The sequence below is a fragment of the Malaclemys terrapin genome, chromosome 6 (genome assembly GCF_027887155.1).
Source record: "Malaclemys terrapin pileata isolate rMalTer1 chromosome 6, rMalTer1.hap1, whole genome shotgun sequence".
NCBI lineage: Eukaryota > Metazoa > Chordata > Testudines > Emydidae > Malaclemys > Malaclemys terrapin.
In genome coordinates this window covers 91,023,979-91,096,067 of record NC_071510.1, presented here as the reverse complement: position 1 = coordinate 91,096,067, position 72,089 = coordinate 91,023,979, and the positions used below count along the sequence as shown (strand labels likewise).

The 72,089-nt window shown below is 42.0% G+C and overlaps 1 protein-coding gene across 1 annotated transcript; it reads left to right on the top strand.

Moving 5' to 3' along the window:
• The first annotated feature begins 35,683 nt into the window (after positions 1-35,683).
• SLC30A5 (solute carrier family 30 member 5) lies at positions 35,684-65,911 on the top strand. The gene is made up of 16 exons (XM_054032344.1): positions 35,684-35,905; positions 36,136-36,258; positions 38,142-38,208; positions 39,725-39,810; positions 41,100-41,187; positions 42,043-42,130; positions 43,442-43,518; positions 49,117-49,287; positions 50,016-50,304; positions 50,688-50,896; positions 53,577-53,734; positions 54,533-54,662; positions 58,298-58,523; positions 61,331-61,557; positions 63,203-63,331; positions 65,485-65,911. Exons 1-16 carry the CDS (start codon positions 35,832-35,834, stop codon positions 65,653-65,655), a joined length of 2,313 nt encoding a protein of 770 aa, XP_053888319.1. The 5' UTR covers positions 35,684-35,831; the 3' UTR covers positions 65,656-65,911.
• Positions 65,912-72,089: the final 6,178 nt, after the last annotated feature.

Sequence of the window (72,089 nt, the reverse complement as noted above, 5' to 3'; positions counted from 1 at the left end):
TAGCCAAAGTATATTAAGGTAAACTGAATATAGGACTTGTCTACACTGGTAATTTACGGCGCTGCAACTTTCTCGCTCAGGGGTGTGAAACCCCCCCCCCCCCCGAGCGCAGCAAGTTTCAGCGCTGTAAAGTGCCAGTGTAAACAATGCCACCACTCCCAGTGCTGGTAGCTATGCCTCTTGTGGCGGTGATTGTGACTACAGAAGCCACGTTAAAGTTCTCCCGCGGCAGCGCTTTAGTGTTGCCAGCATAGGCGCCGACTTCCCCTTTGCCTGGTGGGTGTTCGACCCACCACCACCACCCCTGCCCCTGCCCCTTCCCCACACTCACCCTGCCCCCATTCCACCCCTTCCCCAAAGTCCCCGCCCCCATTCCACCACCTTCTCCTGCCTCTTCTCCGCCTCCTCCCCTGAGCATGCCGCATCCCCCTCCTCCCTCTCCCTCCCGGAAAGTCCAAAGTGCCACCAAACAGCTGTTAGGCGGTGGGAAGTGCTGGGAGGGATGGGGAGGAGCGGGGACGCAGCGCGCTCAGACAAGGAGGGGTCAGGGGGAGCTTGGCTGCCAGTGGGTGCTAAGCACCCACTAATTTTTCCCTGTGGATGCTCGGAAGTCGCAACTGAAGATGCACAGAGTCGGCGCCTACGGTTGCCAGTGTAAACTAGCCCTAAGACCCTTGTTGCTGCCGACGCTGTTGGCAGAAGGATTACATATATAATAGTAGCACATAGAAACAGGGCCGGCTCCAGGCACCAGCTTGTCAAGCAGGTGCTTGGGGCGGCCGCTCCGGAGAGGGGCGGCACGTCCAGGTATTCAGCGGCAATTCGGCGGACAGTCCCTCACTCCGCCTTGGAGCGAAGGACCTCCCGCTGAATTGCCACCACAGATCGCGATTGCGGCTTTTTTTTTTGGCTGCTTGGGGCAGCCAAAACCCTGGAGCCAGCCCTGCATAGAAACCTAAACCTAAACCAAGATGTAAAAGGTTAACCAATTAATCGGTAAGCATTAGGCTTAATGGTTAACTAACCTTAACCGTTAACCCCAGTGGCCCCATGCCAGCCGGAAGGACCCCAGCCTGGCGGGAGAGACCCCAGCCCTGGCCAAGCCGGGCTGACCAGATGGACCCCAGAGGTATAGAGAGGTTAAGTAACTTGCCCAAGGTCATGAAACACATCAGTCACAGAGCCTGTAAAAGATCCCAGATTCCCTGGCCACCAGTCCCATATGCTATCCCCTAGACCATTCTACTCCTCTAAATATTCACCGTACCATAAATAGTGCAATCATTAGTGTAGACAGCACCTCCACTGGTGCTGTATCTTTAGCGTAGTGGTAAGCTGTTGTCTGGTATGTTATTATGTTGTTGATCTGACCTAAGGGGTTAGCAGGAAGTTCAATCCTGATCCTGCCTGTGTGTGCTGGGTTGGTACTTGCAGTGTCATAACAAATTTCTGTGATTCTATAAGCGAATATTATATCTGGTGGCAGCAGCTTTAAGATGGCAAAAGCACTTTTGCCTAAGACGAAATGTACTGGTCATGCTGATGAATCTAGAACCTGTGAATACTTGACAAACTTTGAGCTGTTGCTGTCTTCGAATGAGTGGATTTGAATGCTGTCTTTGAATGAGTTGGGCACCTGCAAGTCCCAGCCCCGGCTCCACAGGCGAGTCCCTCCTGACCCGGGCAGAGGGGAGTGGGGTGGGGAAGAGGGGAAAGCAGCAAGCGATGGGGGGGGTGAGAGGGAAGAGGAGTGAATGGAGGCAGGGCCTTGGGGGAAGAGGTGGGGCTGCCCAGGTGGGGCATCGGGGCGAAGGGTCAGGGCAGGGGTGGAGCCTGGAGTGGGGGGAAGAGGTGGGGCAAGGGAGGTTCCAGCACTCCTGCTGGAGTGTCCGGTTTTTAAATATCACAAAGTTGGCAACTGAAGAGCACTGAAGAGCTGCCCAGACACCTGTTACTATGTGTCTGGAGATATTGATGGCTGGAAAACCACTATGCTGTGGACTCACAATCTGAAATAAGTCTGACCCATGGGGATGAAGAGGAAGAAAATTTGTATTGCAGGAGTTCAGTTGGTGACTATTAATCATCAGTCATTGCAGAAAACAAGAGAAATCCAGCTTCCTCTGAACTTGGGGATCTTTGTGTACTAAATGGAACTTTTGTTGTGGCGACCAGTATTTCTAATGCAGTTGTATTGGGAGTGGATTTCAGCCAAGGGCTTCACAAGAACTTCTGGGGTGTTAATAGAACACACTTATCCCTGCACAATACTCATATACCCTTGCTGAATGTGGGTAGGAAGAAGTGTGGATAGTGGGGAGCAACTCTTGGACCTTAGAGGTGCATCTACCATGCCTACAGGGTAACAGAGAGAAACTGCTCCCTGTGCGGGCTCAAAAGAAAGTGGTGGTGAAGCAGGTCATTAAGCAATAATACCACTAAGGATAAAGCACTGCTGCAGTGAACCTGTAGGGGTGTTTGGAGCTATCTATATCAGTGGTTCTCAAACTGGGGGTCGGGACCCCTCAGGGGGTCGCAAGGTTATTACATGAGGGGTCGCGAGCTGTCAGCCTCCACCCCAAACCCTGCTTTGCCTCCAGCATTTATAATGGTGTTAAATATATTAAAAAGTATTTTTAATTTATAAAGGGGGGTTGCACTCAGAGGCTTGCTATGTGAAAGGGGTCACCAGTACAGACGTTCGAGAACCACTGATCTATATGCAGTTTAGCAGAACTTTATTTCCACCTGGACCAAAGGGGGTGTTCTGGGTAACAGCAATTAATATATCTGACCAGGAAGTGCAGCTAGTGAAAAATCAGATTAGGGGACAGTGTCCAGTGTAGCTGGTGTCTCAAAGCCTCTCATGGGGCAGAGAACAGGAGCTGTGAAGCAGACCAATCAATAAAAGAGTTAGGGGTTGACTTGATAGAAGCCACTGTAGAAGGAAATGAAAGGAAGCAATCAGAACAGCTGCTTGTATGATATCCTAAAATGTTCTCCAGGAATAATGAACAGCTTGGGAGATATGATCAGGTGCAACATGAGATTGTGGTTAAGCCAAGGAGAGTTCCTATGAGACAGCCCCCAAGTTGGATTCCCCTGGTTATCAGCTTGCAGTGAAAGAGAAGATAAATCGTATGTTGGAGGATGGCTCGATTGATGAGTTTGCATCACCTTGAGGCAACACCAACTATAGTTGTGAAAAAGCCCAGTTTAGACTAGATGATATGCATCAATTATAGGAGAGTTAATTCACAGACAGTTCAAGCTGGCTACCCACTCCTTCATAAAGCAGACACCCTGGATAAAACGTCAGGAGCAAAATATGTTTGTAATTTTTATTTGGTATCTGGACACCATCAGATTAAAGTGGCCCTGAAGATCAAGAAAAAACTGCCGTTGTGACGTCTTATGGACTGTTTCAGTTCTGCAGAATGCCTTTCAGACTCATAAATGTACCAGGGACATTTCAGAGGGCAGTAAATGATCTAACCCAAGTTTTGAGAATTGAAGACATTCTCATTTGTTTCCACACAACATGGGACAAATGTCAGGAAGGAGTGAAAAGGATTCTAAAGCTTTTTAAGGAGTCAGGATTTAAACTTGCAGGAAACAAATTTCAGTTTGCTAGAAGTCACATCATCTCCATAGGACATATAATCAGTAAGAATGGGTTGGAGCTCCAACCCCAGAAACTGAATGTTATAAAGGCAAAGAAGGTTCCTACATATCTGGAAGAGGTACAGTGATTTGTAAGCCTCTGCAGATTTTACAGGAGATTTGTAATAACTTTTGCAGAGCAACATTATACCAACTCACTAAGAGTTTGGATGGAGGAACACCAAAAAGCATTTGAGTGACCTAAGGACGGACTTATAAACCATGCTGTGCTTAAATTCCCAGATCCATCCCATCCATTCACAGTAATTACTGATGCCTCAAAGGTAGGGTGACCAGATGTGCCGTTTTTAAAGGGACAGTCCCGTTTTTGGGGACTTTTTCTTATATAAGTGCCTATTACCCCCCCCACACACACACACACACACACACACACTCCCTGTTCCATTTTTTCACAGTTGCTATCGGGTAACTCTACTCAAAGGTTACTGTCAGATTTGCACTTGAACAAATTTGTGAGTTTGGTTGCTGCAGACCAGTGTCTTTTGGAGGTCACAAGTTAAATGAAAGGGAAACCAAGTATTCAGCTACAGAACGGGAGTGTCGGGCTATTGTGGAGGCCCTCATGGCCTATGTGAACAGGCGTTCACCCCACACCAGCATGGAGGGGGTGAAAGTGGCAAGAGAGGCCAATTAGCCTTAGTCTGCACCTGCTCGGGATGTAAGGGGAAATGAGACTGATTAAGAACAAAGCTCAGCTGGGCAGGAATAGGCAGATCTTCTGTAAAGCCTAGGATTTAAGGATGGAAGGGGGCTTCAGTGAGGTGAGCCTGGAGTCATGTTCCCTGATACAAGAGGGAGATGAGGAGCCTGAAAAGGGCAGGGTAGAAAGCAGTGCAGGGAGGAAGCAGTAAGGTTGGAGAGTAATAGACCTGAACTGCTGGTTCGAGGGTCCCTAGATTGGAACCTGGTGTAGAGGGCAGGCCTGGGTTCCCCTACCAGCCACTGCAGGAGTGGTACAGTCAGCGCAGTGGAGATGGAGACTGCCTGAGACTTTGAGGAGGGAGACTGATAATACACCTGAAGGAGAGGACAGTGGTGACTTGGCCTGAGGGCTAAGCCACAAAGATGAGGCACTGCAGTACCTGACTAGTGAGAAAGGGGCCACAGAGTGAGTGACTGAGGCAACAGACTGAGCGACTGCAGGATGGGACACAAACAGTGAGGAGCTGATTCCCCAGATGAGCCACAAGGAGGTGCTACCAAGCAGTGTGTAGCAGGTGCCCATTACAGCCTATAATCCCTATATAGTGGGTGTGGAATTCACAGTGTACACAGACCACAGTGCCCTGCAGTGACTGCTTACAGAGCACAACCTAGAAGGACACTTGTGGAGAGGAATTCACAAACTAACAGAATATACAATCACAGTGCACCATAACCTGGAAATCAAAATGTGGTGGCAAATGCTCTTAATCAGGAGAGGGCAATGAGAATAGACCAGCCTGGTCTTGTGAGGACATCTGTCAAAAACAGCCTAAGGACCTGGAGAAGTGTTCAGTGAGCCAACAGATCTACCGAAGGAGAGCCAGACTGAGGAGGTTCAATGCATTTCGGGAATGATTATCCATTGATCCAGCTGCCAGCTTCCTGGTGTATGAAGGTAACAGGATTGTCTCACCAGCAAGTTTACAGAGAATGGTATTGTAGTGTCTTCATGATAACGAAGCACCTGGCCACCTGAGGTATGAAAAGATACTAAGCCAGGTAGCTAACTGATTTTTTTGGCTGGGTATAACCACAGGTAGGAAAGTACCCAGCCCATAATGTCTTACCCATCAAGAAAGAACAGCACCATCAAGGAGAGGCATAATTCCTTTAGGAGAAATTCCCCAACCTAGTAAGCCCTAGGAGTTCACACAGATTGACTTAAAAGGCCCACTGCCAGAAACACCAGCTGGAAATCGGTGTTTGCTGCTAGTATATGACATCTCCAAATATGTGGTGTCACAACCACTGAAGGTTAAAAGGACTGAGACAGTTACAGATTTATTGATGAAACTTGTAGCGTTGCTGTTCAGCCCACCAAGCTGCATCTGCTGTGATCAGGGGAAAGAATTGGAATCACAGTTTTTACTCAAAGTTTGACAGCCTCTCCAGATAACCAAGGCGAGGACCAGTGTTGCCCACCCTGTGTGTGGGAATGGCGAGAGTAAACTGCACTATTGGTTCTATGCTTAGAATCTTAGTCAGTGAATACTAATGAGACTCAGATACAAATTTGCCTCTTTTCATGTTTGCCTATAATACCAGCCAGCACTCAACTATCCTTTACTTTCCTTATGAGATTATTTTGGGACCCCGCAAACCCATGCTTCCCTGTGCCTTGATGTTCAGGCAGAAAGAACTGGCAAGGCTCCCCGCACCTACACAGGTGGGTGATGTGGTGGAGTCTTATATTAGTGACCTGAGGACAGCATTCCAAAAGACAGAGGAACGGATGAGCCAGCAATGAGCATGCCAGGCACAAGACACAAGGAAAAAAGGAAAATTACATGCCCATCCAGGAAAGAGAGAAGGTGTGGCAACGCAAATGGAAAAAGCATCTTGGAAAAAATCACAGACTTACACCTTTTTGGAGGAGACCTTACACAGTGATTAAGAAACCAAACAACTTTGGTTCTGGGGAGGAGTATGTTACTTCATCCCTTCTCAGGGAACCACTTACTCCCTCACCTTTCTCCTTGCTAGCCCCATTGGCTGGCACATGGAAGGGGTGGAGCAGAGTCCTGGCTCCACCCATTCCCCACCACTTGCTGTAGGGGTGGGGAAGTACTAGAGAAGTACCACAGCCCTTGAGCTCACCCCTGCACCCGGAGCTGCAATGTAGGTAGCCCTAACCCGGCCACACAGCGTGGGCAGCCCTTACTCCAAGGCAAGGATGCATTAGGGCTAGGTACAGTCTAGCACTTAAGAAGAAAAATGAAGTGATGGCCCTGCCAACCTTTCCTGTAGGAGGAGATGTGCAATGCTGTACTTGGTGAAAATAGAAATGAGCTGTTTTTAAGAAACTCTGGCACACATGGGGACACAATCTTTCAGTCAATGAGGACAGGCTGCTTTTCTTTTCTCATTGGAGTCAAAAAAGGCTATTATCTACCCATTCATGAGATTTAAACTGGGGCAAATAGGAGTTTGATTTCTTTTCAGATAAAAGAAATGATGCAAATGAGAATTTTGTCTTGCATGGAGGCGTCACAAAGTGTGAGACAGAATCTGTCTTGATTACAATCTTCCATCATTTTGATTTTATAATTACTGAATGGAATCAATCAGCTTTAAATTGTTACCTTGGTGAAAGATTAAAATATCATTACTTGTCGTACATACTTCACACTTTAGCAGATTTTAATAAACTGAATGCATGAGAAATGGTTGCATTATCTTTCATGGTACTGGGATGCTAATGACATTCCTATTGATTTTAATTCACATTTGTTGGTCGAAATTATTCAGATTCAGGCAAGGCATGAAGTCCCATAATCAACACTAACAAATGAAGACTGCTGAACACTGTAATGGCTAAAATGAAATCATTAATCAGAAATATCATAAAATAATTGCCAACAAGCTAGGGAGGTCTTATCTTCCTAATGGTCATCTTTTATGGTATATTGATCTGTTTATAATTTGTACATATTGGTGATTACTCTATCAGAATATTAAACAGGAGTGAAAATAGCATTACAAAATAGGCAAGACTGGGAGGTGCCAGGTGATCTAATTGTTACAGCAGTTCCAGATTGTGCATATAAATGTATGAGTGACTGTCAGGGCTCAGAGCTACTTAGCCACATTACCTGCTTCCATCATGTTGGTAATCAGATAACCAGGTAGGAAAAACTATCAGGGAGAGTAGCCTTTTTAAAAAACCTTTTGTTTCTTTGATGATGCTAAAGCCTTTCTATCGCAGCTTTCATCACGCTGGCCACATCAGGTGGAATTTCATAGACTTCGGCAGCCAGCAAACTGCTGAGGGTAAACATCAAATGTTTGTGTTCTGCAACAAACTTTAGTGGAGGTCCAGACTAACATTTACACTCATGTTAGTTAACTTGAGTTAATTGGCACTCAATTAAATTGGGTTAAAACAGAGCCACAACGCAAAGGAACCATAATCTGGCCCATATACCTTTTTTAACAATACAGTAACTCCTCACTTAAAGTCGTCCCAGTTAACATAGTTTCATTGCTGATCAATTAGAGAACATGCTCGTTTAAAGTTGTGCAATCCTCCCTTATAACATTGTTTGGCAGCTGCCTGCTTTGTCCACTGCTTGCAGAAAGAGCAGCCCGTTGGAGATAGCTGGTGGGGACTTGGAACCAGGGTGGACCGGCAGCCCCCCATCAGCTCCCTGCTCCCCTAAGTTCTCTATGCGGCAGCTGCCCAGCAGGTTATCAATTGCCAGCAGTTCAGCTGTCCCTCCCCCCACTGCCATGTGCTGCTCCTGCCCTGTGCCTTGGAGCTGCTCCCGGGAGCCTCCTGCTTGCTGTGCAGGGGCAGGGAAGAGAGGGGCTAATGTCACGGTGTCCCCTTCCCCCCTGCTCCTGCCCCCCACTTACCCCAACTCCATAGAGCAGGGGCGGGACATGACAGGGTTCAGGACAGAGGGAGTTTGCTGGCAGCAGCTGCTGTCTCAACTTGCTGATCTACTTAAAAAGGCAGTGTACTTAGAGTGGGGTCAGCGTACTTAAAGGGGCAATGCTCATCTCTCTCTCTCTCTCTCACACACACAGGGTGTGTGTCTCTGTCTCTGTCTGCCATGATGTCTCCCCTCCCTCCATGTGTGGTGCCTTGTAGAGTGTGAGGCTACATTAAAAACAATGTGTTAACCCTTGAGGGTTCAGCAGAGTACTAGTTCATCATTTAGCAGTAAGGCATTCCCTAGGAAATACCCCACCCTCTGACTTCACCACCTCAACCAAGCTTCACAATCATCATTGCTGTGTACAGTATTAAATTGTTTGTTTAAAACTTATACTGTGTGTATATATATATATATATATGTATATATATATATAGTGTTTTGTCTGGTGAAAAAAATTTCCCTGAAACCTAACCGCCCCTATTTACATTAATTCTTATGGGGAAATTGGATTCGCTTAACATCATTTCACTTAAAGTCGCATTTTTCAGGAACATAACTACAACATTAAGCGAGGAGTTACTATATATAATATTATATTTAAAACAAGTGTTAAGAGAATATTAAGATAGCGACGTCAAGCCCTGAAAAGATAGGAAATGCCAGAATTAAGATTGCCCTTGCAACCTTCATTTGCCGCCCTTGTAAAATGCATTTTGCTACAATCTTACCCATTAAATAAGAAGTGTGTGTGTGCTATGAATATAACCCAACTCTCCTGAGTTCCAGTATAGTCCCTTAGCCATGAGAGAACATCCTCTCTCTTCCCATTACCCTCAGTCACTGTAAATCTTGGCATTTCTTAGCTTTTGAGTGCTTGACTTTGCAACTTTAACATTCTTTTAACATAGCTTTTTCTTGTTTTATGTAATTTCCTCATTTTTTGAAAAAGAGGACAGAAATTCCATCATATGGAACGTATTGTACCCCCTTGCAAGGGTCAACACCAGGGTATGAACTAAGGCCCTTTACCTCTTGAGCTAAATTAACTGTCCTCTACCTCTTGAGCTAAATTAACTGTTAGAAGTAGTAGGCTGTCATCCTCTTTGGACCAACCGCTAAAGGGGGATGCAAAAGACACTTTTCTAGAGGCTTGAACAACCAGAAGTGATCTTGTTCAACCTCTCAGTTAGGCAAATATCCCTCAGTTGGGTTTCTCTTAAGGCAGGGGTAGGAGGCCATGCTCAGTAAGAAGTGCTGTGAAGAACACAGCATTATTAACAACAGCCAGCAGAAGAGATGAGACTAAAACTCTTAGTGGCATCCCACTCCAAAAATCTTCTCCAATGGAGGAACATGATCAGTGCAGATGGAAGGTCAGGGAGGGTTCTGGAACATGCAAACATGTGGGTACAGCCCAGGCATTAGACATTAGGAGGCCTGGGTTCTACTCTGAAGTCCTCCATAGATTTCCTGGGTGATGTGCACAAGTAATTTAGGTCTAAAATTTCAAAGTTTTCCACTAACTTTCAATGCCTCAATTTTTTGGTACACAGTCTGAGACACATAGCGCCTGATTTTAAGGGGCCTTGAAAACCCACAGCTCCTTCTGACTTCAACAGGAATTGTGGGTGCTGAGCCCCTCTGAAATTCAGGATCAAATTTAGGCACCCAAAGTTAGTGGATACTAAAAAAGTAGAGTTTAACCTCTCCATGCCTCAATTTCTCTATCTGTAAAATGGAGATAGCAATATTTACTACTCAAGGATTATATGAGACTTAATTCTAGAGCTGTGCAGGAACTAGATTTTTAGTTCTGGAGTTTCACAATTTCAAAATTTCTTCCATTCTGGAACAGAATGAAACAAAAAAAAATTCGAAATTTCCCACAAACTGAAATTCCAGGGGGAAAATTGCATTTCACCCCTTTGTAGCCTACTGGTTGCAAACTTCTGTGTGTCATTCTCTCTCATCATGCACAAACTTTCTGCAGTTTCAGGTAGGACTGCAGTAGATGTTGCAATGTCTATTGCCTGGGCTTGTTCCAGGTTCGATGCTAAAAGGGTTTGTTATTCTTTCAGTCACAACTCTGCAGCTATTCACTTGGCAGTAGCTTCTTTGTGGAGAGTGTTGCTGAAAGCAGCATTCCACACATTTGTTTTGTCATACATAGCTGTTACAGCTGCCGTAATATGTGCAGTCAGGTAATACTTGGTCAGAGCCTTATCTTTTGTGCAAAAGTGCTCATGCTTCCCACAGTCCTTGATGAGAGATTGCTTGATGACCATATCATGCCGTACATCACTGAAGGGCCTGGAATTCTGATCCACTGCTCCCTGACTATCATCTAGGGTCTGATATATATCTAGCTTCTCCTCTTCCAGAAGTCTGGCTTCTGCTACATTTACATAACCCCATCTAGCACAATTCACATGACCACCCTGGAAGTCTAGTGAAATCACCTTTGCAAATGTCTCAAGCTCCAGGGACTTGTTATTGTCTCTCTTTCCACTCTGTAATCCATCAGTAGTTGGGAGAAATCTGTTACATTTCTGTTCTGGGAAGACTATATATCTGAACAGCTTTTTCTTTGGGTAACATAAATGACCATGAGCTGGTGGAGTTATTGGGTCAGAAAGTCTGCCATTTTATAATTTTATAATTAGGAGGTAGGGGTCTTTTTATCTGCATAATTCTGTAAAAAAAAGTAGATAGAAAACCTTTTTTCAAATCAGTCCATTCTACAAATAACGACAAATATTTTCACTTGTTACATGGTACAAACAAGTTCATACTGTCATGTGACTATAGACTGTTGCTTTAACTAAAGGCAAAAAAGTACAGGAAAATGCATAAATTATATCACCTGAAGCTAAATATTTCCCAAACTTTCCAAAACAGTACTATTTTGAGTACATAGTTGTATTATCAATTATATCTAGAACCGATCTGCCAATTTTGGTCACAATTAGACTATGTTTCTTCAAGTTATGGCCCTTTTTGTGACTTTTTTTTTTTTCAGATTAGGTGCTCAGTAATGTTTACATGATACAGAAAAACTGCACCACTTCTGGCATCTACATCACCCTGGTGATAACCCCCCAGATATTTACCTAATGTGGTAGCAATGAAATTTTTCTAGCTGATGGGGAACCCTAACTCATTAATAAGACCCCTTTTAAAATCTTGCTGGTAGACGGCAATCAACTCTGACCTTCAACTTCACTGCCACTGCTGTACCCACAGATAGCTGTATGCTTCCATCCACTGGGCAGCATAGAGAGAAGAAATATGTAGCAATTTATTATAGAATGACATAGCAAGCCCCCATCCTGATTTCAAAATGTCTGTTTTCTTGGTGCATATTAAAGATGGGCCTACAGGCCAAAGTTCATATCCAGATCTGGTTCTGAATCTGAATTTTCCTAAAGATATGGGCAATTTGTATCCAGAGTGTTAATGCCGCCTGTTATAGAGAGTGGGGCCAGCTACAAAGGGCCTGAGTCTGCTCTCATTTGCACTGGTGTGAATTAGAGTAATTCCACTGAATTTAACTGAAGCCAAAAGGAAGGATGGTTTTGTGGTTAAGGCACTGAACTGAGCTCGGCTCAGTTAGAACATAGGAACTGCTGTACTGCATCCTTATGGTCCATTTAGTCCTGTAACTGGCAATGGCTTTGTCACTTCATCTCTCTGTGCCTTGGTTCCTATTTGCCCTGTGGGCTGGAGAGCCTGAGCCTAAGCCAATCCTGATTACAGGGGGAGCCCCACCTGTGAGGGTTCAGGTGATTTCTGTATAAAAGGAGACTGCAGCGGTGTCTATAGAGACTGAAGGGAGCAAGAAGGCTCCTGCAGAGCCCTGAGCCCACAGGGGAAAAGGCTCAGAGCAAGAAAGGAAACTGCATAGAAGAGAGTGAGGGGAAGAAAGTTCTCTAGGCTGAGAGGTCTGAGGGAGACCCTGGTGAACCAGAGAAGTGACTGGGAGACCCAGAGGAGAATTTGAGAAGAGAGGTAGGAAGTGGCCCAGGGAAAATCACAGCCACGGGTAAAGAAGCAGACCTAGCTCTTTGATATAAGGCCCTGGGCTGGGGAATGAGACTGGTTTCCCTACCACCACCATGGAAGGGGGCATACATACCCATTGTCAGGGCTGTCAAGTCCTGCAAGGGTGCAGCAGGCCGAGCTGAAGACTGGCTAGGAAAGAGCCGCAGAGAGGGCAGAAAAATTCTTTTGTTTCTGTTAAAGCATGTTTGGACTTTTAATTTGGGACAATTATGACCCCAGAAAAGGTGGACTAAAGTTGGTGACCTGGCCAGAGGGTGGAGTTAGCAGGCAGAGAAACTGCCACCAGGCAGGAGGGATCATTGTCAGGGGGTGCCAGCCCAGCAAGAGAGCTATAACATCAGACCTGGTCATGAGAGGGCCTAGCAGTAAGTAGCCACTGTGCTACAGTTCCCCAGCTGTAAAACATGATTTTACTACTACCTGCCTAGTGAGACTATAGGCTTTTGGGGCAGGGATATTTTACTATGCCTTTGTGCAGCACCTAACATCTGTACTAATAACCTCTGAAATGTTATAAATAATTAAAACTAAAATATATTTGTCAAAAGAATAAAATACAGCTTGTGATGCATTTTCCTTCTTCATTTAAGGTCCAATACTGTGAGGTTCTTAGGCTCTAGTCTTTCAAACATTTATGCATTTGCTTACCTTTAAGCCCTTGCATAATCATTAATATCAATGGACTAGTCTGTCACCTTTAAAGTTAGAGCACGTTCATGAGTGGCAGTAGGGTAAAGAGCGTTAGTGCCTTTAAGTTTTGTGCCTAAGGGCCTTTGTGCCTCTACAGTATTGCACTGTATGCTGTTATGAGCAAGCGGACACAGAATATGAGTGGCTCTGGTAGCAGTGTAGAGTAATACAGACAAAAGGATTTGGGAGGTGCTGACCAGGTAATTGCTTGAAGTTCACCAGGGATGAGCAGATTTTAGAGTAAAATGTTCTAGTAGTGTAAATTTGAAGTACGTGGAACTGAACCAATATATTGCAGCTAAGGCTTTGTCCCTGAGTCAGTGTTTAAATTTACCGGGCTAAGCACATTTCACTGCATCACTCTACAATATTGAGTAACATGCTTCAAATGTGATCGTTAGCTTCATTTTTCTCTCCTGTCCCCTACTCCTTTTTGGTCTATTGCTTCTATTAGCTCAAACAAAGCTGTCTCACAAAGTGGGAGAAAATATATAGAAAGAGAACATTTATTTAAGTCTCTAACTCTAGCAAAAGGCTAAATACCCCTATAGGAAAGGAAGATTGAACCAAGCTTGAAAATGTAACTAAGAAAACCACTAAAACAGCCAACACTTCAGTGCATACTGCATTAGAATGCCAAATTACAAGTATGTTGGATTATAAATGATAACCATATCCCTATGTAAAATGATACAATAGGTTTCTTTTACCCTAGTTTCTGTCATGAGAATGGAAGATTTGTTAACCCTTGATAGCCTCAACAGTCAAATGTGCCGCATAGCTGCTACTTCTGTCCTAGGAGAGAAGACTGAGTCTTTAAGTCTGCTCTCCAAGCAAGTTTAGGATTCTATTTGCAATCCAAACCCAGGATCCACCCAGACCTCCCCAAACAATTTTTCTTTTTCTTTCCATAAAATCTTGAATGTGCATCTTGTGAATTGCTTTGGCAATTGGTATGCAGCCAGCAAAATGTTCTCTGTTATGTGCCTATTAAACTTCATGGGCAAATTAAAGAAAATGTGGCCCTATCACAAATAAAATATATACACTCCCCAGGAAGTCAGCAATGCTTGTTTATTCCCCCTATAACAGTTCTGTAACATTCATCCTTTTTCCTTCATATCCAAAGGCACAAGAAGAGACATTAGTATTTACCTTGTCAATGATTTGTTGCTTAATGGCACCCTAACAAGTTTGGCAATGTACTCTATATCCACCTCCATATGAGCAATTATGATACATTATCAATAATTATAATTCATCAGTAATCTAAGGGATCCTTTATACCAAAAATGAACCAATACAGGAATATCCAGATTATCCCATTTTCAGTCACCCATAGGGTGCTGAACATTCATTAAGTTGCATCAAGCTTCATAGTCTAACCGACACATCTCCTGGGTGTGGTGTTCTGTCCCATCTAGTGGCACTGAAACCACATAGAGCAGGAGAGAAAATGAGTTTGCACTACAGCCTTAGCTAATAGTCAGTTGGCTTTTAGTTCATGCTGTAGAGGCTCATGCACTAAGCTCCAGAGATCGTAGGTTCGATCCCGCCCGCCGATGACTGGGGTTTGTCAGTGTTACAATAGCACCCCTTGAAGCATCACAGCAGGACTGAAACACAGATGTCTGACTCACAAAGTAAAAGGAATAATAAAAGTTTACTTTCTAGATTTTTGGCCTTTGGAGGCCTTTAATTATACTACCATTTTAAAAAATCTATAACATTATGACAGTGACACAAAACCAATACAAGCAAATAAATTCAGATTTGAAAAATCACTGCCACACTACATCAAACCTGAACAGAATAAAATGTGTTGCTAAACTAAAGCCTCAATAAGCTATCATGTACTTTTCCTGTTTTCTTTCCTATGGATATTGGTCATTAGGTTTTCTCCTTTTTGTACTTGGGGAGTTCCTGGCCGTGTTGAAGTCAATAGGAGTTTTGCCATTGACTTCCGTTGGGCTAGGATTTCCCCCTAAGAGTTGTGTTTTGCACTGTAGACACAACTCTCCATGAAGTGTGTTGCACTGCTGCAGAGTTATTTTGTTATAATCACAACGTGCTGTTAACATCTTTATACATATATACAATATGATGCAAAAATGGCAGCCCTATCACTGCTATATATTGTTACAGAAGCGATAAATGCCTTATGACTCAAGGATCTCCAGCCAGAAGAGAAGAGCTAAAAAAAATAATGCAACAAAATTGCCATCTATAATTTAAATGGGCAGCATTCCCATTGAAAAATGCATTTCAATTTAAATTCTATTAACAGGAAATTAGGAAATCTCCCATCACAGTGTTATTGTTTATTTTATAATGAAAACTCAGAACATAAAAATACTATCAACACAAATGTTTGGTAGACCCAGAAATAAATTAAACCATCCCTATTATGTTTTCCCTCCCCCCGTGCCTATCTTATGATTTAAACAATATGCAAGAAACAAAACTATTAAAGACACAGTGCATATTGAGATTGAGAGCCAAAGCCTTGTTGCACTGAAGTAAATGAGAAAACTACCATTGACTTCCATGTAATCAGAATTTGGCCCTCAGGTACCAGCTGAACCTGAATTTACAATATAGATATCACAAAAGAAGGGCCTGATCCTGCATTCTTTGCACACCCAAAACTTGCATTGACTTCACTAGGAAATTAAAAATGTTATATTGATTATCATTTGTAAAACAGAAATATTGCATTTACCACACTGATCTGTATGTAGTAATGTTTAGCCCTTATATAAATGTAATCTACTCCCACTTTAAGAACCTGTTTACACTGCCAGAGTGATATAAAGGGGCCTTCATGTAAATGAGACCATAGGATTTTAATCACTGCTGTTTAGATACCCATGTAATGTAGATACATTCAATAAATCTATTAACTCAATAGTCTAGTACAGAAGATTCAGTGTTTGTATTCATGGAGCTGCCATTAACTTGGGGGGGGAAATTATAACATTGTTGAACTTATCCAAGCCTCTTTGGCCTGGAAATGAGACTGAGACCCTCACAGGATCAGATTTTCTCAGGAGTTTTCCAACACTTCCATGTTTCAGCTATGCTGGAAATACCACTATAACAGTCTTTCTCATAGAACTTTTGATCCACTTTGGTCATGTTTGAAATCAGGAAGTGCACGGGGATACAAAAATGGGGGGGGGGGGGAAGCTAACCAAAATCTTTTTCACAGCTCAAGAAAATAGGAAGATATAATTGCCTTCATGGTTGCAATGTACCTGATCCCTGCGGTACAGCCAAGAAAGCTTTGGGTTTTGTCTGGTTTGAAGATTCAGCATAGCTTTTCTTTTATCTGCAGTGGATCAACCATCCCTGAGTTCTGGTTTTATCAAAGTTTGCTTTTACCATATTGTGTTGTTAGCAAAGTATTTTCGTGTTTACAGTAAAGAAACGTGACTTGCACTGTGGTGCTGCTTGTTTTTCTAACTCATACCCCTTCCCTATGCCCTGAAACCTTAGTCTCTGTAACACAATAAAACTCTGAATAGTGTAAATAAAAAAGGATACTCTATAACAGTGTCAACACACGTAAATGTGATGGTGCCCTCAGTGAACTGTGTTTTATAGGAGAGTCCCTGAAGGATGAAGCCTGTCAGTAGGATGATACCAAGTCTGGGGTGATGTTTTTTAGAAAGCAAAACCTACTTCACCTTTAGAACATCTCTGACCTCTGCTCAGCACATGGAGGAGAGAATGACTTTCATTGAGCTGGTTATATAGTTCCCTGATTCTACATTGGCCTAGTACCAGCATGATGTAAAGCAGTTGTGGGACTGCTCTGAGTTATATCAGTGGGGGATTAGCACAGCTGAGCTCAACTATGATTCCCTCTCTCCATTCCCAAAACCCACCCACCCATATCCCTATGCCTAGAAGGAGATGGGACAGCAGGCATTAGGAGGTGGTTCTGCTGGCTTTGTGCCAATAAGGAATTCCCCTTCCCAGAGAAATTTTCTGCTAGTTTTTTACAGCCAGAATCCATCCCATTTGTGCTGTCTATGTTAAAGGGGCCAGATCAGAACAGAGACTCTGACCCTACGTTTTAGAACAGTGGTTGCCAAACACCAGTATCCAAGACCCCATGTGTTCAGTGATTCCTTGGCTGCAGAATCTACCACTTGCCACAGAATTATGCTCCAGAATCTAAGCTTTCATTTAAAAAAATATGGTTTCTGTTCAATGTTGTGGCAGAGCTAACCTTCCCAACAGGGATTCTCTGCAAACCTATGCATTGCTGTCTTCCCGATTCTGCAAACAGCTTCTAATAATAGTTGTAAGAGAGGTCTGAACTGCTTCAAACATAGCTCTGGGGTTTTAACTCTGAAGCCCAGCTATGACCATTTAAATGTCAGTATTTCACTTCTGATCCTTTTAACAGAAACATCCAGCTAAAGGACTTATCCGTGACTGTAGGATGCAGTTGCAAGTACTAGGGCAACATGCAATGGGGTAGCAATATGCCATTAAAGCTTTTGGAGAGGGAATGAGAAGAACAAGATCCTCTCAATTTCAACGGGACTATTCACCCAGTAAGGTGCAATTGAGTGTAAGAATGGCAGAACGAGGCCCAGAGTACTCCCCTTTATTATAAGCACACATGCCTCTCCATGCTCCTCCATGCACCATAACACACCCTTCATCATGGAGCTTTCCTAGGGCACTTTAATTGTCTTCCTAGTTGAAATGTTTCCCATCTCTGCAGTACAACCAATTACGCTGACTTTGAATGTTTCACTGTCTAACTTTGCCCATCTCATCTATTACTCTACAGGCCTACTTTGTGCCCAGCTGTCATAGCTCCCAGGGACTCTTCCTACATCCAGGGATCAGTGGAGCTCAGGAATGCCTTGGCTATGCCCCCCACTCCCATGTAGACGGGGGAGATGTAGGACTAGACCACCCGAAGATTCCCCTACACCAGAAGAATGCTCAGGGAGTTGGGTATGCCAAGCTTATGACTGCTTTGCGGGGGGCTGGGGGAGGGGCACAAAGCAGACTTAGTGGACATGAGAATCAAACTTTTTATGTCATGTTAAGATGTGGCTTTGTGGATGTCAAATGGTTTCTGGTTTGTATCCAAAAGCTAGAGATGTGAGAAAATAAGCTTCATGACAGGCTCAACCAGAACTATTGAGACAAAATGGATAAAAGCTGGCTAACGGATAAGTCTCAAAATGTGTGATGCTGTGGCCAAAAGAGCTAATGCAATCCTGGGATGCATAAACAGGGGAATCTCAAGTAGGAGTAGAGAGGTTAGTTTACCTCTATATTTGGTACTGGTACAACCGCTGCTGGAAGAGAGTGTCCAGTTCTGGTACCCACAATTCAAGAAGGATTTTGATAAACTGGAGAGGGTTCAGAGAAAGGTCAAAAGAATGATTAAAGGATTAGGAAATATGCCTTAGAGTGATAGACACAAAAAGCTCAATCTATTTAGCTTAACGCAGAGAAGATTAAGGGTTGACTTGATTACAGCCTGTAAGTATCTACATGGGGAACAAATGGGCTCTTCAATATAGCAGACAAAAGTATAACATGATCCAATGGCTGGAAATGGAAGCTAGACAAATTCAGACTGGAAATAAGGTGTAATTTTTAATGGTGAGAGTAATTAAGCATTGGAACAATTTACCAAGGGTTGTAGTGGATTCTCCATCACTGACAATTTCTAAATCAAGATTGGATGTTTTTTCTAAAAGATCTACTCTAAGTATTATATGGAGAAGTCCTATTGCCTGTGTTATACAGCAGGTCAAACTAAATGCTCAACAATGGTCCCTTCTGGCCTGGGAATCTATGAATCTATGAGACACAACACATCTCTCCATAAAAAAATACTCTGATACCAGAGTGATTGCTGATAACTGCCTCAGGAGTCAGGGAACAAATTGATTATCTGAGGTTTGGAAACACTAGCTTTATTCCCAATGCATTTAAGAACATAAAAGCATGGGGTTGTCATGGACTATCTTGGCTAATAGCCATTGATGGACCTGTCCTCCATGAGCTTATCTAATTATTTTTTAAATCCTTTTATGCATTTGGTCTTCACAAAATCCCCTGGCAAAGAGTTTCACAAGTTGGCTGTGTGTTGGATGAATAAGTACTTCCTTAGGTTTCTTTTAAACTTCCTACCTATTAATTTCATTGGGTGATCCCTGGTTCTTGTATTATGCATTTTCTCCACATTATTCATGATTTTATAGACCTCTATCATATTGCCTTTTAGTTATCTCTTTTTCTAAGCTGAACAGTCAGTCTTTTAAATCTCCCCTCATACAGAAGCTGTTCCATACCCCAGATAAGTTTTGTTTCCCTTCCCTGTACTTTTTCCTATTCTAGCATATCTTTTTTGAGATGGGACGACCAGAACTGCATTCAGAATCCAGGTGTAGATATGCTTTTTTCTGTTTTATTTATCCCTTTCCTAATGGTTCCTACCATTCTATCTTTTTTGACCTCTGCTGCACATTGAGAAGATGTTTTCCGAGAATATCCACAATGACTCCAAGATATTTCTTGAATGGTAATAGCTAATTTAGACCCCATCATTTTGTACATATATAGTTGGGACTATGTTTTCTAATGTGCATTACTTTGCACTTATCAACATTGAATTTCATCTGTCATTTTGTTGCCCAGTCAGCTAGTTTAGTGAGATCCCTTTGTAACTCTTCGCAGTCAGCTTTGAACTTAACTATTTTGAGTAATTTTGTAGCATCTGCAGACCTTGCCAGGGCTGGCTCCAGCTTTTTTGCCGCCCCAAGCGGCGAAGGGGAAAAAAAAAGATAAAGCTGCGATCAGCGGCACTTCAGCAGCAGCTCTACCACGCTCCTTCGTTCTTCGGTGGCAATTCGGCGGCGGGTCCCTCAGTCCCTCTCGGAGGGAAGGACCCGCCGCCGAATTGCTGCCAAAGACCCGGACGTGCTGCCCCTTTCCATTGGTCGCCCCAAGCACTTGCTTTCTGCGCTGGTGCCTGGAGCCAGCCCTGGACCTTGCCATCTCACTGTTTACCCCTTTTTCCAGATCATTTATGAATATATTGAACAGCACTGGTTCCAGTACAGACCCCTGGGGGACCCAGCTATTTACCTCTCTCCACTGGGAAAACTGATCATTTATTCCTATCCTTTGTTTCCTATCTTTTAACGAGTTACTGACCCTGAGAGGACCTTCCCTCTTATCCCATGACTGCTTACTTTCCTTAAAAGCCTTTAGTATGGGATCTTGTCCAAGGCTTTTTGAAAGTCCAACTACACTATATCAACTGGATCACCCTGGTCCACATGTTTGTCGAAACCCTCAAAGAATTCTAATAGATTGGTGAGGCATGTTTTCCCTTTGCAAGAGCCTTCCTGACTCTGCCCCTACAAATCACATTCATCTATGTGTCTGATAATTCTCTTCTTTACTATAGTTTCAACCAATTTGCCTGGTACTGAAGTTAGGCTTACTGGCTTGTAATTACTGGGATCACTCTGGAGCCTTTTTTTAAAAATGGCATTACACTATCCTCCAGACATCTGGTACAGAGACCAATTTAAGTGATAGGTTACATAGCACAGTTAATAGTTCTGCAATTTCATATCTGAGTTTCTACAGAACTCTTTGGGGCATAGAATTTGATCCTGGTAACTTATTATTGTTAAATGTATAAATTTGTTTCAAAATATATTGTATTGACACCTCAATCTAGAATAGTTCCTCAGATTTGTCACCTAAAAAAATGGCTCTGATGTGAGAATCTTCCTCGCACCCTCTGCAGTGAAGACTGATGCAAAGAATTCATTTCGCTTCTCCGCAATGGCCTTGTCTTTCTTGAGTGCTTCTTTAGCACCTTGATCATCCAGTGGGCTCACTGATTATTTGGCTGGCTTCCTGCTTAAGATGTACTTTAAAAAATGGGCTGTTCGTTTTTGTGTCTTTTGCTACTTGCTCTTCAATTTTTTTTTTTTTTTTTGGCCTGCATAATTATACTTGTTTATGTGACTTGCCAGAGTTTATGTACACCTCTACCCCAATATAACGCGACCCGATATAACACGAATTCGGATATAACGCGGTAAAGCAGCGCTCTTGGGGGCGGGGCTGCGCACTCCGGCGGATCAAAGCAAGTTTAATATAACGCGGTTTCACGTAGAATGCGGTAAGATTTTTTGGCTCCCGAGGACAGCGTTATATTGGGGTAGAGGTGTACCTTTCTGTTTTCCTTAGTAAGATTTGAGTTCCAATTTTTAAATTATGCCTTTTTGTCTCTGCCTCTTTTACTCCATTGTTTAGCCATTGTGGCATTATTGGTCCTCTTACTGTGTTTTTTCTTTTTTTTGGGGGGGGGGGGGTATAAATTTAGTTTAAACCTCAGTTATGGTGTTTTTAAATAGTTTATTTGCAGCTTGCAGGCATTTCTAAATTCTATCAATCCCCTTCTCTCCCATTCCCATCTTTCTTAACACTTTGGGGCAAATTCAGCTCTGGCATAAACAGGTAAATCCTATCAACCTTCAAAGGAGTTGCACAAGCTTATGCCAGTGGTGAAATTTGCCTTTTACTGTTAGCACTCTTAAAAACAAACACCGATGGCACCTAGACTGTAATTGTCTCATTGCACATGAGTTCTGTAAAAAGTAACTATTTACCTAGTAGTGTATGTGGTGCTTCTGATCTCAGTGATTTTTGGACTGCTCTAATATCCTTTGACTAAATCCTTTTTTAAAAAATTTACCTACTGCAAGAAAAGCCGCTTCAAGGCGAGATGCTCACCAAGTTTAGTATCATGGCACGCTGAGACAATTTAGGGTAGTTACGATAAATGTCCTGACCACTAGCAAGAAACAAACTGTTTCACAGGGACATATGATTTAACACATTTGTACAGTTATCTGGGGCATCATCTTGCTGGCTATGTCCTGTCTTGTTTTTACAGTATGTAACAAATACAAAACCTTAGATAGTTATGCAAAATGGACACTGGCACTTTACACACACAAACACACACACAAACTCACCTACACATATAAATTCAAGGAAGTTTCACTAGGGCTCTTTTTGTCATATAAAAAAGGAATTGCTTCTGGCCATTCCCAGACTCGTTCTATTAGCAAATTTGAGTGAGAAGCTATGCTTTATAAAGATCTGGCTCATTGGCTGTAGGATACTGCTGCAGCATTGGTCTAATAAAGAGAGGCTGTCACCTGCCTGGATGGATACTCGATGGCAAAAGGAAAAATTATTTGAATTGAGGGGGAAATAGAGCCTGTCAAGCCAAAATATAATGAAAGCTCAATCCCAGCCACTGTCTGTGGCATAGATTCTGAAGGCCCAAGCATGAAAATGCTACCTCTCTAATACAGTACCATTGAGAAAATGGAAGCATATAGAGCTACTTAGGAGTAGAAGAAAATGAGATCAGAGACACACATTGGGCTTTGAAGGGAAGAGAGATGGAGGAGATGGAGTTTAGCACAATATATCCATGTCTGCCTTAACATTTCTTCTCTTCTCTTGTTTCCTTCCATGTTTCAGCATCTCTTCCCTCAGATTTCATTTGCATTACTTTCTTCTTCAACCACAGCCTCAGTTCCCTATAATTGCTTCTCCTAACAACCCCTATATTTCCTTATTCCCATTTCTCCCTAAACAATTCACCCTGTTTTCTTAAACAAGCTTTCCATTCCATCCTATTAAATCTCTTTGATCCCATTAAATCTCACAAGCTAAGTATGGTTGGCCTCAGCAATTAGATGGGAGACCTCCAAGGAACACAGAGATGCTAGAGGAAGTGGTGATGGTGTGTTCTTACGTATCACTTTCCCTTCTGAGTCAGAACCAAACCAATGTCCCAGAATGGTTTTAGGGAGCACACGGCTGCTGGAGGTGTAATTTTTAAATGAAATGTAACCCATGTCCTGACCACTTTGATCCCATGGCACTTTTTAGAAGAGCTGGGATGTCCTTCTCAGGATCCAGTTCTGGTCATTATAATCTGCCTGGCAGTTTCAGTTGTATGCAGTTCACATCCTACCCTATTGTGAAGTGCTGCTATTTACTACTAAACAGCTGCCATATTCCACCACAGAGGGGGCTGCATTTCAGTGGCAGGTAAAGTGATCCCTATATCCCTTGCATTCCTCAGAGACTTGTGGGCTTAATTAATTGATTAATTGCTTGGAAAGACTTTGAGGATCTCAAAGTCATTCTCGACAGCCAAAGTATTATTAATAATTATTTATTTATTTGATACTAAAATGTTCCCTTATTCTCAATGCCTCAATATTTCTCGCCTTCCTTCTCCTTCTTCTCACTTTAAGTGCTTTCATGAAGATATTTCCGAAGGCCAATGAACATGTTCTGCCGGGGACAGAAGTGTGACCTCAGTATATGTCCTGCTTACACTGGAACCAAGGTCAAGATCCTCAAAGGCATTTAGGTGTCCTAACTCCCACTGAAAGCAGTGGAAGCTAGGCACTTACATACCTTTGAGGATCTGGACCCAAGCTCATTCATATATATACGGGGAGAGAGACAGAGCTCATATGATGGATAATGGCCATCTATTCTCTATGTATCATGATAAAGCAGCATTGATCCCCCTTGAGGTCTGCGGAACGGAAGAAGAATGTGTAACATGGACTCTGACTTCATTTTATGGCTTAATATTAAAATAATTGGAAATAAAATATGAACAGGAATATCATAAATAGATTGTAGTCTGAGCTCTGCTTTCTATCTCTTTTCTACAGCTTTCATTTATCACTGTGTCCTGACAATAGACTCTGTGTGGCTATGTCTACCCTGTCAGTTTCCTTCAAATTTCCCACCAGTGCAGTGCAACCAGGGGTAGTAACTGTGGGAGAACTAGTGTAGACTGACCCCCAGGGCCAGCGCTTCCATTTGGGGGGGCGGCATTTTGCCACCCTCAGCAGCAATTCGGCGGCGGGGGGGGTCCTTCCGCGCTCCGGGTCTTCAGCAGCAATTCTGCGGCGGGTCCTTCACTCACTCCGGGACCCGCCGCCGAAGTGCCCTGAAGACCAGGAGCGCGGAAGGACCCCCTCGCCGCAGAATTGCCGACGACGACCGGGAGTGTGGAAGGACCCCCGCCTAGGGCGCCAAAAACCCTAGCGCCACTCCTGCTGACCCCTGGCATTTTAACTACCAAGTCATTGAACCCTGCTCAGAGTAGATCTAGATACGTTGCTGTATACAATGCCAGTGGCTGTCCTACTCTAATGTTCCCACCATTGCCACAGCCAGTGACACTGGAAGGGTGAGAAATTTGAAGTAAAAAGCTAGTGCAGACAGGTCCATGAGGCTCGGTTTCTAGACAGCATGTGCTCCTCATTCTTGTGAAATTATAAATATCACAATGGAGAGATGATGTAAGATACAACCAAAGCAAAGCTGCAGCCTTAAAACTCAGAGTTAGTGTCATTTGTCTTTGCTGACACTGATCTTGCGTCACAGGTTTCCTAGAGCAGCACTCAGCTCTGTCAGCAAAAAGAGGTATTATAAAACATGTATATTGTAAATTCTAAGGGGAGAAGTAAAACATTTCTAATGGTTCAGGTATACTCAGAGAGAAAAGGAGTAGGAGTTTTGATCTCAGAACCCAGTTAGTTTACAGTGCAAAAATACTTGAGGTGATTTCAATTAGTTATTACAGTTTATACATCAAATCAAAAACTGGTACGTAGTGGAAAGTTGGTTTCATGGTAAGGCACTGGGCTGGGCCCCAAAGGTTTGGATTCAATTGCCAACTCAGCCATAAATTCCCATGAGACGTCTGGAAAGTCACTTAATTGCTCTGTGTTTTATTAGCACAAGCTCATGAGTTCCTGCCTTGGCTAAAGACAATTATTAAGTTTTTCTTAATAAACTGAGCACTTGATCCTGAGAGGTGCTGAGCTCCTACATCTCACATTGACATCAGTATTCAAATCCAGAAGCAGTTGCTGAGCAGGTGTGCAGGTTGGTGGCCAGGGCCCTGCATGTCTGCAAGTTTCCATCCTGAGAGGGCAGGTTTCCTCAGCAGCAAAGCTGATTCAAAGCTGCCCAGCCCCACCCCTCTGAGTCTGTAACTCCACCCTCACTGTCCTACATATCCATGGAGGTTGCTAAGGAGTGAATTAACAGAGGCAATACCTTTTCTGATGGCTCTGCATAGGGTTCAGGCTCTCTCCAAATGACTATGAATCAGGAAAATACTGTTGTCCTTTGCCAGCAAAGCCATCTGGCAGCTCCAAACCAGAGCTGTCAGCCTGGAACAGGTTTCAGAGTGGTAGGCGTGTTAGTCTGTATCAGCAAAAAGAACAGGAGTACTTGTGGCACCTTAGAGACTAACAAATTTATTTGAGCACAAGCTTTCGTGGGCTAAAACCCACTTCATCGGATGCATGCAGTGGAAAATACAGTAGGATGATATATATACATACAGAGAACATGAAAAAATGGGTGTTGCCATACTAACTATAACGAGAGTAATCAATTAAGGTGGGCTATTATGAGTAAGAGAAAAAAGACTTTTGTAGTGATAATCAGGATGGCCCATTTCCAACAGTTGACAAGAAGGTGTGAGTAACAGTAGGGGGGAAAATTAGCATGGGGAGATAGTTTTTACTTTGTGTAATGACCCAGTCTTTATCCAAGCCTAATTTAATGGTGTCCAGTTTGCAAATTAATTCCAATTCTGCAGTTTCTCATTGGAGTTTGCCCATTGAAACTAAGGAACCCACTTTCGCAGGACACTACAACTAGAAGGGAGAGCAGCAGCACCTCCAGGGACCACCAAATCCTCACTCACGGTTACCAGTTTGGGGGGGGATGCTGTGTCTGAGCCCCTCCTCATCCCTCTGCCTTCCCTGTGGAGGCTGCACTGCATGCAACCCCAGGAGTCTGTTGGCTCCTTTGTAACAGGGAAAGCAGCAGGATCCTCAAAAGGTAGGCGGAGGGGCAGAGAGGTCATCTGCCCCCCCTTCCGGCATGCAGCAGGTCCAGACTGCAGAGTAGCTGAGGATTTTCTCTGTGCCTTCCACTAGGCCCACTCAGTATCAGAGCTCCCCTAGGCAAGGAAGGCAGGATTTGGGCTTAGTACTGCTGAGCATCATGCTGTCTATGAGCAGGCAGGATAGAAAGGAAAATCAGTGGTATAGTCCTGTATTTATACAATCAAGTACCAAGATTGGTTTATTGTTAAACAAAAGTTTTCTGATAATATGAAATTAAACTGACAGGAAATAACACACATGTTAAAGTGTGGAATGATAGATGCTGCAGGATTTGCTCTGTGTAAATCTGATCTGGCACTATAGTCTGCTACTGATTTGATAAGGAACAGAGCTCACACACCATCTCAGCAAGTCTGAACATGTTTTCTCTACTGTTTTATTTTCTGCTACATTGACCTCAACTGATAATTTCCCAGTAAAACCACAATAAATGGGTTATGTCACATTACAGGAAATCACAAAAGCCTCTCAAGTGACTGATTTTCAGGAGCTTTCCTGATTTTGCATCAAATCTTTTGCCTTCTCAATCTGCTATTGCTTCTGAGTCAATACTGGAGCTTTATAAAGCAGAAAATGTCAGATTTTAAAGTAACAGTAAAGCTTTCTTATTAAAGGGTTGCCTTTATCTAAACAAATTAAATATAGAGGGCCTGATTTTTCTCTCACTTATAGTATAACTTTACCCGCTTCAACAGAGTTACTCCTATTTACAACAGTGTAAGTGAGAGGAGAATCAGATGCATAGTAAACCAAGTCATTATAATCCTTTTTTTGGAAACAGTCCCCCCTTTTCCACTCCTCCCCCCCCCCGAACAGATGCCAATCCCGGAATTCTCCACCACTTGCTGTAGATCTCATTACTGAATGCAGGCAATAAGAACTGAACCAAGGTCCCTGGAATGTAGTCCTTTGCATGCTTCTCTGCAGTGGCTTATTGTGCTTTCATACCTGAAAAAGGCAAGTGTGGGTGGTTGCATTAGAATGGGAAGAAAAATAAGAAGTGAAGTCATAGCAAACTCTGTGTCCCCTCATACTGAATCAGAGGGAAGAGAGACACAGACATCCTCTGCCACTCTGGTTACTTAGTTAATCCCAGCAAGTTTTTGTGGAACGGATGTCCAAATTCCATTATTCAATAAACACAAAACTATAAAGGTATTTTCTGAACAAAATACTTAATGATTGCATTGACTGAACAACTTATACTTGGAATACATACCCATCTATTATAATCCTTATGGAATGTTGTGAATGAATTCCTGTATTCCATTGTCTTTATAATGTTGTTGTTTCACTGTTTTAAAAGCTTTTATTTTCAATATTTCTGTCTTTATTGATGGTATGGATTTTTCTCCTATTTTTGGTCCTTTTAAAATACTCCCTATACCTATCTACTTCCTTTCAATTTCCTTTCCCCATTTTCACTTTCTTGAAACAGGATGTTTGTTCTTCCTTTTTTCCATTTCCCCCACCTTTCCACAGCATGTCTCTCTTCAATTCCCCAATCATTCACCAACTTTTTAAAGTCTCCAGCTGCTGTCTTCCAACTGTCTAATTTATAATTCTCTAACTAAACTTTGTGCTGTTTGTTAACATCTCCCCCTTCTGGACATAGGACTCGTGACATGTAAATTGCACCTTGCATAAGTAACATATATTTTATGTCCCTCTTTATGAATGCAACAAGATGATCAAGTTCTATTGCTATTATTTCCGTAAACCAAAACCCTAATGCTTTCATTTTCCAGCAGCCATACTGCTATGTACTCTGATACCTTCATCATGCCTCGTAAGCTAAACAGTATTGTGCTGGGTTGCTGCTTGGGTAGAAGACCTCCAAGAAACAACTGGACACTGCTGAGTGTGATTCAGTAGGTGGTACTCACAGGAACAGAATTAAGGGTGGGTAAGATAAACAAATGCAGACTGGAATCTCTCTTTTTCTGACCTTTCCACTTGCCTCACCTGTTGAAGGGCCCTGAGAGATATTTAATCAATATCCTTACTATTGCCCCTCTCCCAGTTCATTAATCAATTGATCTTAAATTTATTCTTGGATGCTTTTACCAGAATCAGTACTGACCCAATGCCTCAAAATGGTGTTAGAAGATCCCGCACTACTGGAGATGCCATATGGATGAGCTACAACCAAGATCCTCACCTCTTGTGATCATTAAAAATTCCACATCACTTTTTGCAAGGGTTAGCGTTGTTAATGCAGGGCGTTAGCCCAAATCTAGTTTCGGTAATTACCTTCTACTCACTAAATTCCCCCTGAAGTTTCATTTGGTTATTGTAATCTTCCCTTCTTGTCCTAAACTCTTCTTTAGTGTGCTGTAAACCAGTGGTTCTCAACCTGCGGTCCGTGGGCCACTTGCAGCCCAATCAGCACAGAGCTGCAGCCCATGTGACATCCTCAGGGCCATAGAGGTAGTATTGGATGCGGCCCACATAACACATTGTGGGCCAGAGATGTGGCCCACAATGGTAAATAGGTTAAGAACCACCACTGCTGTAATCTAATAAATACCTTGTTTCTTTTCCAAGATGTAACTACTTTTCATTAGTGGATGAAGTACTCCCTGTGAGAAGATTTAATTGTTATGCTGGGAGTAAAACCTTGGTGAAGCTGGTGGGAATAACAGCTGTGCTTCATTCAGGATAAATGTAAATAACAATTAATCTCCTTTAAGTAATAAGATAGTTGAAACAATAGATACCACTACTCATATCACAAGTCACATGCCAGGAATCTGAGCTGTGTGGGTGGAGACAGTTGACTGGAGGCTGAATGCAAACCCAGGGGCTGGCTGGCTGTTTGATGGAGATGTGTGCGTGAGAGACAAGCAACAGATACACCACAGAAACAGACAGAAAATCCCTCCAGTCTCATAAGGTGCACTAAATTCTAGTCTTGTTTAGTACATCAAAAAATCTAAAGCCAGCTGAGCACTGGGGGGACTTGTAACTTAGACCACATCACATAATGCATAAAAACTTGATAAGGAAAGCGGTATGTATCATGTTCAAGTTTAAAGACAAAGAAGTTTATACTCAAAAGCAAGAACAGAAGATCTAATTAAGAAGTAGTGAAAGTGTAAAAAAATTCTGTATAAAAATTTTCATCCTAAATGTTGCATACTTTTACCATTTTTAAAATATAGTGAATCACAGGCTAGGTCTACACTACCTGCCTGAAACGGCGGGTAGAAATTGATCTCTCGGGGATCAAATTATCGCGTCTCGTCGGGACGCGACAATCGATCCCCAAATCGATGCTCTTACTCCACCAGCGGAGGTGGGAGTAAGCGCCGTCGACGGGGAGCCGCGGAGGTCGATTTTGCCGCTGTCCTCACAGCGGGGTAAGTCGGCTCCGATAGGTCGAATTCAGCTACGCTATTCGCGTAGCTGAATTTGCGTATCTTAAATCGATTCCCCCCCCCCCCCCCCCCCCGTAGTGAAGACCTGCCCACAGTTTCATTCTCAGTCTTGCTACAAGAACAGCTTGTGACTTAAATCCTCCGCTGTATGGTGCAGTGTAAAACGCCAGGAACAATAAAAAGTTTTAAAAGTGCAATTCACTGAATGAAAAAGTCACATATCAGAAAACAGTACAACTGGACATCTTGATGTTTCTTTTTAACACCAATCAAGTTGTGGTGTTGAAAATCTCAGATTTTCTAAAGCTTGAAGTGTCAAGAAACAAGGGCTGATGTTTTTGACCTGTAAGTTGCAATTTCTCTAAGTGTCCCAGAGCTAGCACTGTGGTACAATTTGTCATGATCCAAACAAGATAATATGGTACTCCAAAAATGCATTATTAATTATTGTTATGGTTAATTAGCATTGCAGTAGCACTTAGGAAGCCCCAATCAGGGGCTAGGCACTATACACAAAAACAATTAAAAGAAAGTCCCTGCCCCAAAGAGCTTGCAGTCTACTCCTTTTACTGCACTAAGGTTTGCATAAGTATTCTCCATTATGATTGTAAATGTGACAATTCAGTATTGTCTGCTATTTTAGACTAGGTGTCCAGTAGGGTTGCCACCTTTCCAATTGCTGGTAACCAGACCCCCAAGACCCCATCTCTCCCCACAAACGTCCCCCCTTGCTTGCTGGATCATCTCCACTGTCCCGCAGCTGGGCTCCTCTGCTCCAGGGCTGGGACAGGTTAATGACCTGGTGCCTCCCCTGGCCCTGTGGTAACCGGACTTTTGGTGTCCGATCAGCACATCTGACTGGACACTGCCAGATCCCCTTTTAGACCAGACTTTCCAATCAAAAAACGGACACTTGGCAACCCTAGTGTCCTGCCTGATATCATTTGTACTATAATGCTGGCAACAGACAATATATATTTCTACCACCCCTTTTGGGATCCTCATGAAAATGAGACATTTATATTATGAGTAAGCTTGGAAGGTTTTGATTTTTATCACTAAATGTCGCTAAATGTTGATGTCACTGTATGCACACAAACCAATAACAAATATTTTTATCAATAATCATCAAAATGTACAGATAGGGAAAGAAAGAAAAATACTGCCTGAGAACTTATTAGAGTCAAAATCCAGTGATTTAGACTTTTAAATTAGGCTTGTTACAATGGACTACTAGCAAATAAACAGTAAAAACAGGTATGATTTGTTGATTTAAGGCTATTTCCTTTTTATATTTTGACATGTGATGTCCACTATTTGTGTTTTAACAGTTATAAAGCTTTAACTTTTTGAATCTCAGTGTCTGCTGTCATTAAATAATTGACTTCCCCCCTCCCCACAAAATTTTCCTGCAATTGTGAAAATTTAAATTGATAAAAATCAAAAATGCATAAACACCATAATTTTGTGCAACTGCAAAAATTTTAAGATACAAATAAAATATCAATATTATAGGTCAAAATCATTTTAAAAAATCAAATTCTGCAAAGCCCAATTATGAGGTATCCTAATTAGCAATACATTTAAATGAAATAATCCTGTAGACAAAGGAAAGGAGAATTTATAATCTGATGCACAATAAATGCATTAGTTTAACTTATCTACATGTTTATCAGGTCAGCTGCCTTCTGATTAAACATCCATAAATGTTTCACAAGTGCTTCTTGGAAGCTTCCCCTTCAATGTTGTTACATCCTTTTAGAAAACACAAAAGAGACACACTAGCCCCAATAGCTCAAGTGATTTTTTCCTTCCAGCCTGTTCCACATGCAGGTTGATTGTTTCTGAGTAGCATTAGGTGAAGTGAAGTGGCTGCAGCAATGGAAAATGACTAAAATCAATTTATCTGAAGTGCTATCTCCAGTGCCTTATTTATGTGATTCTTGTCAATTTCTATTCATTTCGGGAGACAAGAGGACAGAGACGAGCACAGGGCCAGATCATTCCTTTTAAATCAAATAAAAGTGCTCCCCAAAAATGTAAGGGGAAAGATATGCACAAAACTGCACTACAGGAGGGTTGCTCTTGCTAGACTGTACCATTGATCAAATTACAGTCCTACCCCATGTGCATAGGCTGCAGTGGGTATAGTTAGTGGTAGCCTGGTATAAATAAACATGAAGAATGCTATCAAAACCATTGGAAAGGCTGCTCATTTACAGCAGTTGCCGAGCTCACAAGAAGCAGGGTGATATCAATCAGGTCACTGAAAAAAATCAATATTCTGGCTAGTCCTGTGCTTACTGGTTGAAAGAGAAAGAATCAGTCAGTGCAGGCACAGCTCTCATACTTGTCTGAGGCAGTAGGACACAGGCCCGCTGTACATCAGCATGCTGGCAGTAGGCTGTAAGTGAAAGTGTTCTTTGCAAAATATGGCAATGGGTGCCAGACTGAAGGTGGCACTAATTAAAAGTTTGGTAAAATGTACCAGTACACCTCCTTTCCCCACAAACAAGTAGATGTTGCCACACTCCTGGCAGTTATTTCAAATCTCTGGATTGAGAGTCTAACAGTATGTCTGAAATGTCAGCAAACACAATGATACAGAGCATCAGTGGGCAGCCTTGAGAAATAAGCATCTGCACAGACAAAAATCAAATGAAATAGATCTATATAATAAGCAGTAAATGGAAGTAAAGAACAAACACCCATCTGAAAAGGTGAAAAGGCCTAACGTAACAGGATTTTTCTGTGTTAGCAGGTTAACCAAATATAAGTCACTGTGCAGTTAGATATTCTTTTTTTTGTTGTTGTTGTATCTTAATTGAAAAAAGATTAATGAAGTTTTTGACCCCACAGCTTTTCCTTTCTATTAATTTTTGAAAACTGTAACCTTATTTATAAAGACAGAGAAGAATTTAATGCTTGTGGACTATGATTTTGAATGCTCAGACGTTAAAGTATCATCCCTGCATGAGAAAACTATATGCTGATTTCTTTGATTTGATGTAATGTCAAATTACAAAGACATTTGAACTGGCATTAGAATTAATCACCTCACTGAATCAGGTCCTAAATCAAAACATAATCAGAAGAGTAGTCAATCCTTGCTCAAGCCAGTGCTCCATAGCAGGTGTAAGGCCAAGATATAATCGTATATTGGCCGGCCCACCAGCTGCTCAGCGCAGCTTTGTCCCACATACACATCCCTCTCCCAACATGTCTGAGTTCCCTGGGACCAGGGTTGAACCAGGCCTAGCTGATACCATGCTGCACACTCTTTGCCCTGGCCTACGCTGACATGGTCAGCATTGTGTCAGCTCACTCAAACCTCCACAACTGTGTCTGATGGTGGTTATGTTGCACAATGTAAATGAGCCCTGTGAGCACACCTGGCCCATGTGCAAAGGAGAGAGCCCTTGGTGCTCAGCTGGAGTCTGGTAGTGCCTTGGTCTGAGCACCACACTGCTGCGAATTACACATGCTTCCTCTGTGACAGGCACACCAGGAAGGCCAGACCCACAGGGAAATGGAGGGGAGGTAGACGTTGCTAGGAAAAGCTGAAAGATTGACTGATAGGGCGATCCCCAGAGGAGATGGACAGCCTGGGTTGCCACTGGGGGGCAAATGGGAAGGGGAGGCCAGGCTGCCGTGAGGGGCAGATAAGGGGAGGCAGAGGCTAGGCTGTTATTGGGGGGCATAGGGCAGGCTGCTGTTGGGAAAGTGGGAAGCCCAGGCTTTAAAGTGCACAGGGGGAGGTCCAGGCTGCATGGAGAGGAGGGGACACAGGGCAGGGGGAGGCCCAGTCTCACAGGGGAGAGAGGGTACAAGGGCAGCAAGAGGCCCAGGCTGCACGGGGGAGGGGGGTCACAGGGGCAAGTGGAGGCTGAGGCTGCACGGGGCAGGGGAAGATTCAGGCTGCATGGGTGAGAGGGATGAGGAGGCCTGTGACACTGATAGACCAGGGTTCAGCTTTTGCCAAGGCTGTAGGCATCAGCTGAGCACTGACAAATTCATAGCTGGAAACTAGACCAGCTCACCTGTATGTTAGTATTGTTCCAGTTAGGTATTAGACTTATAAAGATGTGTTTAGCTACTATAAAATGTTTGTAACTTGCTGCATGCATTACTCTTTATTGTAATGTCTGTACCCCATGCTATAAAGTAATATGTACGTTTTACTTTATAACTGTCAAAATGCCTGCTCTGAACTTGTGAACCCAGGCTGCAGGAAGGTTACCCCACCCATCAAGGACTATCAAAACTAAGTGGGCCATTGTGAAGCACCATAATACAAAGACTAGGCTAATGGCCCTCACATCCCTGAAGATACTACATGCAAGGAAGCTCCTTGCATCAGTTTGAATTCTGAACGAAGAAGTAAAGATAGCTGACATGAAAGTTCTTCATCTCACTTTGCTGTTTGGACTCTCACAGGGTTGGAGCTAGGAAACAAAAGCACAGATCCCCAGGGTCAACCTGGGTTAGCCCTAAAAAGACATTCAGATGTCATCTTTTGGAACCATATAGATTGTAACCCATTTATGTATATATAGTACCTGCTTTAATCTGTAAATAACTCACATTTCTTTTAGCTAGTTAATAAATTCTTAGTATTTTACTATAAGATTTGCTACAAGCGTTGTCTTTGGTGTGAAATCTGAGGTACAAATTGACCTGGGGTAAATGACTGGGAGTAACCTGAATATTTTGTGAATTTTGGAATATAGCAACCATCTATTACAAAATGCAGCTTACCTGGGGGGTGGGAAAAACTGGAATGCCCAAAGGGACGGTCTGTAACTCCATGGCAGTATTGCCAACCCCAAATGTTCAAAAATCATGAGTCAGGCTCATCAAAAATCATGAGATTGGCTTTAAAATCAAGAGATTATGTAAAAATAATAGATTTGGAGTTCTTTTTATTTGCCTTCTGCTTTTTGAGTCTTTAGGGTGCACTGGGGTCACATTTTGAAACTTTTTTCACAAACAAGAGAGCTAGAAACTTACTTTTTCTTTAATAAATGACAGCAGAAACCATCATCTATCCACTTGATTCCAGGAGCTGGGGCATTAAGGAAAACAATAATTACCATGAGACTCATGACAAAATCATGAGAGTTGGCAACACAGACTGTTATAGGACTTTAGAAGTTCACATCTGTTACTGGGTTGGTGAAACCTAATTACAGAACATACCACTAGTTTGGGGTATCTGCCGTGTCTTGAGAGTCTTCCCTGAGGTTTGCACTCATGGACCAGACAGCATGACAAGGCCCAGGCTGGGAGGAAGGACACAGGGGAGGAGGCAGCCCAGGCTGCACAGTGGAAGGGGGCACACAGGGTGGGGGAGGCACAGGCTCCCACCTAGGACATAAGGTGGAAGGCACAGGGCAGGGGGGTCCCAGGCTGCATGGGATGTGGGGGGAAGGAAGAGGCAAGGTAGGGCAGGGAGAGGGTCAGGGCAGGGGTGGGGGTCCCAAGTGGTACTGGGGAGGGGGCAGGGCAAGGGGGGGGTCAGTGCAGGGGAAGGGGCAAAGGAGGAAGGGACAGGGCAAGGGGGCAGTGTGGAGGAGGAGGAAGAGGCAGGGCAAGGGGGGTCTGTGCAGGGAGGAGGAGGAGAAGGAAGGTGCAGGGCAAGGGGGCAGTGTGGGGGGAAGGGGAGGAGGAGAAAGGGACAGGGCAAGGGGGGCAGTGCGGGGAGGAGGAGGAAGGTGCAGGGCAAGGGGGCAGTGAGGGGGGGAAGGAAGAGGCAGGGCAAGGGGAGGTCAGTGCGGGTGAGGGGGAGAATGAGGAAGGGGCAGGGCCAGGAGGGCACTGCGGGGGGGGAGGAGGAGGAGGAAGGAGCAGGGCAAGGGGGCAGTGGGGGAAAGGGGGAGGAAGAAGGGGCGGGTTAGGACAAGGGGAACTGGGGGGAGGGGCAAGGCCAACGGGGGCAGTGCGGAAAGGGGGGAAGGGGCAAAGCGGGGGGGGGGAGACAGGCTTCCGTGGGGGCACATGTCAGGGGAGGCGCGGCTCACTGCCTGCGCCGCATCGGGCAGTGCCAGTGACCCGTTCCCTGCTCTTCCCCCGCGCTCCTTAGTGGAAAGGTCGCTGCTGCGCTCAGCGGCCACCCCAGGCCGACAGGTGGCGCTGCCGCGAGCCGGGCCCTGTCCCTAGCCGGGCGGGTCCATTGGGCCGGAGAGGGGGAGGGCGCTGGCGCTCCCCCGCGCGCCGCGCTGTAGTGCGGGGTTCCGGCCGCTGAGGACGTGGCTGGCCCGGCTCAGCTTCCGCAAGTTCCGCTGCGGGCCGCGGTTACGGGCCTTGGCTCCCTCCGGCGCTCGCAGCACGCGGAGGATGAGGAGGCCCCGCGGCGGGGGAGGCGGCCTCCGCGGCTCCTGAGACCCGGCATGGAGACGCCCTACAGCGGCGAGGCCCTGGCCGGAGGCGGGGGGCTGGGGCCCGTGGATGTGCCCAGCGCCCGGTAACTGCAGCTCCCAGCGCGGGGAAGGGGGGAACTGGGACCCGCTCCGGGGTCTCTACTCAGGCTGCCAGCAGGGGGCGAGGGGAAGTGGAGGGGAGTCCCTGCGCCGCCCGCTCAGGCCAGTGCCCAGGCGGACAGAGGGCCGCTGAGCCAGCCAGCGTCCCCGAGTGGATCTCGGTCCCTGTTGCCCCCTGCGTAGGAAATGCCTGTGATCATTTGTTCTTTTGCAGGCTGACCAGATACATTGTGCTGCTGTGTTTCACCAAATTTTTAAAGGCTCTGGGACTTTTTGAATCCTATGATCTCCTGAAAGTGGTCCACCTTGTCCAGTTTATCTTTATAGTACAGCTGGGGTAAGTGTGCTGTTGTTTAAGCCTGTTATAACACTGCTGCAGCTTCTTTCACTTGAGAATAGTTTTGTGGCAATGAATGCCTGGGTTTCTTTCCATTGGGTTTGTAAAAGAGTCATTCTGAAAGGGAAAAAATGTTTCGTTCATAATAAGTCAAGGGCGTTTGTGCCTTTTTTGTGCTGCATGACTGGTTGTTAAAGGGAAAAACCTTCCTTGTTTTGATGTAATGTACGTTTTGACAAAGGATAACAGCTCCTGACAGATGTGCCAGAAAAAAGTTGAGATGCTTTGTTGTCCTATCCAGCTACTGGGCCTGCTTTTCCTTTACCCCTTTTCAGATTTTTATTTTCAATGTGGAATTTGTAGGTACTGATGTAGTGATGGTTAGAGTGTAGCTGTTGTGCTTTGACTTTATTAGATAAAGGGTAGTCTACGCATCCTCTTGCCATGGATGGTAAAAGAATTTGTGTTGTAATGCACAGCTGTATGATGCTACAAAACTAACCATTTAATTGATAATAGAAATACAATGGTAGATGTATTTAAAATGATCATCCCCAGTTCTAATAATAGTCCCCGTACTTAAGAGGAAGAATATCTTATTAGAATCAATAGTATCTAAAACCCTAATCTTTAAGCGTACTTACTGTAGTTTGAGAAACTATAGGGAAGAAGGAGAATTTTTTTAATTCATTAAAGTGCTTGTACTTGCTACTTTTAGACAGATGATGTAATGACAAATACTGAGTAAAGAGAATAAATGTGTATCTAGAATATTTCATTTAAGTAAAAATTACAAGTAAGATCAGTGTGGTCTCTTCTTATGCTACCCTTTTCTTTGGAAGGAAGCTAAGCTGTCCTCCACTCTAGAATCTTACTTTTACATCTATTGTCATCATTAATAGCTTTGTTGGTAGCTGGACCAATACTAATTTAAGCTTAGCTCATAATGAGTTGTGAAAGCTGTGTTATAACTAACTTGATAACATTGACTAATATCAGTTAGCTTTATGTTCCCATTTTATTTCCACTTTTGGGTTTTTCACTTGGCTATTTCCAAACAACATAGTCTTTTCTTTTTTTTTTTTTAGTTTATTTTTTATGGTTGTTGGGAAGGTAGGATATAGGGTACAGGTCTGTCTCATCTTACGCAGGGGTTCCGTTCTGTGGTTAGCGCATAAAGGGAAAACCGCATATAGCCAAAACCCCATTGAGTTCAATGGCGGGCGAAATCACCCACACTACATGTATAGTATTAAAATTGTTGTTTTTCTCTTTTTTTTGTTTTGTTTTTGCCGACCGCGTAAAGTTGAAATTGCGCATGTTAAATGCGCATAAGATACGACAGACCTGTATACTCTTTCAGGCCAGTTCTAATACAGGTGTGTGGGTGAGTGGCTTTATTTAGTTTTTATGCACTCAGAAACCTTCAGGTAGGGGCACCTTAGAAATGAAAATGTAATAGTAGTATTATATAATCATGCTCCCATTCAAAACTTTATTCTTTTCTACACATTCACTTGTTTTGATCCCTGCTAAGTGTGAATTAACAACCATTTGGCTATCCTCTGCCAGACTTGTATGGCTGGCAAAATAGGCAGGACTAAAATTCATTTGCTACAAAAAGTTTACTGAAGCTTATGGCTATTTGAATAGCTGAAATGGGCTATGGGGGACAGAAACATATTGAGCCACTATTGTTTTTTCCCTCCTGCAAAAGCCAGGTAGCATTCATTTAAAATACAAGTGGAGCTGTAGAATAGTTAGTTGTTACAGGGGAGAAACAATTGCCTAGAATTAGTGTGAATAATAAAATAGCTACATTTGAACTGTGACTGAAAGTGCACTTGAACTAGTCCACTAATGGAGAATATTTCCCCTAACAGGTCTGCATTTTTTATGGTTTTGTTTCAAAAGCCATTTTCTTCTGGAAAAACTGTGACCAAGCGCCAGGTGAGTTGACTTATACCTAATGCTTGAACACTCACTTTTAGATACTCTGGGACAGTATGAACAATGGCTCTAGTAAAATGTTTAGTTGCTTGCTGGAAGTGAAAGGGATGTTTCTGGTTTCATCTGGAAAACATGGCTGGGATTTTCAAAATTACCTAAGTGACTTAGGAGCTTAAGTCCCATGGAAAATTACATCCTGCGTGAGCACTCTGTTCTTTACCAACTAACATGCAAATAGCTGTAAATATGAAGAGATCAGTCCTGAGCTGCACCCTGGGGAATGCCTCCTGTACCAGGGACTAAGAGGAGGAGGGTGGCCCAGAGGATTGTATTGTGCAGGAGGGTTTGGGTCACCAGCTTTTCAGCCCCTTTGTGCTGATCCCACAGTGCAGAGGAGTCCGAGCAGTTGTCAGAATGGAGCCTGAAATATGGAGAGGAAGAACTTTTGTCATCATCCCTTCCCTGCATTCATCTTTATATAAAATAATTGATTGTGCCACTACATAGTAATTTGGAATGTCTTTAGTATAGAGGATCTGAACCAGGAAATGTCCTAAAGGTAAATTTGGCTTGAGAAAGCTCATGGCAGGATTTAAAAGAAAGTGAGAGGGGGACCAAATTTCTTGGTTTTGTCATACATCAGGAAAAATCTATCTTTCTGTCTGCTAAAGGTATTAAATTGGTCTTAACTCAAATGTTGGATTTTTAAGATTTTTGGTGTAAGAATAACTTGAGTGGATTATTTAAAAAATAAAAATTGCATCCAACTTTATCTAGTTGTTTGTCTGGTTTAAAACAAGAAAATACATCTATTATTTGCAGTGTTGTTGTAGCCATGTTGGTCTCAGGATATTAGAGACCTGGTGGGTGAGGTAATATCTTTTATTGGACCAACAGAACTTCTCACACACTTGTCTCACTAAAATATATCCTAAGTAGTTTTATTTTAATAAAAATGAGCTGCATCTCCTGATAAAGACTTCTTAAATCATAATCCTTCAAATTTTAGGTGCATGCTTAATTGTAAGCACATAATTTTAATCCTAGTCAACTCGGACTACTTAAGTACATACATAAATATTTGTAGGGTCAAGGCCTTAGTTTTATAATGTTGAACAACTTTATCTAGCACTGTGAATGTTTGTCAGATGTATTTTATTGTGTAATACACTGAGTGTTAGCATTTTTTGACCACTAAGTAAATTTGACTTCAGCCTAACTATTGTAACCCATGGATTTTTTTTAAAAAGGCACTAAAACTACATCAAAAGAAATTGCTGCTGTGAGAGAAAATAATAAAAGTAAAGAATTTCAGCCATAAAATGTATTTCCAAAAGTAAACATAATGGGTCATTGTGAAGTAGTCAAGACAAGTCAGATTGTTTTAATTTCTGAAGATGCTCTACAGCATACATTTTAATGTTCCTTTAATGTAATGATTGGGATGTGAACTGAATGCAAGATGTTTGTTTTGAAAGTAGGCAAAAAATGTTAATAAAATGTTTTTCTTTTATAGTGGATCAAAATAGTTAAACATGCTGTTGTTGGCTGTATCATTTCACTTTTGTGGTTTTTTGGCCTCACTCTTTGTGGACCTCTCAGGTAACGTACATGCCTGAAATCATACTTTATTTGTATACACAAACTTAATTTGTTTTATAGTTATTTGAAATAGCAAGTCTGTACACTTAATTTCTTTTTAAATGAAGTGTGTTTGATAGAAATGTACTTCTGTTTGTTTATAAAAATAAATCCTCAGATGAGCAGCCATTATTCAGTTCCTGGTTTGCTACAGGACATCCTAGTTTATTTACTCTTTTAGTGTGTAGGGGCTGAGCGTACTGTGGTGATGGTAATGCTCTTACGTCTGTGTAGAGAAAAAGTCCCTTGCATCACTCAGTGATTGCCACTTAATGATCTAAAGGGACTATCTTGACTGATTCAGAAAGGATCAGAAAAAAGATGACAGCATTGGACTTCCAGAGGTGAAGAGCTTCTGGAAAGCCTCTCTCTGAATAGTTAATGTGTGGAGATAAGGTTTAAAGCTATCTAATTCTGCAAAGGTTAAGCTTTAGTTTGCCTAAAAAAAAAAAAGAGGGGGGGGGTTAGCTCTTATGATAGCAAAGATGTCCAAATGTGAATCAATTTACTGCTGTTTTCTCAGGTCAGCTGAAAGTTCCAGTGCCTTTGTGAATGCTAGGTGTTTTCCCAAGCAGAAGCAGTGAAAATTATATGTCTTGTAGTCACTTTTACTGCTGCTATTAAGAAAACTATGCACATTTGTAAAACTGACACTTTCAAACTTCTGCTGCTTGGGAAAGCTACCAGCAGTAGAGGAAGTCTCTGGAGTTATGAATGGTGGATGAGGATCCAAAAGTGAGAACTATACGTTGTCTGCATCGAGGCGATTGTGTGAGAAGGGAGAGTAGTGGAAATCAGCTCCTCAGTAATCAGAAGTTAACAGGAAAAGAAAAGGTCCTTTGCCCAGCCAGAGAACAGGGAACTTCAGATTTATCAGACATTATTGTAATATGAAAATTAATTCCATCTTGAGCAGTTTGATTCTTGATGCTCTAATAAAGCACGCTACTGTTTAAAAAGTGTTTAGGTAGTTACTACTACTCAATTATTGTACATGATCTATTGTTTGAGCTAGAAAATAGGTGTTTTTATGTGATTTGTCATCATGGCAGAGTCTATCAACAGCTGGATTGCTGGACTACACTTCAGGTTCCCTACCATTCTTTTGAATTGCACAGTGTTCCTATTGAAGCCATAGATTAAATTCTTGACCTCCCTTCCATTTAATTTTAGTTGAAACCAGGTATATCAAGCTAGTGCATCATATTGAAATGGACGTGATAAAAATTGGTGTCTCTCTTGTTTTGTAGGACATTGTTGCTGTTTGAGCACAGTGATGTGGTTGTTGTGTCACTGCTTAGTGTTTTGTTCACAAGTTCAGGAGGAGGACCAGCAAAGGTATTTAAATATTTTTTGTTGAAAAAGACCATTATAATGTATAACTTTAAAATGTAACCAGTATTCAGGAATACAGAAGAGAAACCTAATTGTTTCTGACTCAAATTCATAAAAGGGATAGGTAAATTATGTATATTTTAAGTTTAATGTAGGTGAAACTACAATCTGTACTTCCTTTTTTAAGGAAATAAATATGCAAACAGGCACACATACAAGGAGTAACAACATGAAAAGGTGTTTGAGATTCACAATGATGAAGAGATGCAAGGAGTTTATCATTTGTATGCAGAAGAAACTTAAAATATAGTATTTTTCACTTGTATAGCACTTTCCACCCAAGGACTTCAAAATGATTTACAAACATTAGTAAATTAAGCTTCATATTTCTGGGAGCAGAGAAACAAGGAAATATTATCCCCATCTTATGGATGTTTCAACTGAAGTACAGAGAGATTAGGTGACATTCCCAGGGTCATATACAGCAACCATAGCCATATTCTCAAAACAAATAATTCTGATAATACCTTTCATCTATAGATCTCAATGTGCTTTACAACGGAAGCAAATATGATTATCCCCATTTTACAGAAGGGGGAAATGAGGCACAGAACTGCTGTGACTTGTCCAAAGTCACCTAACAAGTCTGATAAAAGCTGAAAATAGGTTTTTTTTATAACCAAGATCAGTTTCTCCAAATGTAATTTTTGCTTTAAGGATTTTGTTTGGACTTTGTTTTTCTTACATGCACACACCTGTTGGGAAGGGAAAAGCCCTTTGCATGATTTTTTTGCAACTTTTAATGTTTGCCATCCAAGTAAGCCATTTTATATTGATGCCCTTTTGTTGTCTTTCCAGACAAGAGGTGCTGCGTTTTTCATCATTGCTGTGATCTGCTTATTGCTTTTTGATAATGATGATCTCATGGCTAAAATTGCAGAACATCGTATCCTTTCTTACCACGTGTTTGGAGTAAAAGTGTAAGTTAGCCTTGTTTCAACTGCATTTTCCTTTCCAGAGCATTGTACTCGTGACTGGAAAGAAAAGAGGAAACAGTCATTCTGAGCAACTAATCCAGTCAAATCCATGTTATTAGTTACTTTAGGGATAACAGCATCGGCTATACATTTGCTATAAATAATTACAATCGAAATGAACATAATGACAGAAAAATCCCAATTTAGTTACCAGGCCCCTTCAACTAACTAGAAGCCTCTCTGTTCAGTTTCCCTCTCAGAGAAAGCTTGAGGCCTATGTCCCAGGAATGGTGGATGCAGCACCTCATAGTATGTCTCTACTGTGCAGTTAACCTGTGTGGATTGGCACATGGGTTAGCCTAGCCTGGTGTGAATCCCCACTGCAAAGCTGTACCCACATTTTTGTGTCCTCCCTGTTTATGCAATCCCATGTGTGTCTGGGGTACATCCCATGGTTTCTTGTGCTGAGGTACTCATTCTTTGTCAGTCATTTGTGTTAGCTGCAAGAGAGCTTGTCTGTCCTTTGGAAGGAATTGTGGGAAGGACATTATAGGACTGATTTAGCAGGCTCATCCACACCTAATCTTACCAATTGTCTTCCTTCATTTTCTGTTAGACCGATTTCACTTGCTTCTAAGTTAAAATATTTTAGTCTATTCAGAAGGAATAATTGTTTAAAATTTTTTTATCTTGATTGCACTTCTCTTTTTTTATTTGTCAATTTCATTAATTTTCTCAAGTTTAAATTTTTGTTCGGAAACTCTTCAAAAGCTGTCTATTAACAGAATGTTTCATACTTTAGACATTTCATTGATAAATAAATATTGTAATGCTTCCAGTGAAAATTCATCTAAAATTTTATTTCTGGTATCCAGTTCATCCTCTTAAGTCCAAATAAGTACCAGATTTAACATCAATGTTAAGACTAGCTTATGTGAAATGTTTCAAGTTCTTTCATTGAGTAACATCATTTCAAATATTTTCCCTAAGGAAGCAATAGACTTATGGACTTCTGTAATTTAAAATTTTAGAATTATCCAAACTTCAAAGCTTAATTTGATTCAAATTTTACTTTCTTTAAATGTACAATGTTTCCTCTATTGCTCTCCTATGGTATTTACAGTGTCTGGTCCTCTTATATACCTGTAGCTGTGTTTTCATTATTTTTTAAATAACATCAGTAAATCACTTGTGATCCTTATGAGAATGAGGTGCTGTTGAGATGTGGTTGGGCAGTTGGAAGAGGGTTCATTTGGAGAATCTTCCTTAACTTTGTTTAGCTGAGGGCCATCATGACAGTGCTCTTACCCATGTTCTTCATACAATCATTGCTTTCCTAGGAGTTGCAGATCACAAGGTAAATTGCTTTCTTCTGTAATCTATATGCTGAATTATTGAATGTGTTCATAAAAATTCTGAGAAGAGATCTGCATTAATTCAAAATGTCCTATCAACTATTAGCAGCATTTTGCTTTAATACATAAGCTGAAAGTGTTTGTTAAATTTGTTCCTTTTTTACTTGAAGTAGTTTCATTTCAACTGTGACTTAGGGTATGTCTACACTACGGGATTAATCCGAATTTAGATAATTCGGATTTGAGAAACAGGTTGTATAAAGTCGAAATGAGTGCGGCCACACTAGCACAGTAATTCGGTGGTGTGCGTCCAAGTACCGGGGCTAGCGTCGATTTCTGCACCGTTGCACTGTGGGTAGCAATTCCATAGCTATCCCATAGTTCCCGCAGTCTCCCGCGCCCATTGGGATTGTGGGTTAAGATCCCAGTGCCTGATGGGACAAAAAACATCGTCGCAGGTGGTTCTGGGTACAGCCTCACTTCCTCCCTCCCTCCCTCCCTGCATGAAAGCAACGGACGGCAGACAACCATTTTCGCGCCTTTTTTCCTGGGTGGGTGAACACTGCAGACTCCATACCACGGCAAGCATGGAGCCCGCTGAGGTCAAGACAGCACTCATGAATATTGCAAACACCTCGCGCGTTCTCGTGGAGTTTATGCTCAGCCAGGACCAGAAAAACGAGGCGAGGAGGCAGCGGCGGCGGCAGCGCAGCGACAAGCATGATGAGGACATGGACACGGACACAGAATTCAGTGAAACCACAGGCCCCGGTGCTTTGGAGATCATGTTGTTAATGGGGCAGATTCTATCCATGGAACGCCGATTCTGGGCAAGGGAAACAAGCACAGACTGGTGGGACCGCATAGTGTTGCAGGTCTGGGACGATTCCCAGTGGCTGCGGAACTTTCGCATGCGTAAGGGCACTTTCATGGAACTTTGTGACTTGCTGTCTCCTGCCCTGAAACGCCAGAATACCAAGATGAGAGCAGCCCTCACAGTTGAGAAGCGCGTGGCGATAGCCCTGTGGAAGCTTGCAACGCCAGACAGCTACCGGTCAGTCGGGAATCAATTTGGAGTGGGCAAATCTACTGTGGGGGCTGCTGTGATGCAAGTAGCCAAAGCAATCACTCAGGTGCTGCTACGAAAGTTAGTGACTCTGGGAAATGTGCAGGCTATAGTGGATGGTTTTGCTGCAATGGGATTCCCTAACTGTGGTGGGGCAATAGACGGAACCCATATCCCTATCTTGGCACCGGAGCACCAAGCCACCGAGTACATAAACCGCAAGGGGTACTTTTCAATGGTGCTGCAAGCACTTGTGGATCACAAGGGACGTTTCACCAACATCAACGCGGGCTGGGCGGGAAGGGTTCATGACGCTCGCGTCTTCAGGAACACTACTCTGTTTAAAGGGCTGCAGCAAGGGACTTACTTTCCGGACCAGAAAATAACCGTTGGGGATGTTGAAATGCCCATAGTTATTCTTGGGGACCCAGCCTACCCCTTAATGCCATGGCTTATGAAGCCATACACAGGCAGCCTGGACAGGAGTCAGGAGCTGTTTAACTACAGGCTAAGCAAGTGCAGAATGGTGGTAGAATGTGCATTTGGCCGTTTAAAAGGTCGCTGGAGATCATTATTGACTCGCTCTGACCTCAGCCAAAGAAATCTCCCCATTGTTATTTCTGCTTGCTGTGTGCTCCACAATCTCTGTGAAAGTAAGGGGGAGACCTTTATGGCGGGGTGGGAGGCTGAGGCAAATCGCCTGGCTGCTGATTACGCGCAGCCAGACACCAGGGCGATTAGAAGATCACACCATGAAGCGCTGTGCATCAGAGAAGCTTTGAAAACCAGTTTCATGGCTGGCCAGGCTACCGTGTGAAATATCTGTTTGTTTCTCCTTCATGAAAACCCTCCCCCTTTACTGACTGATTTTCTGTAAGGAACCCACCCTGCCCCTTCCCCCAGCTTTCTTTCAAACCAAATAAAGTCACTATCATTTAAAAATCATTTATTCTTTATTAATAGATTAGAAAAAGAGGGAGGGAACCCGGGTGGTATTTGGGAGGAGGATTGCTGGGAAGGAGAAAGCCACAAAGAAAAGGTTAAAAAAATGACAGCCTTTTGCTTGGGCTGTCTACTGGGGTGGAATGGGAAGGTGTACGGAGCCTCCCCCCCCGCGTTCTTACACGTCTGGGTGAGGAGGATACGGAACATGGGGAGGGGGGAGGGTGGAACAGGGGCTGAAGCGGCAGTCTGTTTTCCAGCAGCCGTTCCTGAACCTCCACCAGACGCCGGAGCAGCCCCAGCGTTGCATCCTTCATCCTCTGGTCTTCCTGCCGCCATCTCTCATCTCGATCGTCTCTCCTCTCCTCACGTTCACTGACTTCTTTCCTATACTTTGAAACTGTTTCCTTCCACTCATTCAGATGAGCTCTGTCACTCCTGCTGGATTGCATAATTTCAGAAAACATGTCCTCCCGCGTCTTCTTCTTACGACGCCTTATCTGTGATAACCTTCGGGATGGAGGAGGGAGGCTTGAGGAATTTGCAGCTGCTGTAGGGAGGGGAAAAAAGAGAGAATTGTTTTAAAAGCTACATTTTGCAGAACAATGCTTATACTCTTTCACGGTGACCAACACTGTTCACATTACATAGCACATGTGATTTCTGTGCAAGGTCGCATTTTGCCTCTTAATGCTGAGTGCTTGTGGCTTTGCTGCTAGAGATCACAGGTCTGGGCAACAGAATTCGGCTTGCATGCGGCCATGGTAAGCCATTGTTTTACAGCTTCTGCACCCTCCTTTCCCACATACCAAGCATAGCCTGTAGAGTGCTGCAGAAGCCTGGCCAATCTCAGCCAGTTGGGGGGGGGGCAGTGTGGGGGGGCTTGTCTGGGCCCCTTCAGGCAAGTAGAGTGCTGCGGTTTTTCTGTTAACATTCAGCAGCACCAGAAAACAAACTAACCCCCCCCCCGCCATGAATTCTCTGGGATGATCACGGTGCCCCTCCCCCCACCGCATGGCTGGTATCAGGGAAGATCCCTGCAGGCACCAAACTACCCCCCCCCGCCGCTGACCCCCCCCCCCTCGCCATGAATTCTCTGGGATGATCACGGTACCCCTCCCCCCACCTCATGGCTGGTATCAGGGAAGATCCCTGCAGGCACCAAACTACCCCCCCCCCCCCCGCCGCCGACCCCCCCCCCCTCGCCATGAATTCTCTGGGATGATCACGGTACCCTCCCCCCACCGCGTGGCTGGTAACAGGGAAGATCCCTGCTAGCCAAACGCGGAAAACTTCAGGGCCAATTTCCCATCTGCGCTTGGCTAACTGCAGGGAAGGATTTATTTTCCGCCACAGGCAAACAGCCCAGTAGGAACGGCCACCTCTGTCCCCTTAATTAAGTTCCCGTATTTCAACCAGGTTACCAGGAGTGATATCACTCTCCTGAGGATTACACAACAAGATAAAGAACGGATGTTGCTTGAATGCCAGCAAACACCGGGACCATACGCTGCCAGGCTTTGTCAGGCAATGATACCAGATTACTTGCTGCAAGCATGGCGTGGTCAAGTGTCCTACCATGGAGGAGGGAATAAGGATGCACTGCCCAGAAACCTTCTGGCAAGGCTTTCGGAGTACCTCCAGGAGAGCTTCATGGAGATGTCCCTGGAGGATTTCCGCTCCATCCCCAGACACGTTAACAGACTTTTCCAGTAGCTACAGACTTTTCCAGTAGCTGAACTGACCGCGAATGCAAAGTCAGGCAAAGTAATCATTAAAAACCGTTTGCTTTTAAAACAAGTTTTATATTTTAAAAGGTAAACTCACCTGAGGTCCCTTCCATGGGGTCAGAGTCTTGGGTACTGGCTTGGGAGGGTACTTCAGTCAGGGTGATAAAAAGATCCTGGCTGTTGGGGAGAATGGAGTGCTGTGTGCTCTCTGCAAGCTCATCCTCCTCCTCCTCCTCCTCCTCTACCCCATCGGCAGAATCCTCAGGCGTCGAGACTATCCCCGACCCAGAATCCACGAACAAAGGTGGGGTAGTGGTGGCAGCCCCCCCTAGAATTGCATGCAGCTCGGCGTAGTAGCAGCATGTCCGCGGCTCTGACCCGGAGCGACCGTTTGCCTCCTTTGTTTTTTGATAGGCTTGTCTGAGCTCCTTGACCTTCACGCGGCACTGCTCAGAGTCCCTATTGTGGCCTCTCTTCATCATGCCCTTGGAAATTTTTTCAAAAGTTTTTGCATTTCGTCTTTTAGAACGAAGTTCTGCAAGCACTGAATCCTCTCCCCATACAGCGATCAGATCCAGTACCTCCCTCACGGTCCATGCTGGTGCTCTTTTTCGATTATCAGCCTGCATGGTTACCTGTGCTGATGAGGTATCTGTGGTCACCTGTGCTCTCCACGCTGGGCAAACAGGAAATGAAGTTCAAATGTTCGCGGGGCTTTTCCTGTCTACCTGGCCAGTGCATCCGAGTTCGGATTGCTGTCCAGAGCGGTCACAATGATGCACTGTGGGATAGCTCCTGGAGGCCAATACCATCGAATTGCGGCCACACTAACCCTAATTCGAATTGCTAAAATCGATTTTGGCGCTACTCCGCTCGTTGGGGTGGAGTACAGAAATCGATTTAAAGGGCCCTTTACATCGAATTAAATGGCGTCGTTGTGTGGACGGTTACAGGGTTAATTCGAATTAAAGCTGATAAATCCGAATTAAAGTCGTAGTGTAGACCAGGCTTAAGATATTCATGACCCTTAATAGACAAGCCTTCTGTTCCCTAGTGTTATCAGTCATTGTCTTGTGTGTCTGACTCTTTCCCACGCTACTTGGAGCCTAAGAGCCAGATTCTGATACCCTCACTTGAGTTGGGTGGTACCCCAATTTTCTCTGTAGCCCTATTTTAATTAGTGCGGCTTTTTACTGAGTAAAGTATCAGAATCATGCTGCATGAGGCTTATTGCTGTGTTTGATTAGAACTGCCTGTCACGCTCCAGCTAGTTAGTCTTGTTGCTAGAACTGCTGCAGTGGCAAATGAAAAGCCGAAAAGAAAATACTGAATTTATGACACAGCTAGAAAACATTGGCCTTATTTAAAAATAACTTAACTCATCTGTCTGATTTAAATTGGTTAGCCTAGCACAGGGTAGATTAGACCTAAGAAATACAAGAAGCTAATTTTGTATATGTCAATATATTTTGTAAATAAAAGGTTGGGGAGAAATGACACAGAGCTAGAATGAAGATAAATAAATACAAAGAGTGTGGATGATCTAAGATGATTCCATTTTATTTTCAAACATTTCCAACGTGCTACTTTGTGGGTGGAAGAAGGGAGAATGGCAAGGGAGAAATTGAAGATGGAGTTCCAGTTAGAAATACTGGGAGTTGCAAACTAAGTCATAGAATGTTAGCGTTAGCAAATAAAGCTTATCTTTGGAGGGGACGGGGGAATACCTTGTCTGTGTCTTATGTTAATAAGGAAAAGGAGGAAATAAGGAAAAGAATATTAATATTGTCATGTAAATACTACTTATATTGGAGTGAGGTAGTTGACTTAAGTACTGCTAATAAGATCTATGTGTGTTGCAGGGTGGAGTGCTGTTGCTGGTACTGGCATTGTGTTGCAAGGTTGGTTTTCATATGGCTTCCCGAAAGCTCTCTGTAGATGTGGGTGGAGCCAAGCGACTTCAAGCTTTGTCTCATCTTGTTTCCGTCCTTCTGTTGTGCCCATGGGTCATCGTCCTATCTCTGACAACTGAGGTAACAGCATTGCAAGGGTTCATCAGCAAAAGTGACCGATAGTCTAACAACTGCATTTGTAAACTACAACATATACCTTTCCTTTACAATAATTTATTTTACATTATTGGAACTTTATTTTTCTTGAGATTTTTGCTTGAAAAATAGATTGGTTTTATATGCACAGTGTTTCTGATACGTACATATGTGTGATTTGATTTTGGGAGGGGGTTGCTCTCTCAAGACTCATAAGAAGAGGATATGTTGGACTGTGTGCAGTAGTTTGGTTTCTCTACTAACCTTACAGAGGCAGTGATGATGAAGATATTGTTTCTCTTGGGGAATACATGTTCTAAATTTGCAGCTTTTACACCATTATCTTTCTATATAGAGAGAATTAAATCAATAGAAAACATTTTTATAGCAAATCAACTTCATTAATTTCCTAACTGGATGGTTTTTCTAGAAGACTTGTTCTAGTTCAACCACAGATATTGGACTTGAAGCAGTAATTAATTCAGGGAAGTTCTGTGATCTATGTTATACAGGAGGTCAGTCTAGATGATCATGATGGTCCCTTGTGGCTTTATAATCTATGAATCTGTGAATACCTGTTTATTTAAAGTGTCCGAAGTATAGCAAATGTGCAATAGATTAAATACTAGATACATAAACTGGTACTATATGTAGGTGACACTTCTGCCAACCTGTGATCAATACTGCTAAGAATTTGTTCTTTTTTATCACAGAGTAAAGTAGAATCCTGGTCCTCTCTCATCATGCCTTTTATAACTGTTATCTTTTTCGTCGTGATCTTGGATTTTTATGTGGAATCCATATGTTCTGTCAAGATGGAAGCCTCAAAGTGTGCCCGTTATGGATCGCTGCTCATTTTGATTAGTGCGCTGCTCTTTGGCAGCTTCTGGACACATCCGATAACAGATCAGCTTCGAGCTATGAACAAGCCAGCACACCATGAAATCACAGAGCATGTTCTCTCTGGAGGAGTGGTAGTGAGTGCCATTTTCTTCATTTTATGTACGTATTCCTTTTTTTCCCCTTTAAATGATAAACCAGTTAAAAATAATTATATATTACTGGAAGGTCACACAAATTCTCTGTAGAATTCCACCACAGTTGCTTCTGTGGATTCCATGGGTGAGGGGGAACAGCACAGTATTGTAGACCCAGAGCTACATTCATAATTCATTGCCTACAAAAAAGGATACAGTAAATCATTTCTGCTTGTGGAAATGATGATCCAATCTAGTATAACAATAAAACGTTAGCCTTGAAAATGAAGCTGGTGACTTTCACTTTCCATATGCTTGTGGAAGTTTTAATCACTGATAAAACACTTGCATTATCAATCATCCATAAAGGTTAAAAACAACAACAAAAACATCTACCTCTCTTTGCAGCTGCCAATATTCTGTCCTCCCCCTCCAGGAAAGGGCAGAAAGGCACTCTTATTGGCTATTCTCCTGAAGGCATTCCTCTATATAATTTTATGGGTGATGCTTTGCAGCATAGTTCTCAGTCGTTACCCCGGTTTATTAAAGAGTCACTGAAACAAATCCTTGAAGAGTATGACTCTAGACAGATTTTCTACTTCTTGTGCCTAAATCTGGTAAGTGCACTTTTTTAACTCTAATGACAAATCATAGAAGGGTCAATCTCTTTAAAATTTACTGGCAACTTTTAATATGACCTTTAACTTAGAATCATAGAACTGGAAGGCACCTCGAGAGGTCATCTAGTCCAGTCCCCTGCACTCATGGCAGGACTAAGTATTATCTAGACCATCCCTGACAGGTGTTTGTCCAACCTGCTCTTAAAAATCTCCAGTGATGGAGATTCCCCCACCTCCCTAGGCAATTTATTCCAGTGCTTAACCACTATGACAGTTAGGAAGTTTTTTCCAAAACTTACTTAGTTTTGGCATAGTTAATTTAATGGAATCTTAAGATTGAATACATTTTTGCTGGGTCTTCTGTGAAAGACAGGATAGTTTGACTTACAGTTGTACTTGTCAGGTTAATATGAATAGTCATGGCACCTTGTATGTATTTGTATAGCGACTAGCACAAGGGGCCTCACTCATTATTGACTCTTCTGGGCCTACTGCAATGTAAATATACCCTGACAAAGCACTGAATGCATTTACAAAGACTGGCACCTGTTCCCTGCCCTGAAGACCGTACAATCCAATACGCACAAGACACTCAACAGTAATTCAGGAAAGAGTGTTGAAAGACAGAGATCAAGGTATGAAGGATTTCTGAAATAAATCCATTTGAAGAAATGGAGAGGGTGGTTGGTGGACAAGAATTGGGAAACAATTCCAAATGTGTGGCACAGGATGATGGTGTGATGATGGAGATGAAAGATGACTGAGAAACAAAATGAGTAATTGGCAGTAGGAACAAAATCAGAGATGTAGTGGGGGAACGGGAGATCACATAAGACCTAGAAATATGAGCAATGAGCTTGAGTGCCTGCAGATAAGATAGAAAGTGGGAAGTTAGTTGAAGGCATTCAAAGGGGGATCACAACAGCAGTAGAGGGAGATCAGTTTAGTGTCATTTTGGAATAGATAGGAGTAGAGGTGAGAAATGGGGAAGCTGCATGGACTTAAGTTATAGTAATTGAGGGGGGAGAACAAAGAATGCATAAAAATGTTAGCAAATAAGATTCTAGTAATTTTCCAGGAGTGTGAAAGTTTGGGATGAAGGGAGTAAAGTGTCAAAGGGTATGTTGACCCTGCAATTAGACAGCCGCGGCTGGCCCATGCCAGCTGACTCAGGCTCACAGGACTCTGGCTGAGGGGCTCTTTAATTGCAATGTAGACTTCTGGGCTTGGGCTGCAGCCTGGGCTCTTGGATCCTGTGAAGTGGGAGAGTCCCAGAGCTCAGGCAAGAGTCTGGAACTGAACACTGCAAGAAAACAGCCAACAGCTAAAGCCCCGCAAGCCTGTGTCAGCTGTCATGGGCCAACTGCAGGTTGTTAATTGCAGTGTAGATATACCCAAAGATGACTTCAAAAGTATGAATGTAGAGGATGGGGAAGTTAATGGAGAAAGAAGGAACTGGAGAAGGATTAGGAAGAAAACTTGATTTTATAGAGACACATTTATAGATAACGATGGGTCATGCAGGAGGAGATATGAGGTAGGTACCATCTTCCTCTCAAGACTAATTCCTAAACTACTTAAAACCTTTAGTTAGCAAAGAAAACGGAAGTAATTTCTATAAAGCAACCTCCATAAATAAAATGTGTAGTGACTGAAAAACACTTTCGTTAAACTACATCTTAATGCAATGGCTTTTTGAAACCTGCTCAGTGAATAAGAAACCATCCATTAGGTGACAGTCTTTGAGTAAACAGCCTTTTGATTTGTTACAAATAATGCTTGTTTGGGAGGAATTCAAAATCAGTGTTGGGGACAATTATGTTACTGAGTAAGGGGGCTTGTGTAAAGACTTGTTAACAGGAGTACTTTTTTCTGCAGGAAGGAGTACTTTTTTCTGCAGGAGTTTAATATATGCTGGTTGGTCATATCAGATATCTGAGGTACTCGCTAACCACTTAAGGAGTGCTCTAGCTTTGATACAAATCATTTATGAACAGCAGCTGTCCAATTTTCAGATATTCATAATCCTGCAGGATGGACCAGTCATTATCTGTAAAAAGCACCCACCAAAACATGTAAACAAATGGCTACAGAAGCTTTCATCTCTAGGGAAATTTTTCATCTCCCTGTTCACCATTGCCTTAGCAAAATAAATTGGTAAACTGCCTGGTTCCAGATAATTATTACCATCATAATTGATGAGAACTGTCTCCCATGTTGACTACTTTGATAGACACACTGTAGACTAAATGGGCTTGCAGATTATATTGTCCTTTCAGCCCAAGAGATCAGATCACAGTTGAGCTACATTGCCATGCCAGTGTGCTTGAAACTCCCTGCTCAGTACTGTTTATATTGATTTGTTTGTAAATAAAGAATTCTAGTTTCCCATATAGATGCTGTCCCTTTTATAGAAATTACGTTTGTTTGTGCAGAAGAGGGGGAGTTTTTAAAATGTCTGCATTTACATTGACTTTTAATACAAAACTTAATATTACAATCCATCGTTTTGTTTTGTAGGAGAATAGAGTAAAATTGGTGCAGAAATATTTAAATCTTCTAAAATTAGTAGCGTCCTTCATGGCAGAGCTTCATGCCAACTGCATATGCAAATAAAAGCACAATTTCATCTCAGAACATGTTACAAGAAAAAAAATCAATTTTTCTTTCTTTTTAGGCTTTCACTTTTGTGGAACTCTTCTATGGAGTGTGGACCAATAGCCTTGGTCTAATCTCAGATGGATTTCATATGCTTTTTGATTGTTCTGCTTTAGTTATGGGACTTTTCGCAGCTCTAATGACTAGATGGAAAGCAACCCGCATATTTTCATATGGGTATGTGCACTAATTTTTACATAATTATTTTGAAGAGATGCTGCTAGTTAGTTGTAGGTCCTCATTTTTTCCTCTTAAACAAAAGGGACTAGTGGTATGTTCCTACTATGAAATGTTTTCATGGCACTTACTATTTCAACACTTTATTACCCCTCCTCTTTCTCCCTGCTCCTCAAAAATGTCTGCCAGTGTTATGAACCCATTGTGCTACTCTAGATCAGTCGGTTTTTCAAAAAGAAAATGAGGTATTACATGTGAAAAATACAAGCAGTTATGTCAGCATGATTGCAGGAAGGGATTTGGAATTGTGTGTGTACACGTTGAAATATTCAGAATTTAATGGGGTATTTAGCCATATAACTCCCAATGAAATGAGCAGAATTGTGTGGCTAAATTCCCTAGCCAGCTTGTCAACTATCAGCTGTAATGTGTGTAGTATTGTTAACTTTTTTTAATTGTATCATTATAACTTTGTATTATGAGGACAAGGCCAATTACCACATGGCCATCTTTCATCCCTTTTGTCTACCTACCATCTCTTTATTTTGTCTTTGATTGTAAGCTTTTTGGGGTAGAGATTGTGCTGTGTTGGGAAAGCACCTACCACTTTGAGTGCTACCACAGGACAGAGCAGAAAATTAATTGTGTAACATATTTGTTATGGTAGTTCTAACATTGTGACTGGAAAAGGAAATACTGTATTAAATGCATGAATAAGCCAAATAATATTTTCAAATATGATAAATCTAGCTATTCTTCAGTCTTTCTTAAATGTACATTACACTTGTTCACTTTCAGGTATGGCCGTGTAGAAATTCTCTCTGGATTTATTAATGGCCTTTTTCTAATGGTAATAGCTTTCTTCGTGTTCATGGAGTCTGTGGCCAGACTGGTAGATCCTCCAGACATAGATACAAATATGTTAACTGTAAGTTTTGTCATTTTCTTCTGTTAAAAACAGTTTTAGTTACTCCTGTAGAATATTTATTCCGTAATTGAAATTAAGATCCACTCATCTGAATAGTGGGGACTCAAATTATATAATGTCAAGCATTTGTTTTCAGTATGACTTCAAAATGTTTCTTTGCTTTCTATTATATAGTGACTAACAGGATTAAAAGTCCATACGTCTAAAGATAAAAACTTCATTATATTGCCGGCTTCTAAATGTTATCTTCTCCTATTTTAAAGAGAAAAAAAAAATTCTCTCCAAACCTATTCAAAAGTAGTTAAATTACAGAAGTAATTCCTTATATTACAATCCTAGTTTTATAATTAATAGCATTTCTGTTGGAAAGGGGGATAGAGTGTGGTTAGCTTTGTGAACGAGGCTTTAATTATTTGATCCTCCTGTTACATACATGGAAGGAAGTTCCATTTATCTACAAAATAAACTATTGGATACAGTAACTTAACATTGCATTTTTCAGGAACATAACTACTACTTTAAGCGAAACGATGTTCAGCGAATCCAATTTCCCCATAAGAATTAATGTAAAAGTGGGTGGGGGTTAGGTTCTGGCGGGGGGGGGGGGGGGGGAATTGCCATAAAAAAGACTATATATATATATACACACACACATACACACACACACAGAGTATAAGTTTTAAACAAACAATTTAATATGTACACAGCAATGATGATTGTGAAGCTTGGTTGAGATGGTGAAGTCAGAGTGTGGAAGAAAGTGGAATAGCCTTACTGCTAAATGATGACCTAGCACTCGACTGAGCCCTCAAGGGTTAACACATTGTTGTTAATGTAGCCTCACACTCTACAAGGCAGCACGAATGGAGGGAGGGGGGAGACAGCATGGCAGAGAGAGAGACCGAGACACACACTGTGTCGCACATTGCCCCTTTAAGTACACTGACCCCACTCTAAGTACATTGCCTTTTTAAGTAGATCAGCAAGTTGAGACAGCAGTTGCTGCCAGCAAGCTCCCTTCGTCCTGAGCCCTGTCTTGTCTCCCCCACCCCCCACCCCACTCTGTGAAGTTAAGGTACAGGAGCGGGGGGAGGGGGACACCCTGACATTAGCACCCTCTTCCCCCCCCCCCTCCCCCACCTCTGCACAGCAAGCAGGAGGCTTCCGGGAGCAGCTCTAAGGCAGAGGCAGGAGTAGCACATGGCAGTGGGGGGAGGGACAGCTGAACTGCCCTGGAATTGATAGCCTGCTGGACAGTTGCCACACAGGGAACTTAGGAGAGTGGGGAGCTGATGGGGCTGCCGTCCACCCTGGTTCCAAGCCCCCACCAGCTAGCTCCAACGGGCTGCTCTTTCTGCAAGCAATGAACAAAGCAGGCAGCTGCAAAACAACGTTATAAGGGAGCATTGTGCAACTTTAAACGAGCATGTTCTCTAATTGATCAGCAACGTAACAATGAAACAAAGTTACCCGGGACAACTTTAAGTGAGGAGTTACTGTATCCTAGCTGACTTTAAAGGTATGGTAGATATGCCTCTAGTTAAAACCATGATGGAGCCATAAGTAGTTAACATGCATTTTAAGTCAGTCAAATCAGGTCATTGGAGTTGGTCAATAGAATCTAAGTATATCATACTTGGTAACTATAGTGTGTTTATTGTATAGCTATAATAATGTATGTTACTCTTGCTCTATTTTATTACTGTATACAGTATATTATTATACTGCTGGATTCCAAAAAAAATTAAAACAAGATAAGGGTTTTGATTGCTGGAGAAATGGTAATTATTACCCTTCATATTCAGTTGCAAAAATGTCAAACCATATAATTGTGTTAGTGTAATTGGCTATTTCTGTGATTTCTTTGTGTTAGAATCAGCCCAGTCACTTTAACAACCCTTCACTGAAATTGAATTAACTCACAATTTCAAATTCCAGCCTCTTGATCCCCAGTCCAGTAGGATCTGGCATGATTATAGAAGTATTAGGTCAGTTCCTGGAGAGACAAGTGCTGTATGTTCAGTAACAATCCTTTTGGGCAAAAAGAGGAGCACTGATTACTTCAATGGGAATCTTTCAACTTTGTGGCTTTCCTGTACGAAAAGCAAGCCTCAAATTGGATGGAACAAATCTCAAGGCTTCAGAAGAGATGTGAAGGAACATAGATCAGATTAGCTTACTGTTCAAACAGGAGCTGATCTAAGTTTTCTCTCTAAGCTGCGCAGCCACGCAGCTGCCTATTAAGCTCCATGTAGGGGCTCAGGGCTACAGTGGGGAGAGGCACCCCTCCCCACTGGCCCAGGATGATGGTGTGATGATGGAGATGAAAGATGACTGAGAAACATGACTGGCCCCAGTGTGGACCTGCCGCAGCAGGGAGAGGCACCCCTTCCCCCTGCCCCAAGCAGTTGCAGGGCAGCCCGGACCTCCAAGCCCCTCATTCCCAGCCCCGCACCCCCAGCTCGAGCCCTCATCTTCTCCCCCCCACCCCTCTGCTCCAGCCCTGAGCCCCCTCCTGAACCACTCATCCCTGGCCCCACCCCAGAGCCTGACACCCAGCCAGACCCCCTCCTCCCCCCACACTCCAACTGTCTGCCCCATATCAGTACACATGGACGTAAAAAATTCGAAGGAACACTGGTGCTGATCACTGCAGGTAGTCTTAAAACTGTCCTTGATGTATGTATGGGTACAGCTAAATCATGGAATCAAAACTGTAGATCCTGTCTTTTCACAATTTTTGCTTTTTTCCCCTAAGTCTAAGCCTTCACTTCTTAAACAAAAATAAATTTTACTTTTGTTTTTTTTTGTTTTTCAAACAAGTGTGAAATTATCTCTTTCCTCCCATTGAAGGCATTGAACTCCAGTGCTTATATAGACACTTAAATACTAAATTTTAATAGTGTAATTTAAAAGAGATACTCATCTGGAGTTAAGGCCTATTTTAAAAACATTGCTATCCTATATCTCATACTGCTTTCAGGATGAGCTCTGTGGCCACATTCTGCAAAAGAGCTTCCTATTCCTATACCCTCTGCTAGGAGGTGGGGGTTCTTTCTGTCTCCTTCCTAACTGGCATTTTCCTGTTAGTTTTCCAGTCTCTTCATGCAAGAGTGGTGGAGAGTTATTTGTATTCTGGTAGCACCCACAATGTACTACTCAAACCCATAAGGCGACATGGTCCCTACCCCCAAAATATTTACAATTTAAGATGAAGTGTGCAGGTCCTTTTTAACTGTTCCTGTATGTTCTACTTGCTAAGTGATTCTGGGGAGTTAAGAGAAAACTTTCGCTCTATCCTCAGAGCTTTATTTCTTGTGGGAGAAGTAGACGAACTCAGTCTCACTTTGTTGAAAGCAAAGTTGTCTATGTCTGTACCTGCTGATACTAGATTTTTTTTTAAGAGGAAAAGAGAAGTCCTTCATATGAAGAGACATTTCACTTGTGAGCATTCAGCAGCAAGGGAATCCTCCTGCTATTGTCTTTAACTTCAACTAATTGGACGTGCCACGGAAGTATGTTAGATGCTGTTAACAGAAAAAAATGTAGTTTTCTAGCAAACAAGTTAATCTGAGTGTTAAGGAAGAAATATTGGATTTAAAGGTTGTGCTTTTTTTCTTTTCTCCCTCTCGTAGCCAGTCTCAGTTGGAGGGCTTATAGTAAACCTTGTTGGTATCTGTGCCTTTAGCCATGCCCACTCCCATGGGGCTTCTCGTGGAGGCTGTCACTCACATGATCACAGCCATTCACACCATGGACATGGACACAGTCATGGCCATTCCCACAGTGACCATGGACACAATCACAGTCATGGACACTCTCATGGGTTTTCAGGAGGAGGCATGAATGCCAACATGAGAGGTAAGTACAAATTGTTTAATTTTAAAAGTAAACTAGCCGTCGAAAAACCTTTAAATCAAAGTATCCCTTGTCCACTTTTCTTAATCTCTCTAAAACTTGTTTTCTGGCAGTCTTTTTATATAGCACATATAGAGCTTTTTGGAAACACTTTTTCTAGCTAAAATGTTTTAAAGAATAAACATAATTTGGGATATTCCACTAGCTTCTTCACTCACACTTAATCTTCTCAGATTTGTGATGGTATGGGTCCTAGAGGCACTTAATGTTGATTTATTTTTATTATTATTTGATCCATAATATTTTTACAGTACCTAAAATGTACTATATGTCTTAAAGACCAAGTAGAACTCCAACATCCATGTATCTAATTTTAGATGGCATATGATAGCTGATCAATTAAAATAACTAGGAAAGGGATGGGGAGTGGAAGAACCAAGGTTAACAGCAATACATTTAAACAGTTATTCTATTTAGACACATTCACCTATTTAATTATTTGTACTTGGGTAGCATCTATAGGCCTGAACTTCTGGTTCAGTTAAAGTGTTAGCTTTTTTTAAAAATAATTAACTTGCCACTTATGGTGTGACATCCCCCAGGGTATAGTCTAGACTGTGGAGCCACTGTGTCCCCTTAACTCTCCAGGCTGGGGTGTCTTTTACTCTGATTTGCTATCAGAACAGCCACTCCTGGCCTGCTCACGCAGCCGTCAGCATGCAAAATCAAACCCAGCTGAAAATATGAATGCTCTCCCAGCCACACATGAACTATATATAGGGTGACACCCGCAAATCCCCCAGTCCCAGCATTACATCCCAGAAATGTGTCTCTTGCACTGCTTCGGACTCCCCCCACTTCTCCCCGAGCTGTGTAAGCTCATTAAAAGTCTGTCATTCTATCAAAGGGAACAATGAGATTCCCCAAGCACTTCAGTCAAAACACGCTGGTCTAGATTAGTTAATAAACGTTTTATTCTTTTAAGAAAGATTTTAAGTGATTACAAGTGGTAAAGGCATAAAAGTCAGTATTGGTTACAAGAGAAATAAAAGATAAACACGGAAACTTTATCAAGCTAAATCCTAAACTTTACCAAGCTAAATAAGATTTGAAAGCAAAAGGGCTTCTCACCCAAAACTTTCAGCAGTCCTAACTGGAAAGCCTTCGTTAGGACCACTCTCCCCAGTTCAATGATGATTCTTTGTCTTTCAAACAATCTTGCTGCAGTGAGTAGAGATGGGGGAGGAGAGGTGGTCGGGGCCTGTTTTCCTCCTTCATATATCCTGACCCTTTTTACTGGAAAAGTCCTTGCTGGGTCCTGGGGTCAACAGTTGTATTGCATACATGCTCTGCCAGCTGTCCTTCAGGTGAATTGTAAATTTCTTGCTTACAATTCCTGTTGCTGAAGAACGGCTGCTTAAACTGATGATTGCTCTTTCACACCTGGCTGGAGCCAGAGTGCCTTTTACTCTGAAAAACTTATTTGTGGATGTTACCCAGAAGTGTACAGCATGTTACAGTAACAATCATACAATAGAATCTTATAACTTCATACGCATTGTTGCTACACACATCAACAGGACAATAATGTTCAGCGGATTATAAGTTTTCAAATTGCACCTTACAAGGCATACTTTGTACAAGAGTTAGCATAATTTTATGAAAAGTGGTGACCATAATAGTATAGATTGTTACACTGGGATAGCATCTATAGGCTTGAACTTCTGGTTCAGCTAGTCTTGGGTTTTTAAAAATAATTAACTTGCTATTTATGGTCAGTAAGGAAGAAGTGAATTTTGAGAGGATTTGAGGGAAGAGAGTAGTGACTGGGTGGGCCAGGACTGGGAAGTCATTCTGTGTGTTGGTAACATTGGTGGTAGTCTGAACAAAGCCATAGAGATGGTTGTGAGCTAAGTAGACCAATGGGACGTTGAGGCTGACATAGTTGTTCATAGTTTTCCTTTACAAACCAGCATGCAACACAGTTTCTACAAAACTTTGTAAACCGTGTTTGTCACTGATTCATAATATAAAATAATACTTCTCATCAGTTCTGCTAAAGACCAGAGTAACCTAAAACACAAAGCTGGCAGCATTATTTAATAAATATATTTATACATACAGACATACAGATATATATAGATATAGATATAGATAATAGCATGGTTACTTGCTGGAATCTTCCTGATAATATGGAAAATGTACAATATATAGCAAATCTGCCAAATATTTGTCTCATTAAGTCTATTACAATACATTTTAGTATGTAAAATGTATTGTTTCAAGCATTTAACTATCACAATGCTATATTATTTTAATTGAGAAGTTGAATGCAATCAAATAGCTTAGATGACTATTCTACTGATCTGAATTTTTTTTCCTTGGTAAAGTCTTCTCAGCTTCTCACTACTTGCATATTCTTTAGTGGGAGCTGAAGTACCAGGATTAATCTCTCAAACTACTAGTGTTAAGAGATTAATGTTTTGTACCTTCTAAATGCAAACTGAGTACTAGAGTGCAAATGATCTAAAACACTAATCAAAGCAGCAGCAGGTTATGAGAGATGTAAATCGCACCAAAGTTGGAGTAAAAACACAAAATGATAATGGTCTATCTTAATACTTGCCAGCATTAGAAACAATTTAGCACATCAGTAAACTTTTCTACCATAGGTCCAAGACCAGTGATCCAAGAGAGAATTTTGATCCCTGTACTGAGAAATTTTATTTTAATACTCATGCTATATAGTCCATGTGCTGATGGCAACTAAATGCAGGCACTCAATCATTCAAAATCTTATTTTGTTTCAGGTGTGTTTTTACATGTGTTGGCAGACACCCTGGGTAGTGTTGGTGTGATCATATCTACGATATTTATTCAACAGTTTGGATGGCTGATAGCTGATCCCCTGTGCTCTCTCTTTATTGCTACATTAATTTTTCTCAGTGTTATCCCACTGATAAAAGATGCCTGTCAAGTACTTTTGCTGAGGCTACCACCAGAATGTGACAAAGATCTGCACATTGCGCTAGAAAAGGTCGGAACTTAAACTTGTATTTTGTTTTACTTTAATTTCTTTGTTTATATACAGTCTAGATTTATAATGAGTTTCTGACTGCATTTATTAACTTTTACATACAATCATTCCTCATTGTGCCAGTTATCTTTGTATAAGACTCTTGGTCATCCCAAATTGCTTGTCTAAGTTCATCAGTTTTTATAGAGATACATGAGGTTTTTTTGGTTTTATTAATTTAACATTTACAATTCTAAAAATCCATGATTTTTGCGGAATAGACTGTTTAAATAACAATGGCAACCATATGTTGCTTTTGCTTTTATGGACAGCTCATAACCTTGGACTAACTTGGTAACTCTGTAAACCTATCCAGCAGAATGAGGGAGGACTATTTAATACTTAATTGTACATAAAAGCTGGACAGGCTTTTTTAAACTCTAGCATGACCAGATTTCATTTGGCTGCAGTATTCTTTCCTGGGCATGCAGTTGCAGTTTGGCCAGTCTTCCAGTCTACTGTGGGACAGGTTGGCTTGTAGTGAATTGGGCTGCAAAACTGAAGCTAGTTCTGTTCTTCCCATTTGCAGTCTCTATTGCTGATTTTTTTCCTTCCCCTTCAGTCTAAGCTGCTTTCTGCTCCTATTAAATCAGTCAAGGCCTGAAGTCTATGGCAGCACTCCACTCCCATTGTTAACTCTTATCCACTAATTGTTGCTCCCAGTGTTAACTCTTGTGAGTGCTCTGCCCAGAACCCCAATGGGCATAGTCCTGAAGTACATGGTGTGCTTGCTAAATACTTTTAAATCGGGAAACTGGTGTGGGAACTTCCAGGATTCCATCAACAAGAGTAGAAGGGGGACTCCAGCAACAACAGTATTCAACACTGCCTGTCACCAGGGAATGGGGATAATAGATTCTTGCCCCCAGGGAATACAGGATGGAATTAAATTGGATGAGGGAGATCCGTGGAGAGGAAGGTGAGGATTGTGGACTTATGTGATTTAGTGAAAGGAGATGGAAAAGGAAACTGGGCGAAGCAGAAGAGGGAATGGAAGTGTGAGTGACCTTGAGGTGGGATAAATAAAAACCAGAAACAAAACCAGAAAATAATCAAAATGCTAGGAGTGGGGAGAAAAAAATTAACCAGTATGAAACTTATTAAAGAAATATTACAGTAAATCTAATAAAGTTCACTTTAATAAAAAAAAAAACTCATGTGGACAAGGAGGGAGAGGAAATGTGAACATATTAAGTCCAACTAGGATATTGAAGTATCTGTTTATCTTGGTTATCATGGGGGTAGGTCCTTAGAAATGCTTGTGTGCCCAAAGCCAGCCTCTCTGCTAGTCTCTCCTTTGATGCTACTATAGTCTGGCCACCAGTTGGGGACTCCACTTCAGTGTCTTTGTCCCTCCTTTTAGCCCCTACCCACAAATTTTTCATTTTGCCTTCTATTTTTGGCAATGATGGAACACTGTCCCAATTCCAAAAGTCTCTCTATATAACAATTTCTGTATATAACGTAAAATGATGGCAGTTTATTTTACTGTATAATAGTATCTGCTGCATGAAATAATTGCCACCAGTAGCTATCTAAGTGTGCAGGAAGGCATAAAGTAGAATATTGCAAAAGTAATTCTTACTGTTAATGCAATTTTTTACAGATCCAGAAAATAGATGGTTTAATATCCTACAGAGATCCTCATTTCTGGTGTCACTCTGCTAGTGTTGTGGCAGGTACTATACATGTACAGGTGATGTCAGATGTGATGGAACAGAGAATTATACAGCAGGTAACCATAGAACACTTTCAGAATCTGTTGGCTCTTCATATTTTACGCCCTGTTGATTAACCCTGAATATTTCAATCATAGGCTTAAGTTTGAAGCTGCTGCTGCTATGATTTCCATAGCTAGTAGCTGATGTTCCAGGACAAGCCTTTTCAGTATTGCTCTGCTCCTCCTCCTGCTGTTGTCCTATAAGAAGTTGGTTTGGTGGTTGGCTTTTGACCTTTGAAAACAGATCAGCCAGTTTCTTTTGTCTTGCTTTAGAGGTGACCTGCCAAAAGGATTGTTGGGGGAAACTAGTTTTGTAGTTTTTTTCATGGTATAACAAAAGTCTGAACGAATTCTTCAGGGTGGTGGTGTGGGGCTTTTTTCTGCTTGTTTTTAATCTTCGTAATATCAGAAGTATTTAGCCTATTTTTCCTTTGTTTTGCTGGAGGACTTCCTGGGGATCTGAGATGTATTTTAGGAACTCTCACCTTAAATGAAGGGGCAAGAGTGATATGTTTTTTATGACATTCTCTCCAAAATGTTCATTAATCAGTGCTGTTAAATAGGGACTAACAAAAAGAAACACAGGTTTTAAACAGTCAGAATAAAAATCCCTTACTTTTTCAACAGCTCAGGTTTTACTCTTGTAAATACAGTTTCACTGGTTCTCTTTTCACTGTTCCAAGTTAGATGAGACCTGAATTAATAATGTTTTTTTAAAAATGGGGAAACCTTTCCAGGCATCTTTTTTATGTACTAGACATTGCTACCAGCTCTGCCTGTAGCTGACGTTGTCAGACGCTTCTCATTATAAAGACCCTGTTTTTAGCCACTTATAACTTTACCAAACTTTAACGATTAGGGCTGAAACTTTCCATGCTGGATGTTTTCCTCCGACTTTAAAAAAAAAAAAAATTAAGTTTTTCAGCAAAAATGATTCACCATGGTTTGCCCTTGCCCCTTCCCTGTACTTTCCCTGCAACTGGTGCCCGTAGCTGCCAGGAGTTGCTGTTGCACTAGGCTTAGGAATTGAGAGCAGGAGTGTTCTTGATGCTCCCTTTTCTGGCACCCAGGCAGCATGGAGGAGGGAGCAGCTTAATTCAGGAGGGACAAGAGCTGGGCCTGGAAGGGCAGTGTGGGTAATGGAAGGAGTAGAGTTAGGGGGCAGGGAGAGAGCTTGGGAGTGGGGCTTTTGACTGGGTAAGGCTGTGCAAGGAAACTGGGAGCCAGGAATAAAATGGTGTGTGGGAAGGACATGGGAGCAAGACTGAAATTGAGCAGGAGCTGGGGTGTGAGGCTGTGGCTTGGGGTCCACATAATATGCCTAAGATTTCCAAAGGGGCCCAAACCTCCATTTGAAATTTATTAGGGATCCGCAAATGAAAAAAGGTTGAAAACCACTGATTTAAACCAAACTTTCATAGTCACTATTAATTGTGTTCCTCATTTTCTGGGTGCCACTTGCCTTGAGACCCTGGGGTCTAATCTGTGGAAGTGCTGAGCACTGACGGTGCAGTTGAAGTCAATGGGAGCTGTGCTTTGAACATATAAAGTCCTTATACAATGCTAAGTACTCTGAAAAAAAAATCAGATCCTAGGCATCTTAAATTGGGCATCTGAAACTATTGGATACTTTTTACCTTGATCTCTGTGCCTCAGATCCCCATCTGTAAAACAGGGGTGTTGTAAAGATAGTTTGTTTGTGAAGCACTCAGATACCATAGTGATGAGTACCATAGTAAAGCCTATGAGGAAATTAATAATTCTGTATTCAGAGCAGGATTTGAATAGTTTGCAATAAATAAGGCTTGAGGACACACATTGAACAGTCAGGATAAAACATAATGTCCATTTTTGCATGAATGAGGCAGAATTCCTGAGGGAATAAATATGTAGTCATATTAGACTATATCATCATTCAGCCCCCTCAATTAAGCATTAAGGTTGCCTGTGCGATTCCTAACTTTTGACTGCTTGACTTTTTTCCCCAAAAATTCTAGCTACAAATAGTCATTTTAATTTTCTGACTGGCTCTTCTCCGGGCCATAATAAATGTTGTATCTAGATTTGATGTGACCTTTTGCGCTCGTCTGTAACTACCGTTCTAGTGTCTGAGTATAATCACAAGTTACAATTAAACAGATTTAATATTGAATTTCTGTTATGCTCAGGTAACAGCAGTTCTGAAAGATGCTGGCGTGAACAATTTAACTGTCCAGGTGGAGAAAGAAGCCTATTTTCAACATATGTCTGGCCTCAGTACAGGATTCCATGAAGTCATTGCTATGACACAACAAATGGAATCCATGAAATACTACAAAGATGGCACTTACATCATGTGATGTGAAGTTACATGCACCACTGGGATATAAACTGTAGTATTCAATATTTGTATTATTTTGTCAGGAGACTTGCACATAAATGTACAGAAACAAATATAGTATATATTTGATTTTTTTATAAAAGCTTAATATGTTGAGACTGGATCAGGGTGCTTTTATAAAGGAAATAAGATGGACTAGAACATTTGCTGTATATGTGGAAATAATGTAAATCTGAAATACTGTACTTGGTGTTTATTAAACAGAAATCTTTCTACATGTGTGTGGATGAGCACAAATGTATTCCATACCTTCCCTAAAGTATGGAACGCCAAATCAAGAATCATGTTCATGTCAAAATTAAAGGGAAGAGAAAACGCTTTGCAAGAGAAACAAAATTGTCTCCAAAAATACTTTATTTCCTTCAAAATGATTTTGAGGAATCTGTGTGTGTGTGTGCGGGTTTACACATCTATTATGAAGAGTAAAACTTAAACTGCATATGAAGTCAAGGTTTTTTGCAGAGTTTTAGATACAAAAAGGAATATACAATTTTATATTTATTCACTCTGTATAAAACTGATTTCTAACCATAATTTTAGTACACCCAGGCAAATAGATGCTATCATTTTAAATTTATATCAAAATGACTAATTTTTGTAAGAAAAAATCAACCGGTACACATACTAGCAGTGTGGATGTAGGGAAGAACAGAATTGCAAGTTTTGCCCTTGCACTATTTTGTGTTCTTGTTTAATGGGGAGGCTGAAAATCAATTTGAACCACTATGTAAAATAAACATTTTATACTTTTTTATGATAATTGCAAGTGAAATATTATTGTTTGAAGTGTAAAGTACTTCATCCCTGAACATTCTAACTCTCTCTCTCCTCTAGCCATGCTATTCCTGTTAAAATGGTATAACCCAGTTATTTGTAGATGCCTAGATTTTTCTCCTTGCCAGGGTAACTAATTGCATGAAATTCCACAATTGATATATGTAAGTTCTATGGCACTGAATATCTCAGTATTGTGCAAAGAGCTATTTCATAGTCAATTGAAGTTAATTCATAAGGAGGGAGGAGGAGCAGCTGAATGAGCTGGTAGTGAACTCGTAGTACCTTATTTAGCATTGAAGACTCTTTGGAATAGGTGTGAAGAAGCTCACAATGTTGTTCAGGAGCAACTGAACAGTATCTTTCCATTGTACCATGTCTAGACAAAAAAACACTTTCTATTGTGGCTAGGTAATGGAGCCTACCCTAAATCTGTCATCTAATTCAAAAAACTTACCCATAGACTGTATTTAGTATATTATGTCTCTTTTTATAACAGATTTACTTATGTAAACTATACCATTGTATAGTACTAAGGAAAATGTCCCTGTAATCCATATTAACAGTCTGGGGCTTTACAAGATAAGACAAAATGTGTAAATTTAAGTGAAAAATATTTACTATAGTCAATATATACACACAACAGAAGAAAAGCCTTACTCACTATTCTGTTAGCAAAAGCCTGGTAATAAGATTATCTACAGTAGTTAAGTGAACATGTGTTTCTTACTGTGTTGTTGGAGATAGCTTTAAGGAAGTCTATCAGTTTATTTCCCTGTGCCACACTCATGCTTTTCCTCTTCCTATATTAAAAATGCTTAAATGTGTCCTTTGAAATCAGCAATCACAGAATGCAATGGTTAACTTAATGTAACTGAGTAGTTCTTTCATCATTTAGTCCACATATTTGCTCACTGTTTTTATTGTGGCACGAAGCTTGTCCTCTTTATACAGTTTGGGGAAGGTACCTGAATTCTTATATTTTGATCTCAATTATGAAAGACTTGAATTAGAGTTGGTGGAATTTAGCATACAATAACCTAGTAACTACTGTATCATATCAAATTTAATATTTAAAATATCATTTAGCAAACCAACTTCTTTTGTGATCAGAATTTTTCTTGCCTTCTGTATTAATTTCCAGTATATGTGTGTTTAACCAAGGATGTTCCATATCATTCCCTTCTCTTCCAATAGTGCTGAATTCGAATAATTTCTACGGCCACTGGACTGATTTTTTTTAAAAAGTAATTGTGGCCAGAAAAAAAGTAAAAATGGCATCTTCCTTACTCAACCAATCGTAGGTGTCTGTATCCAGTTGTGTTTGCAACTGTAATAAGTTTTTACTTCCTGTAAGCACTACAGAACCAATACAGCCCTGGAAGTGTGATCAGGATGGTTTTCTGACTACATCAACAGAATTGCTAATGTTCTAATTGCATTTATTTTATTGATGGTGTGTGAGCTAGAAAGAAAACCACTAACTTGCAGATCCCAACACAAATTCAATGTGCAAAGGGGACTTTTTTCTGCTTAGATTTTTATTTTTTCATTGTCCAGTTTTTTCTGGATGGCTCTGGTCAGCTAGGGAACTAGTAGCCTTATGTGTTCACAGCTATCATGCAACTTCAACCTGATTACCAGAGGAGGAGAGTAATGTGTTGACGAACTGTTGAACAGGTCTTTCAGACAAAATGTTTGGGACCACCTTCACACATCATGGTCAAGTTTGAGTTGCAGTACTGGCAGTTGTGACTGTAAACTGACCAACCTGAGCAGGAAGCCACTGGCATGTCCTGATAGGCAAAAACGTATGATTATTTTTTTCATTCAAATTATCAACAATTGAAAAGACCTCTTAATGCATATTAAGGTCTTGTCTAGACATGCTAACATCACACCTTAAATTGTCTAGATAAGGCCTGAGACCCAGGCGAGCGCATTTAAAATGTTGTGGTGGTGATGTAGCTTAGGCTCACTCTAGCCTATAATAGGACCAGCTGTCAGGCTTTCAAACATATTACCCTGCATTTTAATAAGCATTAAGAGGGCTCTTCAGTTGTTTTAGGCTAACAATTAGAAACCACACATTTTTTGCCCATCAGGATAGTCAAAGAGACATTTTGCTGCTTCCATAGAAACCCTCTTCAGGCTATAACCATATTTTTAAGCAAAGGATTCAAGTTTCACTGCACCATCAAGCAGAATTGGACTATAAGAGTTTTTCAGCTCACACAAGTTCCTGTTTAGTAATTTAATTTGTGTACAGGTAGATAGTTGCAGTTTCAAAGATGAAACTGATTTAGAAGATACAATGAAACACTATCTCATTTGTATATGTGGCAGCAAGTAATGTATATGTATGGTGCAGCCAAAAAGTACAAATATTTTGTGAATGTTAATCATGTACTGCATCTTGTGCAATTTTTTTAAAGATTTTATTTTCATCTCATGAGATGTATAAATGGGCAGATTTGAAATAGAGAAGGTTCAGTTTTACCTTTTGCAACATGCTCGTGGTGCAGAAGATGAACACAGACTGCTGCTGCTCATATTAGTCAATACTACAGCACTATGGTATGTTAGATCATGAGCTTTACTACTGCTTGTAATGTACACTTAAATCTTACTAGTTTCAAAGAAACATACTGACCTGTTGTAAAGTGATAAAATTTGTAGTTTTAGTAGGTGTCTGATAGTCTCTGTGTCAAGGTCAGTAAGATAGTTTCTTCTGAAAACACTTGCAGCTTTTCATGGAAATCCATCATAACTCACAATGCACATTGTTTTTGATCTAAAACTGGTTGTAGCATGTGAAAATTAAGACACTACTGTATATTTCTTTTTGTCCATATCCCTATACCACAAAATTAATGTTGTGGGAAGATGCCCTTCTTCTGTAAAAGTATATTATCTTTACATGTTTTGTGGTAGCCTGTGCCAATGCAAGCAGTGGGTTCCTCCTCAGTTCTGTGAGCCACAATGATGATCAATTACCCTCCAGGATTTTTCCTGTTCTAATATTATTCTACAAAAACCTGCAGCTGGCTCTAAAGGGAAATTTTGCCCTGTCGGTGGTTGGGCAGGACTTCTGCAGCAGAGCTTCGCTTTGGGAGTAAGTGGAAGTGAGATTCCCCATCTCCTTACGTCTCAGGCAACTTCTGTAAGACTTTGTATTCACTGTGCTCTATCCTGTCGTTGGGCAATCACACGTTAATTTTCTATGGAAAACATTGTATTTTCTAATCAGCTCTAATAATTATGATAAAAATAATTCACCAATTTTTCCGAGAAAAAATTTGAAACTTTACTGAAACCTGGCAGCATTTCCAAATTGAATGTTTTCATAGTGCCTCCAAAGAACGGTAGTTGGAATGCACCTGTGATGGGTTGGATCACAGAAACCCCCTTGGGAGCTGCCAACTGATGTGCCAAGACTACCTCTGCTCCTGTTTTCCCTGCCAGCTCAGGACTCCGGCACCCTGTCTTACTGAGCCAGACACTCCCGTCTGCTCTAACAAAGACCCAGGGTCTGAATTACTTGCCCAAAGCTTTACCTGAAAACAGCTCACAGAAGTGCGCTTGTCTTTAGCACTCAGATGCCCAACTCCCAATGGGGTCTAAACTCAAATCCGATTTACCCTGTATAAAGCTTATGCAGGGTAAACTCATAAATTGTTTGCCCTCTGTAACACTGATAGAGATGCACAGTTGTTTGCTCCCCCAGGTATTAATACATACTCCGAGTTAATAAGTAAAAAGTGATTTTATTAAATACAGAAAGCAGGATTTAAGTGGTTCCAAGTAGTAACAGAACAAAGTAAATCACCAAGCAAAATAAAATAAAACGCACAAATCTATGTCTAATCAAACTGAATATAGTTCTCACCCTCAGATGTTTAAGATTTTTCTCAGACTGGACACCTTCCAGGCCTGGGCACAATTCTTTCCCCTGGTACAGCTCTTGTCCCAGCTGAGGTGGTAGTGTGAAAGTAGAATGAATTATATTGTAAAAATAGAATGGATTAAAGAAATGCTGTATGTACCTTTAAGCAGAAATAAGGAATGTTGAAATACAGGTGTCAGGAAAAGAAACATTAAGGCATAAACAATGAGTTCACTTAAGCTAATGGTGGAATATTAACCGGAGATCAGTAAAAGTTAGTAAGGACATTAAATATGTATGTCTAGCCTCACGTAAACTTGTCAGTACTGCTTTCTTTGTCCTCTTGTTAAGTTCACGCCCTTTTATCTGTATAAAATAGGGTAGTGTGGGTCTTGCATGATGCTCACGTTATCTGGGTGTATTAGCAGAGCGCTTGCTAATAAACAGAGTGGTCTAACAAATGGTGAGTCCTGAATCTGACTTTGACAATTTGGAGGTTCTGCTGAGGTGGCACGCGTCTTCAGTGGGGCCGTGTGATTCCTGACCGTTTTTGTAGGATGACCGTGGCCGGCACCTGGGCATTTGGCCCGAGCGGTCCTCCCCCTGAACGGAAAGGCACATGACCATAGTGAAGTCTACGCCATCGAACCTGTTGGTTCCCACTCTCTTCTGATAGGGATCCTGGGATCTGACATCAGGAATCTGGTCAGGCAATTATTTCTGTGTTTTGTCCGGACTGAGGACTGTCCTATCTCTGTGTCTATCTGTCCTCCCTGTGGAGTGTTTGAGTCTAGGTGCCGTCTCTGTCCAGGGATCGGCCGACCAAGGGGTTCCTGTCCCCGCAGTCTGAGTGAGTGAAATCTGCACAAACGCAGATGCACCGCACCTTGGGTAAAACCCTTAGTGTGAAAGCAAGGGCGATTGAGGCAGTAGGCTGTGGGCTCCTTTTGTGTGTTGCACCGGGCATCGCTCTGACGAACCCGAATTTCCTTCTTGTGTGATTGGTGTGTGTAAAGTCCTCCTGTATATGTAACCCGACGTCTAAGTTGGGAAGTTCCCTAAAGGAATGCCGGCTCATTTTATGTATTTTAGGAAGGGTCCGGACTCCTGTAAATTTCTGGAAAAATGGTTAACTCAGGGGGATCCTAAAACTCAGTGGCCACTATTAGGATCTTGGGACTAAGACCGAGTGGACATCTTAAAAGACAAACTGGCCAACCTAAAACTAAATTGGCCAGAGGAGAGGTTGATTGTTTCATGCAGTGGTGGGAAGAGGCAAATCGTAGGTGGACAGAATTGAAACTTGCCTCTCTCAAAGATTCAAATGATAAGTTAAAAGCTTTATTGGAAGCCTCCTCTCCCACCACTAGACCAAGCGCTCCCCTTTACCCCATTCTCCGAGCAGACTCAGATCGATCCCAACCCCCTTCATACTCCCATCTCATTGTGGAAGAGGACAAAGAAAACCCCTTGTTAAATTCTGGGGACAATGATGAGGAAGATGCATTAATTGGCTTGGCAGCCTTATGTCAGATCAATAGATGATCACTAGCCTCCCCAGTTCAGGAACAATTCCCAGAGGTCACCAGTTCAGACCAATCTGGACCATCCAATGCCGCCTAGGCCTATAAAGAAAAATCCCTTGTTCCCCTGTAACCTCCAGTCTGCCTGACTCCTCTGCTTTTTCTTATACATCCAAAGATAGCCTGAATAAGGTTTGGACCCGTTGCTTG

Bases quoted from the DNA above. Each gene is read 5' to 3' on its own strand.
- SLC30A5 (XM_054032344.1), top strand. From the start codon at position 35,832: ATGGAGACGCCCTACAGCGGCGAGGCCCTGGCCGGAGGCGGGGGGCTG. The intron at 38,209-39,724 runs GTGAGTTGACTT...TTTCTTTTATAG, and splicing joins AAACTGTGACCAAGCGCCAG to TGGATCAAAATAGTTAAACA. The intron at 54,663-58,297 runs GTAAGTTTTGTC...TCCCTCTCGTAG, and splicing joins TAGATACAAATATGTTAACT to CCAGTCTCAGTTGGAGGGCT.